This window comes from Falco cherrug, chromosome 8, assembly GCF_023634085.1.
Source record: "Falco cherrug isolate bFalChe1 chromosome 8, bFalChe1.pri, whole genome shotgun sequence".
Taxonomy (NCBI): Eukaryota; Metazoa; Chordata; class Aves; order Falconiformes; family Falconidae; genus Falco; species Falco cherrug.
The window spans coordinates 7,439,851-7,511,267 of NC_073704.1; the positions used below are offsets into that span (position 1 = coordinate 7,439,851).

At 49.0% G+C, this 71,417-nt stretch overlaps 3 long non-coding RNA genes across 3 annotated transcripts; 2 read left to right on the plus strand and 1 right to left on the minus strand.

Annotated features, from left to right (window-relative positions):
• The first annotated feature begins 10,090 nt into the window (after positions 1-10,090).
• Positions 10,091-24,256, plus strand: LOC114015445 (uncharacterized). Its single transcript, XR_003559375.2, has 3 exons — positions 10,091-10,270; positions 15,110-15,425; positions 24,000-24,256. It is a non-coding gene; the product is annotated as an uncharacterized LOC114015445 (long non-coding RNA).
• Positions 12,551-22,948, minus strand: LOC114015446 (uncharacterized). Its single transcript, XR_003559378.2, has 4 exons — positions 22,440-22,948; positions 17,703-17,824; positions 14,062-14,172; positions 12,551-13,103 (listed from the first exon to the last, which is right to left on the minus strand). It is a non-coding gene; the product is annotated as an uncharacterized LOC114015446 (long non-coding RNA).
• Positions 24,257-52,005: 27,749 nt separating the features above from the next.
• On the plus strand, positions 52,006-59,102 carry LOC129736688 (uncharacterized). The gene is made up of 2 exons (XR_008733693.1): positions 52,006-54,620; positions 54,665-59,102. It is a non-coding gene; the product is annotated as an uncharacterized LOC129736688 (long non-coding RNA).
• Positions 59,103-71,417: the final 12,315 nt, after the last annotated feature.

The following is a 71,417-nucleotide window of genomic DNA, read 5'->3' on the forward strand; positions in this document are numbered from 1 at the left end:
ACACTGCATTGAAGCATTCCCTTTGCATGCACAGGGAGAGAAAGGGTCTGGGTATATCTGGTGTAGGCAGCGTGCACCCAGTGTAGGCAGGTCAGGACCAGCCCGTTAATAGCCAGCAAGCTCCTACTTGGTAGCCTGCTTCAAAAAAGGAAGTCAGGAGGAACTTAGGTCAGCCTAGAAGTGTCTACACGCATGACTGAAGAGGCTCCTCACTTGTGACAGGAGGCCAAGTGACTCAGTTGTGGTGGGTGGGGGCAACAAAGGAGGAGGGGATGTGGTTAGGGAACAGGGCATGAATCACCGAGGAAGCACATATGTTGATAACAGCTGGATAAACTCAAAGCAGAGACATGAGGTCTGCTCAGGAGAAAATCTGAGCTGTACTAGAAGCCAAAACCTGGAGACAGCGATCCCAGGGGTTAGTGCAACAGGGCACTGTAGGTGCCTGGCACAGGCTTTTCCTGCTTTGCAGCTCAGCAAGGGTTGCAGGATGGCCGTCTTCCAACAGGCAAGAAGTGACCATGGTGTTGGCCGTGGTCTCGTGTCTCACATACTGTGATTTCAGCGTTCATCTGAGGCTGGAGGCAGCCGTGTTCACAGAGCCGAGTGGAGTCCTCTCCATTACAGTCCTGCAACCTCACGTCACTGCATGACAGTGATAGTCATAGACACTTCTCTCCCACCCCACAAGGCACAAGCCCTGTATGCTCCTCTTTGGAGGCTTAGTTTCCTACAGGCGTGCTCTTGGGCAAGAGGCATGAGCACAGCTGAGGCACAGGACAGTCTAAGTCAACTCGTAATCTGCTACTGACTCCTTTTGTCCATTGCCTCATAAGCTCAACTAGGGTTGCAGTGGCTTCAAACAGCCTTGAGATCCCACTGAAGAATATGATGATGAGGGAAGATTCATTAGAGTCCATTGGTCAGTGCTGAAAGCCCCAGGGTAGAAGCGGCGTGGAGACCAGAGTGCATACAGAGATGACTCACGTCCCATCTACCCCCACTAAGCTCACCAAATATTCCACCCTGTGGCTCAGCATGGATCTGTTATTATCTGGAAAGGCACAGATGAGCCATCTTCACCTGGTGTGAATGACACACAGGGTGCAAGCAATGGGCCCTCCCAAAGCGTTGCACAGCTCCTCGGGTGCACCAGAGCACAGCTCCGCCGTGACTCTTCTGCTCTGTCCATATTCCACTTGCAGCTTTGCTCACCTGCTCCAGCACCTGCCACAACTGTTTGACTCAGGACAGTGTCACCAGGGAGCACTGCCTGCCAGAGGATTTTTGCACAGCAGGAAGCCAGAAATGAGCTGTAGGTCTCAAAAACACCTATAGCATTGATCCTGCAGCTGCTGAGGAACCTCAGGTAGGGATATGGCCCAGTGCACTCGCTGGAGAGGCCAAGAAATTGCAAATGTAATTACAAGGTTCCCAGGACATTGAGGACATTGCTTACCCCTCTGTGCTTTGTTGTGGCCACAAGCTGGGGAGGCCACGGTGGAGCACATGTGGCTGCGGGCAGGACTCTCACCAGGTCCTTTGCAATGCATTAGTCACCACCGTGCAGAGTACGTGCAGCCAGCAGCCGGCACTCGGCATGGGATCCTGCCTCCCCCTCCTAATCCCTGCTCTCCCACAGATGCTGTCTAGCTCCCAGCTCCCCTGTCCATGTCTAAAACCTCCCTGAAAACCTACTCCCCAGCTCCCTGGGAGCACGGTCAGCTTCAGCCTGCCCGTTCGGTTGGCTCTGCCTTCCTTTCCTGCTTTCCCAGGAAATATTTAGAGGCATGGGCTCATCGCTTTAGCCAGCTCGAAACCCGAGAGGATCGCTGCTGATTAACACGAAATGTGTCACAGTCACAAGCCTGCTTCTTTGCATCCATCACCGCTGTGGCACTTCCCCTTCGGCGGGGAAATGAGACAGAAGCAGGGTCAGCGTGGCGAAGGAGAAGGGCAGAGCCAGCCTGGGTCATGGTGCCAGAAGAGGTGCCTGCCTGGAAACAGCAGCTTTGTTCCTCTGTGACCTTGTGGTCTCATCCAGACACTGGTGCTGCCCACAGCTCTGCCACATGCTGGACCCATTGGTGTCTTGCTGAGAGAGAGCAGCAGCTTATGGAAGGCTCAGGGCACCGCAGCGTGTGGGACATGCTTGCTGTTGTTCATAGTGCCAGGGAGACAAGTCCTCAGGTGAAAGGATGAGGCAAGTGGTGGGCAGGAAAATGGATGGAAACCATCTTTGGCATGGAAACTGCAGGAGACCAGCGAAATTCCTGTGCACAAGGAAGGCACAGAACACCTGTCCAGCTCACCCAGGGATGCATGAGGATGGCAGTCAGCTTCTCTGCAAGGGGATGTCACTTTACAATAAAAAACATTTTGTTTCTGAATAAACAAGTCAGCCAGAGTGGAGCCACTGAAGGAACGCACCACTCATTCCAGGACATGCAGCTGGAAGAGAGCAAGGGCCCATATGCTCATCCCAAAGCCATTGATGAAAGTTTGCAGGGTGTGGGAGCCTGACCTCGAGGACGCAGCAGTACAGAAAAGCAGCAGTGATGCTATCTCCCCACAATCCCATCACAAAGACAAAGGTACCCATAGCTGGGAGATGGGCTTAGAAGCAAGCACGCTCAAGGAAAACCTCAGGGAACTCAGCTTTCACCTAATGCCTGTGCCTTGGGGTGCAGTCTGACCACATCTGTACAGCTGTGTCATCCCAAGCACAGAATCCAGACACTTCCATTGCCAGGAGTTTTATTGCTACTCCTATGTCTCTGGAAGCCAGGACCTGAAGGAATAAACATGAAATCTCACAAAACTCATGACTGTATGAGCACTCTATCCATCCTGGGCAGATTACCCCACTGTTTTCCATACCTTGCTTTAACAGAGGAGCAGAGCAATCAGCACGTGCCTTGGAGCAGTGCACCATTTAGCTATGTATCCCGAGGGACAATGATCACCTGCTTGCTTCCAGAAGTTGCTAGTAAACCTCTTCCTAAAATCTGCCACAGGGCAAGAACCAGGTTCCAACACGCAGTTTCTCCTCTCCCTAACCCTCTCAGAGCCATAGGAGTGAAAAGCTCCCAGCAGTGCCTGCTGGCAGCACCAGCTGGCAGCCAGGAATCCCACGGGCTTTTTGCAAAATAACCTCCCACTGCTTTCACCTCTCCTAGAGCCTGGAAGCCACCAGGAGTTCACCAGTAAATTGTCTGCCCTACTTGGACGTGTTTGTTGGCCACATAGACCCAGCCACATCCTGCTTTCTGGGGATGTCAGAGCTGGGGGCTGGGAGAGCTGCTGCTCCCCCTGCGCTGCTCGGGCACCGTCACCCTGCAGCCAGCCCGGGTCACTGCTCCAGGACACTTCATTTGTCCACTTGAGGCTGTGATGCTCCCACTGTCCATCGGCCACCCAAACCAACTGCCTGCTTTGGTGTGTTCCTGAAACCTCAATTTGGTTTGGGCAAAGGAGGTTTGATTACCCTGAAGAATAATCGCATTAAACACTACACATCAGGAGTGAAATACTTTATGTCAAGCCTACATTTGCCAACATGTGTTGTAAATGAATATTTGATTATGTTATCAACCCTGTTGGAAAAGAGAGATTTACATTACCACCTTTGAACTGAATACAATATACGGCGCCTGCATGTTGCAAAAAACAGATCCTCCCTCCAACCACTCAGAAGCCACAAGGACTACAATTCCACTTTGTGGGCCCTCAGCAAAGGTTGGTTTAGCTTTACTGAGAAAAACCTTTCTTTATAGATTCATTAGCTAGTGCCTGCCCATAGGGGTTTCACAAGCACATCAAGGATGCCTTTCCTTGCTAGCATTGACCTTGGTTGCTGCAGGTGAGGCATGGGGGCTAAACACAAAGAGCTCTGAAGAGGTGCCAGGGAGTAATGCCAGTTAGGATGCCTTGTTCCAGGGCAGAGCAGCCTCCCTGAAAAGCCAAGACATGCTCCGTATATTGTGCTAGGTCCAAAGAGCTCATTGCTTTGCTACAGAAAGTCATCTGCACTCAGAGCTTGGCACTGAGAGCCAGCCCTATGCCAGGGCATGTTCTGGGCTGGGTTGAGGAAACCCCACGGGGCAGGAGGACTTGCAAAGCTGCAACTACACCGTTCCCAAGCTGGTAGCCTGCTGAGAGTGCGCTTCTTACCCCGTTCCTATCCACTTGCTCCCAAAAGCAGAGTACTGCTGCTGAGCAGCCCCAAGCCTAAACCTCCTACGGAGAGCAATTCAGCCAGCGCAGTGATTCTGGGGCATTAGACTACGAAGGCACTTACTTCTGGCACTGGGAGCATCCACATTAAGAGTTGCACAAATTAATTATTCTAGCGTTTACACTACTCCACAAAAGCCACGTAGGATCATTTCCTTGCCTAAACAGCCTTAATGATGCTCCTGTGTGGCAAGCTGGGAAGGCAGCTAACAGAGAGTTTACAGGTTTGGAGAGGCTGGAAATGGAGCCAGCTAAGATGGATAGAGGGGATATATGTGCATGCAGACAAGTGCACGCATGCAGGCACAGATGTCACACTGGTAAAGTGAAACCATCAGGATGCAATCTCCTCTTTCTTGCCAGTCTTCAGCCTGCCTTAGGCACACCTTTGCACTGAGGCAGTAGTTTTTCTGGGTGGGAATAGCTGTAAACAGGTAACAGCACTTCCACAGCATCATTGGTGCCCTCACTAGGAGGCTGGGAAAGAGATCGCTGAATTCCCAGCCCACGCCTGCTTCACACCCAGCCCATGTTCACCTGTCTTGTGGCACAGTGTCCTAATGTACCCACACTGTGTTTTCTATTTTCACAAGTCCACAGTTTAGCAGCCCCTTGTAGGAAAGGCTCTCCACTGCCTGCTCCTTCACACTTCTCCTGGCAGCGTGCTCTTCCTGAGCTGTAAGCGATGGGCTTGGACAAGGTCTATTCAAAGCCTCGTACAGAGGCAGCAATACTTCCTCTCTGCTAAACACATCTTAGGAGCACACTAGCAGCATCTGCCTGTGCCTATAGTCATCCTGCAATTAGTTACTACCCCATTTCCTCTTCCTCTGGTAATTCACATGGACGGGAGTCTAGTGAATGGGACAAGTTTTATTAATAGATTCGAACATGCTACCTGAGTTATGATACCTCACCCTGTTTCTTCCAACAGTCCCCAAGGTCGCTCCATCCTTCCTGTGTGACATTCAGGTCCTCTTCCACTTTGGCAATGCTCTCAACGCTCTCATCTGCAGAAGCAATCCATACACCCCTCCATGTGTGCCCAGCTCATTAAAAAAGCTGTTAATGAAGACAGGTTCCAAAACAAATCCCTGAGCAGTGCCGTTCACTTCTTAACACATCCTGTTGACTCTCTTTCATCCTGTTTCCCACTTGAAATTTCTGTAGCAATGCTCAGGCTTGCTTACCTCATTAGAAAGAAAAAAAAAAATCACTTATCAATAAAAGGTGGTAAATTATTTCGGCTTAATCTATTTAAGCTTGTAATATCACTCAGCTGTTCCACTGAGCCGTTCACATAAGCCCTCACTCGAAACACTGTCATGGCTTACCTTGAGTAAAATCAGTCTTTCCATCTAAGGAGGCCTGCCAGTAGGTCAGAGGAGCTAGATACAAGGGGTTGGGTCTCAAACATCTGTCCATGGCTTAGACTCTGGAGGTGGGTGGAAGCACCTCTGTGTACCTGGATGTGTAGGAGTCAGTGATGCTTCTGCATTTGGGAAAGAAACCTCTACATTAATGAGCTCTTTGCTTTTAAAAGATGAGCCTGCAGCTGGGTCTATAAATGGAAAGGAAATTAATGGGCTCCATTCCTTTGGCACAAATGCCCAGTGACGCATTCTTGTGTGAAGAGCATCTCTGGCAGAGCCAATGTCACCTAGTCCAAATTAGAACAGGTCCAAAATGCAACTAAAATTCAAACCAATTCTGGCTCAGGGATACCAGTGATGAGCAATAACATGGATTACTGTTTCCAGGAAAACTAGCCCTGTCTTGCAAGGACAGGAGAGTCATGTGTTTCAGGGAGCAAAGAAGCAGGATCTTGACCGCTTGGCTGTCAACAACATCATTGGTTTCCACAGAACCAGAACTCCTCACCCCAAGCCCTCCAAGACTAAAATAGTGACATCTCATAGAGGGGTGTTTAACCACAGGTACATCGAGTGAAGCCCACAGGCATAATGCAGAACACAGCTAAGTAAGCTGTTCAGCTTGAGAATTCACACCATCCTCCCACTGACAACATGCTGCTGCTAGACTTGCTGGGTGCAGGTCCTCCCCACCAGCAATGTGAGCACACGGGGCCACTGCAGGCATCCATTGAAAAGGGACAGAAGCATGATCAGACATTGCAGGACTGGAGGTGTCACACAAGAGCGTTCAAATGCAAGACCTTCAGTGTTCTTGCTAAAAGATAATTTCCCGGGAATGCGTCACAGGAGATGGATGCTGTCACACCACCGTCACGCCTATAGCATCTATATATCTCAGAAGGGTCACTGCTGGGTCCTTCCTCAGGCATCACTTACCGCTCTTCACTGATTACTCACAGTCCTCAGCAGGAACTCCTGCTAGATGGAGAGATGCTAACTCAGTATTATTGGAGGCAAAAGAGAGGTGATGAGCCTGTAAAAATGCATGCACCACTTTGCATGTGCTTTCTGGGATGGCTGTGACTGCGGTGCTCCATACAAGGCAATGCAGATGGGGGACCAAGAGGACTTTCTGCCTCACACATCCCACAGACTAACAGCACATGCACATCCTACTGCTGTGATTCAGTTACACTCGGTGACCTGTGAAGGTGCAATAACTTGGTTGGCTTCCAAGCTCTGCCTATCTGTGCCTCGGTATCAGACAACACTGGAAATAATTTCTGGAGACAGGGAAGGAGTTGCTCTAGGCAAACTTTGGTGCGTTAAATGTCTGGTGAAGCCACATGAGAGTGGGAAGCCAAATCAATTAGAAGTCAAGAGTTGATGTCCTTCTTAGATTTATGGGAAGTTCCACCAACCTGCACTAGGAAAAGACCATGTCTTCTCAGGAAGCAATACACAGGAGTCAGGATGGAGGACAGAAACCCCAGAGCCAATATTTGAGGTGCCTCAGAGACAAAGCAACTTCCTCTGCTTTGTACAAGGGGTTCAAAGATGAACAGAGATCATTCAAGCACTAAAGTAATGCCCAGACCAGGAGGTTTTTCTTCACCCCTCAGTGCATTTTGGACAGGTGGCAGTAAGATCCATGAAACCACAGCTTGGGCTTGCAGGAGCCTGAAGGGTGTTGGGTACCAGAGGCCCCTGCAAACTAAGCCGGAGCTGTTCCCTTTGGGAGGCACTGAGACCTGGCAGCGGGACTCCCACGCAGCCCTACAGCAGCAGCGAGGACCGTGGAGCAGGTGGCTGCGACCTGCGCTCCTGCGGCTGGCACCCACCGCAAACCCACGGCATCTCACAAAGCGGCTCTGACCTCCTGGGGATGCGCAGTTTTCCCCCCATTTCCAGAAGAGCAGTTGCTATGGCAACAAAAATGGTTTGCATTTTTAAATGCTTCCTCAAGGACATCCATTAAAGAGGCTGATGATCAGGAGAACAGCGGGATGTAATGTGGCATGGTGGCCCCAGGCATGGGACAAGCAGCTTTGGAGTGAGCCCAGGTGTCCATCCATTTAATGCATGGACATGCTGGAGTACAGGTGCCTCCACGCTCCCTCTGCAGAAACGGCTGCTTGCACGTGCATCGCAGCAATGAAGATCCAGAGAGGAAAGCTCTGTCACTGGCAGCTTGTCACCGTCAGGGAAAAAAACAACCTCACAGACTCACAAAAAAAGAAAGACAGCCTTTCTGCAGAAGGTACTAAAATTGAATCCACTGTTCTTATTTAAATGGACAAGGACATTCGGGCAGCATTTGCCAAGTTTCCTTCCCAAAAGAGACTCAGAGAAAGTCCTCTGAGGGATAATTAGCTGGCTAACAGACAGGAAACGAGGATAAAAATAAGTGGAATATTTCTGCCATGGAAGAAGATTATCTGCGAGATCTATTCTCCTGATTGCACAGTAATTACAGCATTACTCACAAGTCAGCCAACCAAGCATGTGTTTGGATGCCTGGCCACCACCAGAGAAGTCCAGCATGTCGTCTGCTTGGAAGGGACTCATCCGAGCTGCTGCTTGGATGGTGACCTGGAGGAGCCATCTGGTTTCTGACCCCACCTCTGTCTCGGTTTCCACCTCCTACCTGCAGGATGAGGGCTGGAAACCTCCCAGTGAAAGGGGAACAGAGTCATCTGAGGGCACCTGAAGTGGTCTGGGCAGGGGTTTTCAGGAACAAGCCCTGCTAACCTCTCCCCAGCAGGTCAGAAAATGAAACCATCGCTACTGACTTCCAGTGGTTGAGTTTTCAAGGAGTTTTTTCTGGCTCTGTGTCTTAAGTAGGGGAGGATCCTACTCACAGCAGGTGCGGGGCTAGAGGCTGTAAAGAAAAGCGATGTGGATTTCAAACAGCTCCTACCAGCAAAGAGCGGCTGGGGCAGAGCAGCAACTCTTTTGAAGGCTGTGAATATTAATAACATGCCTGCAAAGCACAGGCACCGGTGCGCCCTTATTACAACACCAAGTGAAATTGCCTGCCTAACCTTTGCCTTGGCATCATCTGTTCCCAGTCGAAGGAGCCACGTAGGAGCTGCATCGCAGGTTCTTAATGATGGATGGCAGAGCGGGGCCAGAGGCAGGAGGGAGCACTCTCAGGGTGGATGCCTTCACTTTGCCAGCTGTTTTAGGGGAGAAAGGGCTCTGTTTGGCATGACTGCAACTCTGTCTCCCCTCCTGAAAAACAAAATTCAGTCTGTTGTCTTTGCAAGACAGAGATGACAGCAAAGCTGTCCCTCAGAAGGACAGAAAGGGCAAGGGAAAGCATCTTACTAGAGGACTTGGCTCTATGAAATGCATGTTCTGGTGGGACAGGGAGCTCAGATAGGTACTCAGCCCCCCAACCTGGTGCAGGCAGGAGCTGGGGCTCAGTGTCCTGTGGTGGCTCAGTGAAATACTGCACTTTCACAGTACTGACCTCTTCCCTTGCAAGGAGGGACTCCCTTAGGTGTTGCTTGGATGGTCACTGCATTCCCTCTGGGACATCCCAGAACCTGACATTGCTTTCACCTGCAGAGCTCACAGGGATCTGATGGGAGACACAACCAAGCCAAGAGCCTCCTTGCTGCCCCCATAACAGAGACTTGGCTCTGGGGAGAAGCCTCCACCTTCGCTGCCTGCCACTGGAACAGCTGAGCCACTGCAGCGTGCAGGACTGGTTTGACACCTTTCCTCCTCCCTTCTGTTTGCTTACTGGGTGATGTAGTGGCCGTCTGTGTTAAAACCGCCTGGAGCCAGGGTGTGAGGAGAAAGAAACAGCCCCTGGCACCCATCAAATCACTGTGCTAAAACAAAAAAAAATGTGAGCAGTGGAAACTGCCTTCAGTAGAGCAGTCCAGTCCCCACAGCCACCCTGCTCCCACCTGGCTTGGCTCAACAGCTCTGCGCTTCACCCCAGCCCGAAGTGACCAAGCCAACATATGCAGGTGACACACACTTCCAGGAAATTCACAGGTATCTTCCATCGTCTGCTCTTTTTTCCACCATATACCAGCAGACGGACAATTTACCAAAGCACCATGTACACTCCCTGGGGTCACCTGAGAGTCCTACCAGAGGTGGTCAGTCCATAGCAGAGAAGGACACAAGCAGACATCATGGTACGTCCTGCTCTAGCTACCAAACCACTTGTTGCAGCTCTCCCACTCATTTAACCAAACACCATTAACAACAATTCAAAAAGAGGAAGAAACCTGCCCAGTCCCACACGTTTAGATCCGGTTAGGCCTCCCCTGAAGTTCAAGTGCTCCCCTATAATTATACAGCCACTAATGACTCGGTCAGCGGTACAGAAAGCCACCAAGTCCTTTGGCAGGACCATACCGGTCCACGTACACAGGGTACAGTTTCACAGAGAGTCTCTGCACCAGCTCAGCTTGATTCACGAGTCAGCAAACCCAGGAAAAGATGCCAAAAAAACCCTGTCCATGGGGAGACTGGGCTGCCAAGGTCGACTGTGTGTCGGAAACGTTGCCGGCCAGCCCAAGGCACTCCCAAACTGCAGCAGCCGGCTGCAGAGCCCAGGCACTGGCTTGAGGAGCAGAGCGCCTGTTGCCAGAGGAAATAACCTGCAAAAAAAAGCTGGTGGGCTCCCAGCCGGGGTAAGTGTGCTGGCAGACAACGACACAGGTGCCTGTGTCGGGAGCACGGCTGAGCGTTGGCGAGACGCAGGCAGGGCTGGCGGTGGGCTGCGGGCAGGCAGGGCCCCCGTGCCCGGCAGCGTCGGTGCCACGCCGCAGTTTGCATGGATGGGCACAGGGCAGGCTACGCTGTTTGTGTTCAGCCCACGCATGTTTGTGTCCGAGTAAGTGGTTCTCAGCTGAGTGAGACGTACACGTTCGTTATGCTGTGGGAATTTACGAACAATTAGCAGCACAAATATTGGTTTGAAGCCTGCTAGGTTGCTTCTGCACGCCCCCCTCCCCATCCACCACAGTATCCAGTAAGTAATTTCTTAAAGTTTTTCTTCTGGGCTTGAAGCTGGGATGTGACACAGCCTTTGCCCATGCATTAATCATTGTTCTTGTCACTCCCAGCCGGGGCCCCTGTTATCTGGCCGGCCGCAGGCTCTGCTTTGCCGCTGGCAGCCAGCAGTGAGAGGCCATGCTGCCATGCTTCCCTGCTCCCCTCCTGCAGCTCCGACCCAAGGCACGCTCCTGCTTGCCGGCCCGTGCCGCAAGAGGGGATGCTCCACCTCAGAGGTGTTCAGAAATGTTTAAATCAGAGGGAAAAGACAGACTTGGTGGCAGAGGAGCTACATGTTTTGGAAAGCGCATGCAAGCATAACGCAAAGTGATGCTGCAGGAGAATTTGATGTGGAGATGGTTGCATGGGAAAATCTGTATGGGTGCCAATCCTACCTTGAGAGCCGCAGCAGGGGACAGTGCCGACACCAGAGATGTCGGGAGGTGGTGATGCCAGCAGTGAGACCCCGGCCAGGCTAGGAGAGTGCAGGACAGCTGAACCTACAGCAGGAAAAGCATAGCCCAGGCACCGTGGTCTGCTTGAAAGGACCACAAGCAGCAAGGTGCGTTGCTGAGTGAGTCTTGGGAATGGAAGCTGGAGAGATGGGCATTTCTGTGGCTCCTGTGCGCAGCCAGAGCCCAAGCCATGCAGCAGGACAGGCATGAGGAACCAAGCAGTGATGCGCTGCCACGGGTGCAATAGTGTGCCATGAGGAAAGCAAAGGCCAGAGGGAGAAATATTAGCAAGGCTTTTATAAGGTGGGTAATTAATACATTCCTTGCTGAGGTGAGGGATCTATGAGATGCCCAACCCCCCTAATAATGCTAGCAGAGGGGAAGTGGCTGTGGTGGGAGCTCTCGAGGAGGTGCTGGTGTTCTTCACACCCCATCAGTGGCAGGGCTGTCCCCCGGCAAACGGGCTGTCAAAGCCAGGCTATGCCTGCTGGCAGCTTTCACTGCTCACATAAAACAAGGCAATTTTCATAGGCACCCCGAATGGCAAATTTTGGAGGGAGAAGGGGGAAGGGGACCGGTGGCAAGCTTTTAACTATCGCAGCTGATGTGCAGTGATTGAGATGGCAATGTTTCTTTCAATGGCTCTAGCAGCTGTGGTTTGGAGTTGTGATCCTGCCAGCCACATGCATTCGAGCATCCTGAATGTCCCCAAAAGATGAGTGGCTTGTTGGAGAGGTTTTTAATAGTTCACAATCATTTGTTTCCTTCTGTCTTCTGGGTTTTCATGGTTTTAAAGCTTCCTTCTTGACTAGCAGAGTGGTCAGAAACCTTTTTGAAAAAGACCCTTTTGAAAAAACTAAAGCAGATATTCTCATGCAATTATATGATTTCAGAGCTGAGGTTTTAAGAAAGAAACAAACAGACAATGAACTATTTATTGCTATGGACTGTTAGCAATGCTGGGGTTTGGTTCTCGAAGGGGCCTTGTATGGGAGAGAAGAAATATTCCTCTGCCAGTGAAAACTCGGTTGCTACGAATAAGAAAATTCTATCATTCAGCCCCAAAAATTCCCAGCCTGCAAACATACACATTACTTGCTGCCCTGCTGCGAAGCTCCGCATCTTCCCTCCTCCCACCCACCGGCTGTCTCTCTGGTACATCTCCCATCCTTTCTTCTAAGCCTGCTTCAGCAAAGGATGCTCTTCCTCCAAAAGAGCTTCCCCCAGACACTCTCCTCCTCTCTGCTAAGAAATGGTGTCTGAGGATCGATTACTTATGAGCGCTGCTGTTTCCCTGACCTGTAGTTATCCTCTCACTGACGCCCAGTCCCTGAGCAGGCTGTCTTTCATTCTCCATCTGCAGGGAGAGGTGTACGCAAGCAAACTTTTGTCAGCAAGTCAGATTTCTGCCTGTGTTGGTAACCCTGTGCCAGAGAGGTTAGTGGAGGTGCAAGGGTTAAGACAGGCTAACTAATGGCAATACTGTGGACAAAAGCAATGGATTTACTAAATGAAGCAGAAAATCCTACTGTTTTCTTTGCTGCCCTTGCTGGAAAATATTTGCCTACTCACCTCCTGACTTCTATCAAAAACCTTGCAGGAGATAAAACTGTTCAAATCTATTTTTTCTGGTTGCAATAGTTTCCATCAGGTCAAACCACTCTGCGGCCAGCAGCAGCCACTTCTTCCTCCCTCTGCATCGGGCATGGCAGGGTTTTACCCGATGAAGTTTTTTTTCTCCCTCTTCTCTGATCCACCTCAGGTTTTCCACCAGTAGAAATGCCTTACCCTCTTGCCACCAGCCTTCTCCCAGACATCAGAGCAAAAGACCAGATAATTTCCATGGGGAATTCCCGCATTCCATGTGGCTCATTTTCCCAGGGGTCTCTGAATTACCTTGTCAACTCGTGTGATCCCCACAGGCCATCAAGTTTTTCCAGTACTTGCAGGAGATGAACTGGAAAGTTCATTTTGAAGGAAAAACAGTGGGATGGCTCACTCGCTGTGTTTTCTTCTGCAAAAGAAGCCATATGGCAGTGCTTAACTGCACTTACTGTGCTGGAATTGCTTGGCCTTCTGGCTTTCTTCTCCAAGACTGCCCAACTGTGCAATTGCCACCAGGCTGCCACCTGCCTGCCTGGCAAGTGCTGTCCCACTCCCTGGGCTTGAAACTTCTGCAGGCAGCTCTGTTCCTGGGTGGCTGCAGCCCGAGCATGCTGCCTTCATCTCACCTCAGGCTGTACAGATCTTACCACTGTCTGCATTAATCCCATCAACATTTAGGCTCACCTGGTGTCCCTGAGGATCCTAGACCCAGATCCAAACAAATCTGGTCACAGGACCCTGAAAAAACTCTTGAAATCCCCTTTGCTTGCAGTTGCTGCTGCATGGTTTGCAAGTTTTGGGATGCGTGTTTTCAGATGGCTTTAAGATGTGAAGACACAGGTGCTGGGCAAGGCAATTTGGGCAGCTCTGTCAGCAGAACACCCTGCATCTGTGTGCTGAAGCACTGCTCAGGGTGAACCAGGGCTCGGTACCTCACTGCTGAGGGCGTGAGGCAAGGGTAGCTCCTCAGGCAGAAGCCACACAGTGTCACAGGCAGGCAGTGACAATCACTGGAAAGCTTAGGAATGTTTTGCAGGGCTGCAGCATCTTTTCAACTTGCTACATCTTGGATTAAGGGTGGCCTAGCTTTGTGTGAGCTTCCACAGGGCCATCACGCAGGGAGGCGTGTTGCTGCTGGGACCCTCCAAGCCCCCAGCCTCCCCCACGAGCTGTTCTGTAAAGCAGCATTTTGGCCCAGCTGTTTCTTGTCCTTCTTAGACCCCGCTGTGCTTAATGGTACTCTTGCTGTGTGCTGTTTGGGACAGGAGGCTTGGGAATGATTTTTCCCCTATGTCTGTCTGGCCTCTAGTCTTTCCAAACTGGGTGAAGTCACAGGTAGGAAAAGCCAAAACAAAAAGCCAACTAACCTGACCACGAGTTTAGGAGAACGTTGGCATCTGTTGCTTCCACACCACGTTGCATCACGCCTGATGCCCGCACCCTAACCCAAACCACGCCAGCTCTGCCATCAAGGCTTCCTGCGGAAAGAAATAATGACACGAGAAAATATCCCCTCTCGGAGCAAGAATCGCTCCTTTGAACACCATTTGGTGCTAGAGACAAGGTTTTGGTGCTCAGGGCTTGTCCTGTGTGCCAGGACACCAGCAGAGCCCTGCACCAAGTGCTCCCCATCCCCTCCCAGTGTGACAATGACGTTCCCACACAGCCCTGCCAGCCCGATTAGCAACACAGAGCTTTGCTGTGGGCTGAACGCCTACGCGCTCATCTGCACCAGGAGGACATCAAAGTGACCACAGGGTTCCTGGCAGCCCTGATTAGCAGCTGGTCAGCGAGAAGCTGCTCTTCATGTTTAGGTCACTTCTTGAAGCCAGGCGTGTTGAGAGGAGAGCTGGTGGAGGACCAGCTTTGGCACCTGTACCCCATCCTGCCTCTCCAGCAGAGCCATGTGAAAAGGAGCTAGATCCAACGGGGTGTTATTCATACGCCTCAGTAGCTGGGAACTGCAGGGAAAGAGCCTGATCTGCTTTGAGAATAAATGCAATCCCAGAAAACATTGTAAAGGAAGCCAGGCAGGTGTTAAATCTCAACAGCAGGTATCTGCCTTATGATCTTGTCCACAACAGTGTTAACAATAAAATCCTGCTTTCCTATCAAAGAGAAGAAAGCTGGGAGGCTATTCAGTGTTACAAGCTAAGCGGGGAACAGCCTCTGGGAGCCTTCTGCAGTGCTGGGTGGGCTAGCAGGGGAAAGCAAAGTGGTATCCACTGGAAATACAGATTTTACATGGGCAAGTTAAACAGCAATAAGGTTTCATATAAAATAATATGTTTGGTATTAAATTCAATGTAGTTGGAAGGTGAAGCTCACTTCAGTCCTGGGAAAGAAGATCCGTGGTGGGTTTATCTGCAGCTTAAATGGATCACTTTACACGTTAATCCAGGTCCACTGTCCTAGGATACCCAGTCCGTGACTGCTACGTGGTGAACTGTGCCGGAGCGATGCAACTGGTGGCGTTTGGCTCCGATGTGCCACCGTGAGAGCCCAGGCTCTGCCCCTGTGCCTGACACACCCTCTCCGCTTGGGTGCCAGCAGCAGAGCCAGTGCCCTGGTGCCCATGTTGATAACACAGGCAGACGAGGCTGGACCCAGCAGAGACGGGAAAGAACAGCAAGTCCGACAGCGGTTCAGCTGTTAACAGTTTGCCTCCAGCTGCATCCACCTGGCAAAATACTCCGGCTGCAAGCTCACGCAAGCTTCGCTGGAGAGGAGGGTGAGTCTTGCACTAGCTCCACACGGGGGGACCAGAAGCATGCACTGGGCAGCCCCAGCACAGCAAACCCCCTTTTTTCTGGGCTTTGCTTGAATGCTTTGATTATCAGGGCTAATAATTCCTGCCCTAGACTTGCAGAGGGGCCAAAAGTGGGCACACAGTTGGACTACCCAAAAGGAAAAGAGAAGCCGCTTCTACAGGGATACTAGCACCCAGCTCTCCAAAGTATCAGCAACGTTGGGCAGAATTGCTGCTGAACGCTGACAACGTGCAGCATGCTATAGGATCAGGGGCTGGTTCATAGGGAATGCAAAAAGAGCACCCATTAATTCGACTTGCTTTGCAAAAAGTTTTATTTTTAGTGCTTGTGAGCGGTGCCAGATTGGCAGTATTATAAATAGAAGACTTCTATTTATCCTACAGTCTAGGTACCGCAGTGCTAAGTCAGTTTTACGACCTCAATAAATCCAGATTAGGTGCTCTCAAGGATGTGTCACCATAGAAATAACATTTCCTCTTCACATTCATATGCGCAGCTAGGGAGATGGATTATGCCAAGGGGGGGTGCTGCCCTCGTAAGCCAGCCTGATGCTTTCTGATCTGTCTTGATGTGATACAGGCTGACATTCAAACAAGACTGTGGATCCCAGCTTCAGATCTCTGAGTCCTATCGAAAAGGTGATTATGCACCTTGCCTTTTGGGGTGAAAAGCCTACAGCAGCACTGGCACACAAGGGCCTGCCTCGGTGCCCAGGACAGGGAGCATCACACTCTGTTCCTGAGTAACGGCCAGTTGCTGCTCTGTGCATGCTTCAGTGTGCTGGCGAAACTGCGGTGCTGTTGCCCACACTGGCTGCACCCACAGTGACAAAACACCAGGGCTAGGATGCTGCTCGGCAAAGGCAGAAGAAGGGATGACAGCAGGAAAAAGAGTCCTATTTGGTAGAATAACTTACAGCCTATTGCTAAGATGTTGCTTTTCTACCAACCTGACTGTCAATCATTATTAAAACACCGAAATGATTCTTCTCTTAAAAAACAAATTTCAAAGGAAAGCAGCACACCCCCCTCCAGTTCCCTTCCATTTCTTTTTTCCTTTCACCAACTGATGCTGCTTCACTAAATCTGTGGCACTATGTCAATTCCAAGCATGACAAGCATTTTCTAGCGGTCACACACCTCCCTCTTTGAACAGGCTGTGCTGCTCCCGGAGATGCTGAATAGCTCAGCAGTAGGTAAATGCACCTCCTGCAAAGCATTTCAGGATGCCTACTCCCCAAAGTGACACCTAGCTCCTTATGCATTCATTTGAGCCTGTGTCCTCCTGCAAAATACACACGTGCTACGTGCCTGAAGGCTGACTGGTCTTCCTTCAGGCTCTCCTCTGCTGCCTACCGCCACCAACCAGGGAAGGGCAAGGGGGAAAAGAAAGCCTTCAGTTACCCTGAAATTACCTCGTTCCCTACCTGGGAACTGGCCTGTCAGGCTGCTTTGGTCTCTGCAGTCTCTGCTGGGAGCCCAGAAAGCAAATACGCCGGGAAGCCGAGCGTATCAAAGAGCGTCTGAATTACAGCAGCTGTAGGTTTCTGATCCTTTCATTCTCTGTGAGATGTTTATAGTTTCAAAAGCTGGAAGCCTGCGTGAGTACAAGCTGTTTGGCTCGGACACAACATTTTGTCTGGTCAGCTGCTTGGCAGAAGGAGGTAGGGTGCTGTTTTTGGGATGCACCACACTGCCTGCCCCAGCCCTGCAGCAAATGCCTGCCCCAGCTGTTGGTGAGCGCTTGCTTCTCCTCCTTGTTTGACCTAGAAGGGGTGTCTGGAGGGCAGACAAGTGGAAATGGGGTGCTTCAAGCTTACCAGAGCTCACCAGAAGTATGAAAAGATGCTTGTGGAGAGGAACAATCCTTACCAATTTGCTCAGGTAGCCTTAATGTCTGGGTCTGGAATGACTACTGGAGAAGACTGGAGGTTTGGCTGGTCTTTTACTGGCCTTTGTAGGCATAGGAATGAAGCAAAATGCAAAATGAAACAGGGTGGGAGGAGAAGGAATTTTTTTTTTAAAAAAAGCAATTAAAGATACTTGTACACAGCAAAATGAGAAAAAATAAATGAAGTCTTAGTGGGAGTGTGCGTTATTTGCTAGACATTTCAGAGTCACAAGCCTGAGCACTAAAACCACCATGGAGTCATCACACAGCTGCAAACACAGCCTGTGCTGCTAAATGAGGATTTCAGCAAACTTCCCAATATTCACGAGTGGCACTGCATAACTCACGTGCCAGGCTGGGATGAGAATTTGTCACCGTCGCTGTAAGGCACGTAGGCACTGGAGCTCCCTGGCAGATGACAATCCCATTTCACGGCAGCTCTTGAGGTTTCAAAATGAGTTCCCTCTGCCTGAAGTGAAAGCATCATCTTTGAGATATTAAAAAAACACAGAATTTTGTTGAAATGTCTATCTTGGGATTAAAATCTGAAGCCTTTTCAGGACAGAAGGGAATGTCGTACTGCACGACATTCCCTTCTGTCCTGAAAAGGCTGCTCTCACCTCCGCTCCCCTGGAGGCATGGATGGAGTTTGCTACCCCAGTAAGTGTGAACACATCAGGCTCAGCAAGAAACACCCCTGTGGCTACTGTGCCACCGAGCCAGGGAGAAAACACCGGGTTTGATGTGTAGCTCCTCCATGCTTCTAACTTGGAAAGGGAAGAAGTGGAATGAAGAGCTGAACTCACCCAAATAAAGCTATTAAGGATTTGGCAGGAGTATCGGGCATCCTGTGGCTTGCTAGCACCCCCATCTGGGATGTCACCACTGGCTCCCCTTCCAGCCCAAAGCCAGTTCCCAGGGACATGCTGGCTCCTGCCAAGGCAACAGCTTGTGCCTTGAACGTCCCAGGTCTGGCATCCTCTGCCTACAGACAGCTCTCCTCCTGTTTGCTCCTGACGTGAAGAGCCTCTGGGTGGAGGATGTAGAGGATGTGGAGTGAGTCTTTTATCTTCCATGAGCTGAAGTGACTTGTGCCTGCAGCGGTCTCCTGGGCAGCCCTCAGCTACTGATGGCAGCAGATCCCACTCGGGGGGGTCTGGACCATATTGTGCCCATCCAAGGACAAGCAGGGCATTCAGCAGCAGCGCCTGTCCCTCTGGTTCCTGCTGCTCCCTGCACAGAGCAGAGCTTCCAGACACACACCAGGGTGCTCCCGAGGGGAGCAAACAGGCTGGAAACCTGACAGCTAGCTGATTGCGTTGGCTTCACTTGGATCTCTTTGTAAGCTGCCAGCTCAGCTAGACAGAAGGCTGTTTTCCCATTTATTTAATAATTAAAGTGAAAGGCATCTTCTGGGAAGCCCGTTTTTCTCATTTACCAAATGAGGCTACAATATTCAGCAGTTTGCCTGAAGATTTACTCCATGCTGCTCACCGCAGCATCAGAGTCTAGATGGAGTCAGGAGTGGGTGGAAGGTCTTGCTGAAGGAAACAAGACATACTTTCACCATCTATGCCTGATTTAAAACAAGCTAAGCGTAGGAAGGCAGCCATTTCCCTTCTGCTGTGCCCAGCAGCACGTGGCATGGAGCCCCTGCGATCCTGCGTTCCGCCTGGGACTCCCTTCCTGGGTTCATACCCTCGAGAGGGAGTCAGGGCTCTCTGCTCCACTGGTCCTTCATCGCCAGGGCTGAGGACCAGCAGTGTGGAGGAATGAAGCACACACCCCCTGGCAGCACAGCCTATGGCTCCTGCTGTGAAATGTCTTCATGCTTTCATTTTCGCTGCAGAAGGAAGCTTAAGGAAAAAGTGCTCATGTGCCTCTTTCAAATTAGAAGCAGGAAGAGGGACTGAGAACACGGTGGTTCTGAAGATTCAGCCTCCCATATGATTTCTGGGCATGTAGTGCTGGCAGTGCCAGCTGGGCTGCTGTTAAACATGGCACTTGCTGTGCCCTGCATGAAGATGCACTTAACAGCCCCACAGTGTGCTCTGGAGACAGTCACAGTTTCAGATTAAACAGTTTCATTACAAAATGCCGCACGGTTAAGGCTGAAACATTTTGTGCGTGATGGTTCAGGCTTGATGGACTTCTGCCAAGGCAGGGAAGGACATCCTGCAGGGTGCCCAGCAGCTGAGGAGCTTCCTGCTCGTCAGAAACTTTGCTTATGTCAGAGACAGCCCCAAACCTGAGTTTCAGAACAGCATTGCTTCCTACCATCTGGGAAACACTGTTTTTCTCTGCTGTAACACATTCCAAGGCTAGCTCTCCCATTGCAGTGGCCACAGACTAGCTGCAGAGCGGTGGCTCCTGCTCCGAGCTGACATACTCCAAACAAAACTCAATGAGAAAATTCTGCTATCGGCCAGCACAAAAGGATGACAGACCTCCTCTAGCACCAGCTCCTCAGCCAGGGTAAGTCAGCAGAGTTCAATCGACATGAAACCGTTGAATCCACTTACTGCATTGTTCAGTGGAAAGACAGCCCCTCTCCAGCCCCGTGTTTCCTGCGCAACAGCCACGTGCTGGCACGGGCAGAGGAGCTTATAGCTTGGAAAAGCAGCTCGTTCCATCTCGTCCCACAGAGCCTTGATTGCACTCCCAGGGCTGTCCTCCCCAGCGCCGAGACGAATCCTCCCAGCCATGCGATGTGACATGACGACATTGAGCTTAGAGCAGAAGGAACAAGGGATTTGTCTTTGCTTTCTTGTTTCAGATCCTTGAAGATGGGGTCCAGTCATCTCTCAAGCTGATCACAGGTTATTTTCTTGCGTGGAAGCAGAGTGCCTGACAGCCTCTTGCCTCAGCCTCCTGCCACTGCCACTGATACCCCCGGTAGGAAATGCACGGAGAGGCTCTCGGTGCCCTGCTGAAGAGCAGCTCCACAGGTGCAGCACAGCCCTGACCCCTGGAAGGGTTTTATGCAGCTACAAGCAGACTGGACCCCAGCCCAGACACCTGAGCTAGGAGATTCTGCTGGGAGCAGCACCATCTCTAACAGGTCTGACTGAGCACTTTCAAATTCCCCCTCCAAAAGTGCCAGTGCGTGACTTTGTGGTCTGCCTCCGGCCGCATCCAGAGCCTCAGACAGGAGAGACGGTCTCAGCCCCGCGCAGAAGCCGGGGTACAGCATGGTGGTGGCTGGATGCGCTGCTCAGGCACCTCCCTGCTCTCCCAATGGTCAAGCTGGGGCTTCAGTAGGGCAAGGCTTGTAAGAGTGTGCTGACTTTGCTCCCCGCCCCCCCCCCCCCAGCTCCATCCTTTGGCAGGTCTCTGTCCAGAGCAGCAGTTTAGCGTAACTAGATCGAACCAACCCTGAGAGTGTGCAGTTTATGTATTTGTAGATCATTAAGCCTTCTCCTAGCGACAGGGTTTAAAAGGCATGATGACGTTTCATTCACCACCACCCCCCCCTTGCTGTTTGGCTCTTGAAAATTAAAAGATAAGCTTTGTAAATCTCATGAAGAAGAGGGAACTGTCACTTTAGCTTTAGAAGAAAAGCCAGCAATGAAACAAAATTCTTCTTTTGGCAGAGGAGAAAAAATCCATTATTAAAGGCTTAGAGGCAAAGGCTCTCAACACAATTAAAGGCAAACCTAAGCCTTTGAAAGCAGAGGGCATGACATTGGAATACACACAAGAGGCAGAGATGAAAGCCTCCATTGTAGCACTGTTGAAAAAGTAAAAAAAAGTTTCAATGGATGCATTTGCCTAAACCAAACTAGATGAGAAGCTTTCTAGAGAAGGGCTGGAGTCTTCCCATGTGTTTGCACAATGCCAAGAGCCGCTGGGCTCAGTCTTAATTAGAATCCTGGGGCATCACTAGAATAACTTAGGGAGTGAGGGTCACAACAGTCATTAATCAGAAAAAAAACAGGGCTTTAATATTTTCTGTGGGAAATTTTCCACCTGGGAAACCTAATCTCTCTTTCCAGCCTGTTGAGCTGAAGCAAAAAATGTTTTGATTTGGCGTTGTCAAGGCATTTGTTTCGTGGGAGAGCTTGCTGAGGACGTGGTGCTGCACTCTGGGCACGCAGGTGGCTTTCAGCCCAGCAGTGATCTGAAGATGTGGCCACCTCCAGACAGCACTGAGTAAAGCAGTCTTGGCTCTCACAGACTCCAAACTAAGAGCACCAGATCCAGCAGGCAAATCCATGCCTGGGATGTCAGAAACACACTGCTCTTGGAGTGCTTTGCTCCCAGCAGGTAATAAAAACTGCCCCTTCTTCTCAAACCCTTTACCTCCAACCAGCAGCACCATGAGAGCCCAACACCCACCATAAGATGCTCCCAACTAGTGTGCAAATGTCGAACAGCCCTTGCTGCTGTTCATGAAAGTCTGGGCTGGTGAGGGACCGCCACCACTCAGTAAAATCACGGTTTTGCCATCCACCCCATGCTGCCCAAAGCCAGGTCTGGCTTGACCCTGGGTGGCTGCACCGTGCTGGGGTGGTGATGACCTCTGCTATCTTAAGAACTGTCTCTTCTTTAAGAGACTCAGGTGTCTTTACAGGAGAGCAAGTCCTTCTCTGTGGATCAACATGGGCTATAACAGCTCACATGTCTCTGGAGCAAGATGCTCCTACACAAGTGGTGGCTGTTTTCCCCTGCCTGGTCTGTCAGCATGGGCAGCCTACGTTTTTGTTAATGCTAGTCTTAACTAGGGCTCTGCAGGAAGGGCAAAACATACTTTACCAAAACTCAGTATCATTACTGTGAGGTTAGAAATGGGGACTATATGGTAAGGATGGTACCCAAGGTTGCTCAGAGAGCTGCCGACAGGAGCTGAGCGTGCAGAACATTTCACAGAACATTTTCCTTGCTCACACAGGGGCTGTGCTGGCACATTTCCGCCCCTTGGGAAGGAAGGTCTATCATTACAGCTAGCTGGTGGTTTAATCCTCTTTTAATTCTCCTCTTCAGGGATGTCTTGGGATAGGTGATCCTGGTTTGGGATGACTTGGCTTGCTTCTACACAAAACAAAAAGGCAAGAGAAGGCAGCCGCTGTACCAGGCATGCTTACCTCCTGCCCGTAGCTAGAGGATGTCCTCTGTGATGGTGCTGAGCCCCTGGGGAGCTGCCAGGAGCCGTTCCAGAGGGTGCCACCTTTCCCAGCCCCAGGTGTGGGGGCGGTGTCTGTCATTCCACTCAGTCTGCCGTCTGCTCTGAAAACCCCTGAGGGTTTACCCATTAATGTCAACTCACAGCGCAATCTCCGGTGAAACCAGTTATCTGTTTGCAAAGCAAAAGGAAACTCATTCCACTTAGGGCATTGAGTAGCTTCCCACCAATGTTGACTGCATTTGTCAGATACAAACCAGGTGACTGAGAGCTGAAGGGTTATCTTGGTGCTTGTCCCCCTAGCCTAAAGATCAGCTTTGTCTATGGTAAACTGGAGACCTCTTTTTTTAAGGATACTTGCCCATTATGAACAACGAAAGAATTAAGCCAGGCATCCTCTGCTATCCAGGCATGGATACAAAAGCAGATAAGACGCAGGCTGATTCACTGTCCTCCACTCTGAAAATAAAAGCAAACTCTGTGGATGGTTTTAGCTTTTTTTTTAATTATTTATTTTTTTATTTTATATATATATATATATATATATATATATATGTTTTCCATTGGTTGGTTTTGTCACCAAGGAGACCAAATTCCTACACTCGCTGTTTTAGACATTCACCGGAACATAAATACATGCTTCGGTGCCAATGGCCATCACAGCATAATTACATAAGGTACGTGTTGTGCTTGGGAGCTATAGCTTTGCTCGCTGTATGCACGACCTGCCGTGTGGTTATGTCCACCCAAAGGGGAAAACAGGTCTGCTTTAAGCCCAAGTACCTCCTAGCATCGTGGCTAGGAGTCGCCTTGAATCTGAAGTTTCTTGCCGCATGTTCCTCATACCCATGTAGAAAGTCCTACATAAAACACACCAGTGCATTGTGGAAAGGAAAATAAATTCTGGTGTGCTTCTGCAACAGCTGCTTAGGCACAAATTCAGAAAACACTGGTGCAACAAGCAACCAGGCCACTTGGGTTCCTGTCCTCAGCGAGCAGCCATGGCTCTCTTCGCACTAATCCCTCTCTCCCTCTGTTTTTTTCCCCTCCCTCACCTCAAAACCACTCCTAAGAGTGAGATCAGTTTTCAAAGCACTGAACAGCAGCACCATTTGATGGAGTTAATGGGAATTCTGTGCCCCGGACGCCTTTCAGAGCATGCCTTCACCGAGTTTGTACCGAGTCCCCCAGGACACAGACCGCCTCATGTTGTTTGTGCGATGCCTCTCAGCGCTGGCCTCCATCTCCATAGCGATCCACAGAAGCAAATACCTGACTGGAAAATGTGAGGCACAGCTCCTGCTCATCTCAGCGGGACAGGGATATGGACGAGGCAAGGCAACGTCCACTGCAGGCTGTTCAGCTAGGCTGGGGCAATGCAGTAGGGAACTGGGTCAATCTCCATGCAGCAAAGATGCCATCGGAGCTTTCTCAGCTCTGAAATCTCAACGCAAGGCAAACCCGTGTCCCATCACTTACATAAATGGTTACCTAATGATGCTTTCCTCTATCTACATCACAGGGAACTGATGCGCCGAAGTCAGCTCTGGTAATACAGGATGGAAGCTGTGTCGGGAGAAATTCACAGTTCTGAATGCTGAAGACTTCAGAGGTGAACGACTGCCTCCCGGAGCACCCCCCAACTGTCCCAAAGGAGCATCCATGAGAAAGCCAAGCAGTGAGCTGTTGTGCAGTTCAGCAGACAGACACCCCCCCTACACTTTCCAGCGTTTCCAGATTTGACCTGCTAACCTTTCAAAATACAGTCTAAACATCTGATCTTCAGAGCTGATTTTTTTACATCAGCCTCCATACTGTCCTTTTCTAGATTCAGCAACAAAACCGTTTCTTGAAGCAACAGCTGTTTTACATGATCTTATTTTCAAGCCAGCTCCTTAACAGATACTCCCCTCCCCTCCTCCCCCCTCCCAATTTTAGCTGTGTTACTGCTCCATCTGGTCCCCCTGTGCTTGGAGGAATGCCAGTACCTCCTAGGGAAAAAAAGGTCTCTTCAATTTGGGATTGTTGGGATAACGTGAGCAGGCAGTGGCAGCATCTGCATTCATTTCCAGTCCCGATTCTGGACCATCCCAGGAAGCTTGGAGCAGCTCTGAGGCTGAGGTCTTTCTGCTGCTGAGTGAAGGTGGTCTCCATGGGAGTGCAACGTGGATGAGACAAGTGCAGGCTGCACCTGAGCATCTCGATTTTCCCCATGGGCTGGTCTGAGGGAGGGGGAGGGGCTGATAGTCACAGCAGAGATAGAAGCTAAGTAGGTGACAGCGGATGGGAAAACCATTCTGCTGGGGTTTTAACCTGTTTGCTGACTTAAGCCATTCTTTTCCCCTCAAAATGAAATATAGAAAATTCTAAAGATGCTGATAAAGTAGGGGGAAGTCCTGCAATATTTCTCCATAATCCGTCTGGTGTTTCTGTTTCTAAAGCATGCAGTGCCTGAGCGGAGACCCCCCTTCCAGCCCGGTACGCGCTGTTTGCTCTGCGCTCTTGGTGTGACTGTTCCTTGCCTGTTGAGCGGAGGAGCCGTGCTGCACCAGCGCTTGTCTCTTGCTCCATCCTGGTCCTGAGCCCTGACAAATGCAGCAGCACCCCCTTTTTTGAGGAGCAGGGACAGGAGACACATAGCTCGTTGTCTCTAGCTAAACATTTTCTGGTCCTGAGGGCTTTCTCAGATATCCACTCAGAGCCTTGCGAGGGGGAATCAACCAGAGTCGGAAGCCTGAATTTCAGAGCTGTCAGACCAGACAAGCATCCAGGAAAACATCAGGAAGCCTGGTCCAGGATGAAGTAAAGGCTCTCAGGCACTTCACATTGTTGCTGGTACATTTGAGGAAAAGTTCTTTTGTTTTAAGGACAATAGCTTGCTTGCCCCCAGGGATCCTAGTGTGGGCTCCTTTCTTGCCTGTGTTGCAGCTCAGGAACAAAAAACAAAGAACAAACTGAGGAAAGCAACTCCAGGCAACCCCAGGAAAGGGTGGGTTTGTGCTCCCCTGAGTATGGGCTTTGTTAGGGCGATGAGGGAGGTGTGAGGTTCTGACAAAGGGACTTTCCCCCGCTGATATCAGCCACCTCTTCCCCTAAGCCACATGGGTCCAGCCTGCCAGGCAGCAAGCCCACGCTAGAGACCTATAGCCCCCTGTACTGCCTTGGGACCCTACGGTGGGCATAGGTTTGCTTGTTTGCAGTATAGGATGATGAGACCCATATGGGACAAGGCTGCAAAATATGCAGAGCTCAAGACCACCACAGGGAGCTGCAACCCTGAAAGGAGGCACGAGCAAGCTCAGCTTGCCTCTCCTCTGCATGCCACTTTGCCCGCTGCTCCTATGAGCAGGCTGTCTTGGTCCAGCTCCTGTCCTTAGCTGCCTAATCAGAGGAGACAGCAAAGAGACTCACACTGACAGGCATCCTCCTGGGAGCGTGGCCATGCCTGCAAAGGACACACTGCTGCAGCAGGCGATGCAGCAGCTGGGCACCTCCGAGCTCTGGGAAGGCAGGTGATGCCCAGGCAGGTGAGGAGGCAGCTGGCATATGCCTGTGCCACCCCATCTTCCCAGGAGTGACCTCCTGCAGCAGGCAAGTGATTTCCTCGTTGAGCTTAGCTCAGCCCAGAAAGGCCCCAGGTTCATTCAAAATCAGAAAGGAGCCTAGGGACTTCCTAAGGCCAGCATGGCTGGGAAAGGAGAACCTTGTATTTAGAAACACATAGTGACTCAAGTGACTCCTTAAAACCAATATCCCCCCCAACCCTGCCCCATTATGCACGCACACATGTTTTTGGGTCTATTTTCAAAGGATTCTGTATGAAGTTCACAAATCATGGTCATCAGCAGGGCCGCAGACCCCCTGTGCCTCCCTGCCCCAGCACTGGGGCTCAGTTTAGGGATTCACAGAGCTCCAGGTCTGGCTTTGCTCTTCCAGGCTCTGGACAGACATGGAGCCAGGCTGCAGAAAGCAGTTCAAAATCTTTCACCTGTTAGGAAAGATTAATAGCCCAGCAAAAGCCTTTTCTGAGAGATCCAGTCCAGTTTTGTGGAGTGAGAGGGAAAAATCCTGACACAGAGTCAACAGTGAAGAAGCCGTGGCTTGGGAAGGACCTCGCAGGCTCCTCGCTCTGGACCAGCTCTGCACTGCAAACTGCCCCCAGATCCCCATCCTTTGCTTACCTGCGGTGTGTGCAGACGAGCAGGAGGATGCAAGATGCTTCTCTGCTACCCTGTGCAAGCCCAGCTTCCTTAGGAACAGGATTTACTTGAATTGTCAGGAGCTGGACAAAAAGACTGCTGAACTTTTTCTGAAAAACAATTCATTGAGGTTTTTGGCTTGCTGCCTGAACTAAGCTGTGAAAGAAACGCAGGCGGGCTGCAGGGAAGGTTTTAGTGTGGGGACATGAGAGAGGGATTTCAGATATGCACTGAGTCTTGTTACAAAGGGTAGATGAAAGCAAACTCAGTAGTTAGAGAAATAAAACTCCTGATGCAACGTAACAGTGGAGATGCTTTAAAAAGGGAGAGATTAGGTCAGGAAACAGGAATGGAGGAGCTTAGACAGCCAGAATATGAGTAGTTGGGTGAAACATGACAGAGTAAGATGAATGGTTATATTTACAAAATCTAGTTGCGTGGCGAGAGGATCCATGGCTCCAGATGCTTAAACTCATGCTCTGACCTCGACGGCCAGACCCACAGCCTGCTGATGGGAACGAAGAGGCTCATATTCACTTCCACAAGCCTTGGATCAGAGATTAGGTTAACAGCCCTCTGTGCCACTGACAATTGTTCGTGGGGAGTAAATGAAAATTAATTAGATGCTAGGAAGCTTTAGTTATGTTGCCTTTCTGCAAGAGAGAGGAAAAGCATCTGCCTAGTTTGGGACTCCTGTGTCCTTCATTGCCACCAGCCCAGTTTATCTCAGTTCAAGGCACAAGTTATGCCTGGTCAACCACACTGCCGTAACCTGAAGCTCTGCTTCGCTCCAAAGCGTGCTCCCTCCCACCCAGAAGATCTGTCAAATCCATCAGGATACAGCTATTTTCCAAGTGCCAATGCTTTTGCCCCTAGTTCAAATGCACAGTGCTGTATGAAAGCTCAGCCAGCATAGTCTCCAGGGCTAACCAACAGCAGAGTCCATTTCTGAGGACTTTTGACTTGGACTGTTGTATTTCTTCAATATCTGTATTCCTTCATCACCTCAATAGCTGCATTAGCTGCTTTTTTTTTTTTTTTTTTATTTTGTCTCAGACATCTTTACTGACACAAAGGTTTTGGAAAGGCTGGTGTGTCTCCGGCACATGCACCCTTTTCCTGGGTACTCTCACCTGAATGCACGGCAGAGAGCTGTTTGGTTTGACTACACACAGGACACATTGGAGCTGTTGTTTTAGCGAGACAACAGACTTACCGTGGACCCAGCTGTATCAGGGTGCTGGCTGGCTCTCAAGAGCAGATCACACTGCTCATGTGCAGGCAGCATTGGATCGAGATGCTGGAAGCAACTCAGCTACTTGCCCTTTTATACCTCAGAAACTACTTAAAAACCATACCTTTGTTACTGTCAAGATTTCTTCTTTCCTCCTCCAGCCCTTCTCAACTGCTAGCTGGCATGCCTGGTCTTTATCTCATCCAGGTCCCTCACTTGTCCAGCACCAGCCACTCTGACCTCCCCTTTGTGGTCTCCCTGGATTTATTATTTACCCAGGCTCTCCCTTCATTCTCCCACCTTGCAGGGAGGGCTGCTCCTTCTCTTCCACTGTCTCCACAAGTCATACGTAGATGGAGGCCACAAGAGAAGGGGCAGAGCTGACAGCATCTCCCGCACGCGTGTGGTGGTGCTAGGGGTTCACAGGTGGGTGGCATGCCAACACCCCCAGGAGCAGCGATGAGCCCTGTTTGGGCTCCTGTTGGCTCTGCAAATAGCGTTAAAAAAAGAAACGTGTGCAGCGTACAGCCATACTCCTACACCCATCCTTGCTCGGAGGGTTGCGTTTGCATTGTGTTCATGGCAGCTCACTACAGACAAGCTTAGGTCTTGGTCCAATCTTTGACAATATCAGCCCTTGGCTTGCTAGATCATGTGTATCACGTGAGTCATTATTCCAAGTTCCCGTTGCTGACACCTCACCCAAAAGCATACACCTGCAATGCACTTACCCAAAAGCAAATTTAGCCTTTGTGTGGTCCGTACCCAACATCCATATGAACCAGGTGCAGAAACACAGCCCCAAATCTTACACACTGGGACCTTCAAGCAACGATGTTGACCAGGGCCACCCTTGCTGCCTGCCTTCTGCTGCTCAGCTGTGCAAGGCAGGGCGCCCCTTCCCTTTGAACCAGCTCTGACCATTAGTCCTGCTCCACACCAAGTGTGACTCGTTGATGGATTAGCCCGGATCTGTCACATAGCAAGGCAATACAGCAGAAAAACAAAAGGCCAATGCAGCTGTGCAGAGACAGCGGGGAAGTAATCCTTCCTTTCTATAGGACCCTGGTAATTGCATCTGGATTTCATTGAGCTTGTGGCAGGCCATTCCCTGAAAGGCTGACAAACCAGCAAGCTCAAAGCTGATTAACAGCACACAACCGGGGTCTTGGTGGATTGATTTATGTGGCGGGATTCACGGAGTTCAATAAGGCTTGTTCAGCCAAGTTATGATTAAAGGAGATAACAGTCTGGAAATACCTGTGGGCTAAAAAATCTGATGACCCATCATTGTGGGGCTGCCCAGAGGTTAACCTGAAAGCCTGGAGGTGATGAAACATGCCGTGTGTCGGGGGGAGCCTGCACCAGGCTCAGCCCCCTTGAGGACCCAACACGCATGCAGCAGCACTCAGCTGACAGAGCTTGACCCAAGGGACAAAGCAATATGGCCAAGATGGGGAGGACCCCTTGTATGGCCCCAGAGGGGGCTGTGTGAAGCCATCCAGGAGGGAAGAGTTGCCTTTCCTGCGGGAAAGCAAGGAGCGGGGCATCAGCTGCCATGCAGCTCCGGGGCAGACCATGAATGTGGGGCTCTCCTGGCTTCTCCTCCTCGCCTGGTGTCCCCCGGTGCCACCAGCCAGCTGTGGGTCGGCGCTGCCCGCTCCAAGCCGTCAGCATCAGCAAGGCTTGAGAGAGCCCAACAGCTACCACTGCGCAGGGCTCCCTCGCCCCAGCAACCGATTCAATTTGCAGAGTGATTCAGCAACGTATTGATTTAACTATCTGCAGACAAATGACCTCTCTCTGGGCCACGCTTTTTAGTGGAGGGCTTCAGTCTTCTGCATTAATATTTTAATAGATTTACTGTGTAGTCACTTCACCTCAGCAGAGCGAGGGAGAGGAGAGCAGGGGTGGGGAGGAGCCAGAGGGGCCTTGGAGCAGAGCACAGGCCAGGTGGGAGGTTTGGGTTTTCTGCAAGCAGACAATGAAATGAAGGTTTTTCAATACGAAGAGACACCGCTTCCTACTGATCTTCAATTCACATTTGCTTAGCACCGCCCCAAGAGCAACCCACTTGGCTAAACTTCTCCAGCCTTCAGAGGAGGGTGAGGGGCTGAGACGCAATGGTAGCAGACACTGAGCTGGACTGGGACACACACAGAGCCACCAGCATCCTACATGCTGGGTGGGGAACACACCTTGCCCAGACAGCTCAGCTGCTTTTGTTCAGCAGCTCAAGAACCCCTGGCGGAGGGGTTTCTGCATGGCTGCAGAACAAGTTATCAAAAAAAAAAAAAAAGTGTTACTCATTTTTTCCTGTACACACGCAAGCAGCACGCAAACCATAAGCCAGGACCTCAACTGTTATCAGTCATCACAGCCTTGGAAGGCTCCGCACTGATTTACACCAGCTGAGAGCAGGCATCTCCAAACTGGAGATATTTCATCACCACGGGGCTACTGTGACAGTTAAAAATGCAATCTTGCACCACAAGGGATCAGCTGTATCCCAAATCCAAACATCCTGTATTATTCTCTGCCTCAGAAACAAATTGCCTTTTGCTGTGAGCTTTCAGACCCTGTGATACAGCTCTCTCTTGCCTCCGGCAAAATCTATAACCGGGACAGTACAAGAAGGGGAACGGCTGTGTTCTGCAAGAAGTAACCGTCAATAGGACACCATGCAGATGTGATATGTCAGCCCAAACTCCCAGTTCAGCCCTGTCTCTGTTTCTCTACATAATCCCACAGACACCATTATATAGAATTACTCCTCCAAAGAGTCCATTTTCAATGTTAAAAAAAAAAAAAAGTTTGCTTTTTTCAGACTGTTCCTTCTTGAGCTCCTGTAACATCCTCTCTCCATGGCATCATGCAGCCTTCACCTCCTCTGAATGATGGAAGGGATCCCAAGCTGCTTTTCCTTCCCCCCAAAACATGAATCTACCCCCAAACTCAGATGCAGCTGAAACCTTCCAATGTAATAAACTTAATTCTGCAACACACTGATGGGAACTAGTTGCTGCCACATCCCCTGCAGGCCTGGCCATCAGCAAATGAGATCTAATAGAAAAATGAGGCAGGGAGCTCCATGGCTATAGAAGATCAAGTCATACTGAGGGAGGATGAGCTTGCCCCCAGCCCTTTCCTTACATTGAGTGAAATGTGTTTCCTTGCATTCAGGACAAAACTACGTCATCCAGCTCCATTACAAAGAACACTACCTGGAAGGTTCCAACGCACTAGCCACTGAGATACTGGCAGCATCTCAAACCTGTGCAAGTCATTCCAGCTTTTCACCCAAAGCCGTCTGTGCATGAAGCAGCCACATAGTTCACTGTACAGCTCGAGAAGGCAGAAGGCACAGGGGAATCCCGCCCTCCTGAGCAAACCTCAAAATTTGTAGGAGGGCTTTAACAACAAAGCAAAAAAGCCCCACCCCAAAACCTGAGGTGAAAGCCACAAACAACACCTATTGCTCCTTGGAGTGACACAGACAGGTCTGAGCATCAGCACTTTCACCAGTTATTCCAGCCTCATTCAAGGCTGCTGCTGAAGAACCAGCCCACCAGGTGCAGGAAAAACCCACTTCACCACGCAGATGTCCTGGATAGACCACTCGGGAAGGCTGCATTTGCTCACAGATTTCCAGGAAACTAGTCAATCAGCACAGGAGAAACACTGTATTGAAAAAGGCATGGGAGTTGAAGAGGAATCTTTTAAAGTCAACGAACAGAGCCATTTGAGATGCAGAAGCTACTGAATTTGCCCTTAGGCTTTAGTGAATGAGTCATTTTCTCTCTCTCTCAGTATAAATGTCATTCTTTAGTGACTTTACCTTTTAATGTAGTTTCCTTTTCTCTCCGTAGCTGGAAGATGAAGTGGCAGGTACTGTGAAAAGACAGGTTTTTAATACAGGGAAAGGGTTGTTGGTTCCCCAGTCAGGTGGTTATTATGGCATTTTCCTCCTGTGTCTGGGGCTGGCAGCAGAGGGGCACTGAGGGGGGTCTTCTCTGCGACTGTGGCTGGCTCACTGGAGAAGGGGAGGACCCTTTGAATCTGGTCTGCAGAGCAGATGGCTCCAGCTCTCCATGAAAGTGCTGTCTGTATATAAGCACAAGTTAGTCCCTGGCCCATGACTTCACGTTCTCAAGAAATAAATAATAGAAATACACTTTTTAACCCAAAGATCTCAACGTGAGCCTAAAGCCTAGAAAAGAAATCAGCCAGGAAAGTGAGCTGAGCAGAACAAGATCAAAGTCAGTTAGGAGACCCATGACAGATGCAGGTCCGAAGTCTTATGTGAGGATCCAAAACCCAACTGCACTCCTCTCTCCAGGACTGGCAACTCCTCAGACTTCCTTGCTGAGACTGGACCAGCTTCCATCTAAAGCCTTTTAGCAGGTGGGTTCATACAAAGGACGGCAGGAAGAAAATGCCCCTGCAATTTGTCAGAGATAATGCTTTAAGACCCCAGCAATTCTTGTCAACTTCATCTTGCTGATGTTGGCCTCGTAACGCAAGGTCTAGCTAAAAGATGTCCCATCTAGACCTCAGACATGCTTGTTTCTACCCCAGTAACCTAGGAGGCTCTTTCCAAACATAGGGCTCTTTCCAAACAAGCTTAAGGGCTTGGGTGAGTGTGGAGATGCCACACTTGGAGGTCACCAGCCAGCACAGACACCAGAAGCATAGTAAGCACCAAAGAACTATATCCCACACCAGCCTCCAGTGAGACCACGAGTAAGTTACCCTCAGTAGAGAGCTGTGAAGTCCTAGGGTTAGGGGTTTTTTCCCTCCTTCCTGGCCTGATGTACTCTTAAAAAAGGAGCTGAACATTATATTCTTGCAGGGGAAATCACGCTTTTTTTGTGAGAGAGAATCTTTCCAAGCCAGTGGTAGGTGCAGGGCTCGGTTATGTGTCAGTGGCATCCCTGCAACCAGGCGGCCAGTCACCCTTGCGAAAGGGAAGCATGGCACAAGCTGTTTGCAGGGTGCCTCCTCTGCTCTCAAGTCCGGCTGCTGGAGCTGGGGCACAGCTGTGGACTGTGACAAAAGGTGGGGACCTGTAAAGAGGACTCAAGAAAGGCAGAGGGAACTGGTCTGTGAGATTTCCTGCCGGCAAGTGTCACTGAAGAGCTCTCTTAGGTCTCCCACACTGCTGCACGCATACATCCCCGGGGAGAAGGCGAGGTGGGAGAGAGGGTTTTGAAACAATGAAAAAAATAGAAGTTCCCTTCTCTGTTTGAAGCCTGCCCTGCCTGATCTGCTGCCTTTGCATTCAAGCTGCTGTCTGAAGTTTGTCCTGCTGGCTCCCACCATGGCTCACCAGGAACGTGGCACGGTGAGACAGGGATGTACTCTGTCCTCCCTGCCTCCCTTGTACCAAGGACCACAGGTGTCACTCCTTTCCTGGAAGCTTTTTTAGGGAAGCTGTTAAATCCGGCTTCATGCTGGCTCCTGCCTTCTCCACCATCACCGACAGTTTTCTAGTGAAAGTCAAGCACCAGCAGAAGCAGAGTTGGTAACAGCCCCTAAACAGCTCTGCCTGTTGCTGGAGGTATTAACAGCAGCGCAGACCCCAGCTCCGGGTATTTTATAGCATCATCCCTCCCCTCCATGGCTGAGAGAGACATTCGCCTGCACGTTGGCTTCAAGCAGGCTTAATGACACAATAAGCTGATCTGCAAAATATGTGTCTAATTCTGGGCAGTTTTTTCCAGCTGACATTTAATGAGATGCGGTCTCTCTCCCTGCCAAGCTCCCCTTTAGGTTAACTTTGTTCTTTGCCTGACAGATTGAATCCCCACACAAAACACGGCTCAGAAGCTGCTGCTTTGTGGCAGCAAAGGAAAGGCATCCTAGGAAAACACGCTTTCCCCTCCACATCCGTGGCAGCCGCACGCAGAGCACGGCCAGAGCAGAGAGCCGTCCTCGCGCAGCAGGGGGAAAGCCGAACCCTTCGCTGTAGGAACTGCTGGGCAGCTAATTGCATGCACACGCTCACCGCTAATTTCTCCCACATGCACACAAGTGCAGAGCCCGTGCAGCCCGTGCTTTGATGCACCCACCCAGGGAAGGGGAGCAGATGTGCCCTGCATGTTCTGCAACCAGCATCGGGAAGTTATCAACACCATGAGGCCCGTGGGCAGGGAAGCGAGCTGCCTTTGGCTGAGGATGAAGGCACCTTTTTGCTTTGGACAACAACAGCCGGACCCAGCTCACTTTCCCTGCAACTGCCCTGGTCTTTCAGTCCTCTCCTCTCTAGACACGGTAGATTGTGACCTGTACTTCACCAGCGACAGCTGCTCCTTCTCCCCAGGCACCGAAAGAAGACTCCCATATTGACTCCTCAGCGGTCAGGGGGTGTAAATGTGAGTTCTAGGTACAGTGCCTCCACACACAGCTGCACTCCCAAATCTCCACCTGGGATGCTCAGTCCCTTCTCAGGAGGACCTTCAGTGCATTCACAAGCCCCTTGCCTGCTACAGGCGTCTGTGTGTGCAGCAGTACGTTCTGCATGCACGTTCTGGCCATCCACGCAGCATCATACCTGCAGCTCCTCTACACCCTGTTGTAGGATGAAGAAATGCTTTCACTGCATGGCTCTCAGCTAAGACAAACTCTGCTTCTCCCCATCAACTATCAGAGGGGAGAGAACTATATTAAATTTTGCAAGAAGGGATACGCCTCTCTTCCCACAACTAACACATCATTTCAGTATCTGGTGAGGGGCAGAAATCAATTAAAACTTCATTTCCCAAACTCTCTGTTTTGCTCAAAAAAGCATTTTCTGCAGCTTGAGTTAACTCTGGCACAAGGTCTCAAGCACACACAGTTTCCCTGCTAATGTTAACCTCCCTTGATTTCATACACACAAGACTGTAGACATGGATGAACAGAAGCGGACAGATTCAGCCACAGGTGCATGAGCAGAAGTTAAGAAAAAAGCCTGACAGAGAACGGCACAGGGTTCCATTTTCCCATCACATCACCTGAGGGTAGCCCGTTCCCTGTCTCCTGTCTACCAGCTCACCGTGAGAGCCCTTGCCCAGGGGACTGATTCAAGAGAAGCAGGAGCTGGGTCTGCAGGAGCATCTCTAAGTGGTCCACCCCAGTTTCCCCATCAGTAGGTTGCAGTCCACCTTGCCCCTCTAACAGTTAGACCACCAGTTCTCCAAGCCAGCCTACCTGGGACCTCCAACACCAGATCCAGCTGTGGGACCCTCCGGTCAGGACAACCCCACCTCAGCACCCAGATGTTGCTCCAACTGCAAAGCTGTGGCAGCCCTCCTGGCCTCACAGAGCTCTGTCATTAAAACGAAAGTGCAGAGCTTCTTGCAGCACCAAGCAGAGGCAAGAGGAGATGTGCAGGGGGCAGGAGCTGCCATCAGAGTGGTGAGAAGCTCTCGTGGCTCAGCCACCAGAATGACTGCAAGCTCAAGACCTGGAGCCCATCTGACCTCATCTGCAGTGGCTCTCTGGAGAGAAAAGCACGTGTTTGTACCCCAGCAGAGGAGCAGAGACAGCAGGGGCTGAGTCCTCTCTGTGCAGTCTACTTGCAGGCCATGGGCCACCACACGTGCATCCATGGCTTTCCCATCAGAGAATGAAGGTGCCCAGTGTCTAATGCACACTTTTAACACCAAAAGAGGACTGAAGCGGAGGTGGCAGCAGGCCACCTCTGTCCTCTCTGTATTTTGGCCCCACAGGGATCTGTCAAGCCCCAGCTAGACCCGAGATGCCTCTAAATTCAGCTCTACCTCTCCGTATCCCAAGAAGCCCCGTGGTCCTGTAGAAGTGCTGTGCTCCATCAGCGCCCACTGACTGCCCCTGGGACAGGCTGCAAAGTCTTGCTGCCAACAACAAGCCCTGAAGGGATGTCACAACTCAGCAGGAACACCATACTACAAAAATAAACAAGAACAGCACTAGATTTCCAAAGCCTGTGCGAGGTTCACATTAACACGTTCCCCCACAACTCCAGCAGAGTTGGGAATGCGGTGGGGGAGAGGGGGGCAGGTCAGAGCCTGCAGTTCTCTTGCAGAACCATGGTATGCACCGTGCATTCAAGATATCCCCAAGATATGTACAAGGAAACACACCCTCTGCCTTCAAGGGGACTGGGATAATAAATGCATAAGGGGACTGAAGTGCTGGGAAGATGAACAGGATGAGGGGGTGGGAGGAGAAGGAATGAAGCAGAGCGTCTATGGAAGGGCAGCTGCAGGTACCTACCTCGGGGCTGGTTTAACCCTTTAACCCCCACTGCATAGCACCAGAGGAACTCCTTGTTATCGAGGGAGCATGTTCAGCACATTTGGTTGCAGCTCAGATTGCAAATACCGAGATGCATTTGTGGGTGCATTGCAGAACCAGTGCAATGCTCCCACCTTGATGAGGAATTCTCCTATTTATTAGCAGACGTCAGGCGCGCGCTCTGTAGGATGTCTCAACTCATGGCCTAACCTTAGTAACCTGGGCATACATGTGGTATGGGCCACTGACCACGCTCACAGCTCCAGCCAGGTCACCTTCTCGGGTGTAACCCCAGGCCTCACTGGCTTGTTATTTATAGGTTAATAAATCTATAAATAAAATAATAAATAATAAAGAAAATATATTTATTTATAGCTGCCATTTTTGACATACAGCACCAAAGATTTATAGCTCTGAAGGCAGAACAGTGAGACCTTTTCAGCTCTGAAGAGTGGGGGCAATACCCACCGTTTTATAGTGCAGAAGGCATCGAGCCCAGCAGCCCACAGGCACAACCAACATCTCCTGACTTTACACATGCAGCAGTCTGGGGGACAGTGGAGAAGCCAAACAGCAAGAGAACCAAAGATGACTGCAGAATGACACGGGGAAGTTCCTGCTGCCTCCTATTTGAGTAGTTCCAACTAAAAAAAGTAGATGAGGTCATGCAGCCAGAGGCCACGCACACCCTGGGATTCTGCATCCAGAGGATGGATGGTCAGTGCCTGTGCCTTCGCCAGCATGAGGGGGTCAGCACACAGGTGATGGTGGCCATGGCTAGTGACGAGGATAATCATGCTTGGGTAGAAGCGAGGTTTGTCTCCACACAGCCGAGTTGCTTGGGTCAAAGACTCGGGCGAGGCCGACATGTTGTGCAAAAAACCACACTCAGGGGCTGGTAGAGAAAGTGGGTTTCGGTAGAGCTTCTCTGTGGTCCATTTCCCACCCCCCACCCCCCTTTTTTCCTGAACAGGTCTGTAGTCTTCAACACTCGGGCAGCAATGAAAGCAAGGAAGAGCCCTTGCAGAGCTGCATGAGAAAGGAGGTTATTTCTTCCACGACACGTGGAAGGTGGGATGCTCCCTGATCTGGCCTGGTGTGAATGGTAAATGCAAGATGGCATGCTTTGGTGAGGAAGAGATTGCAGCTCTAATTGCACAGAAATGTTTTTACATGGTTACTTCCGTCATAAGGCAATAGTAGCTGCCTAACAACTCTGGGAATAAAGGCCTGGGAGGAAGGCAGGAAAAAAGATATGGAGCTGCATATGACTTTACCTGCAGCCTGGCTCTCTTTGAAGCACAAAATTCATGGCTGACCTTCACACATAAGCATGGAGGACACCTCAAAGTATTATTTGGCCGGGCTTTTGCAAGAAACTTTAGTCACAGCACAAGCTTCAGAACAGATTTCAGTGGGGTGGAAAAAGCTCCTTGGTAACCTCCAGAGTAATTATAATGTTCAGCTTACCCATCTTGCTTCCTAAAGGCTAAGGAAATTGCTATGGGCGATAAATAGAAAATGGTGGTCTGGCAGTCTGGTCCCCAGTGCAAAGTCCCTAATTTCAAACTGGCAAGGAGATGCTATTCTGTCTTTTTTTAGCACCAAAAACCATAGATACATTTGACATGGTTTTACTTAAAAGGCCCACACCAAACATAGTTCACTCTTTTCTCCAGTACAAGATTTTTTGGCTTTGATGTGTCCCTGAGAAGCTGCCACCAAGCTACTGTTCCAGCCTGTGAGGATAGTGGCTCACTTGTTATCTCAAGGACAAGTAGAAATGCTTAGGTCTGAGCCCTCCCTGGACCACCCAAAATTCACACCTGCTGTAACTGACCGTACACACGCAGGAGCATCTGTGCCACATCTGTACATGCCCTGGGACAAGAGAGCTGCCCAGAAAGCTCTACAGCTCCAGAGCCCAGTTACCTATAGGTTCCCAGATGCTGCTGAACATGAACCTCCTATATTGTAGCTCAATGCAGAAGCAACTCTTGGGGCATCCCTATTTTACAGAGGATTCAAAGGGCCAAGTGGAGTTTCTCAAGCTTTGTCCCACTCCTCCAGTTCCCAGCAGCATACCCTGTCCATAACATGAGACTGGTTCCTCAGGGAGAGCTAGGAAGCACCAGACTAGGGATTTCCCCAGCCACAAAGTGCTCTTTTCTCCCCTCTTGGGTTACCAAGCAGAAAGATGTGGAGGCTGAGGAGCCCCCATGTGGTTTCTCAGAATGAGCCCGGATTTCAGGCTGTCCCCCCAAGACAAACAAACCTGCAGCAGGTCAGCCAGCCCTTTCAGGTTCCAGGAGTACCTCCAGGATGCAAATGCATCTTCTGCTTTTCTCAAACAGGAGTTTCACGTCTCCTCTTCACACGGCAGCTCTCTAGCGCTGAGGGAGATGGCCTGGGACAATGTGCTCAGTGTTGGGGAAGGATTATATACTGTTCCTGGCAGGTATCCATCCATCTGAAAGAAGAAGAGCAGCTACGTAATTACTGAGCAGACAGCATTGTATGGCACAGGAGAAATAAGAGGGATTATTAAGCCATTGGCAGCATAAAGAAAACACTGACAGATGCCAAGTCAAAATACAGGACCAGGGGGCTTTAACTTTCATTACAAAGCCCCCCTCACCCTTCAGCAGGGTGGCAGGGCTAGCTAAGCAGTTTGCTACCTTTTAGTTTCTCCCACTTGAAGATGTAGCGGCCACTCAGGCTGGTCAGAAAACAAACCTTAAAGAGACATACGTAAACAACGATGCTTTTTCAAACAACCTCTTTTGGCTGGAAGCAGACCTGAAGGTTGCTCTCTGTATCCGTCAGCCCCTCTATGGTGCCGCCACCGTGCTGGATGAGTTTCGTCCTCTTTCTGGGCAGAAGCAAGTCTTTCAGAGCACCTTCCTCAGCTCTTCTCAGAAGTAGCTTGGTTTTGTCAACACACCCAATTCCTGCAAGTGCTGACAGAAAGCTTCCAGCCAGGCTGCGCCTCCAGCCAGAAAACATTTCACCTGCAGAACTTTTTTCAACATTACTTGCCTGTTGCTGATCCTGCTGAAGTCCTTTCTGTGGACATCTCCCTCTCTTTCTGTTAGATAAGGCTGACAACCACTTTCTACTCAATGTGCATTCTTCCCTCCTCTATTCCTGACCTTTTCCCCCTGTCAGCCCAATTCCATCATCCCTCATTCATGCCAGAGCTCACAAATAGGGTATGTAACAATGAGAAGCAATTCTTCAAGGCTCAATACTTGATGTAAAAAAAGTGATCTGCTGTAAAATCAGACCATCTCTTACATTTCGTCTTACTTGAGAAGTTTATACCTGTAAATACCTAATAGTAAACAAGCTGATCCTACTGAAACACCAATAAGAGATCAAAACCCACAAGTAAAAGGCAGCTAAAAGATAGTCTGGTCCAGGCTGGTTTCAGATGTTTTGGAAGTAGGTCCATGCCAAAAGGCTGGTCTGCCTTAAAGCCTCCCCAAAAGCAGCCTGTGTTCTGACTCTGCCTGGTTTCAAAAATCAGCTTAGCTGAATTCATTTTGAGCCAGCCAAGCTGTCTCACAAAAGTAAACATGCATTTGAGTGAAAAATATGACCCTGTTACTCTTCATCAGAGAGTTTTATTGTCACAGTGTGCCTGGAGTGACATGGAAGTCACAAAGTGCCAAAGTCAGTTCAGGTTTTGCTCCAACTTCCTAGAAACGCTTGCCAGTGCTCAGGTAGGAGTTTGCTTACCAGGGTCACTCTCAGCAGGAACAGACTTGATAGGCCATACATCATCCCAGTGAGGACATCAGTCCCCCCAGTCAGACCTTGTCATTAATCTCAAAGAGCATCATGGCTTTGTGGCACGGAGAAAAAGACCTGTCTGGGGGAACCATGGCTCCGTCTCATTAGCAAGAGCCACATTTAAGCACAGCAGCAGATGCTGCTGTTAACATTCAGGGCTTGCGAGCACTGCTGTGAAACTTTCCCGTCCCCTCAGCTGACTCCCCAGACCTGCAGGAGGGATGGCCTCCTCTGGAGCTAAGCTGGCAAGATGCTTTCTGGCGCGTTAAGCATTGCACAGCCTCTCTTTATTTATTGCACTTAAATGCAATCCAGGAGGGAGGACCTGGCCCATTTGCTCTTATTGTGCTTGCTCTTTGCCAGTCTCCTGACTGCAGCATGGGCAAAAACATGCCTCCGTTAAAATTAAGACATGAGACACAAACACAAAGCTCTTTTTGTTTGAACCCTCTGGAGCAGAAATGCAATAAGATCCTTTGGTGTTTCATGCCGGGCAGCAGCACTGGGACAGGCAGTGGCAAGACCCTGCAGAGGTCCTTGCTGTTGATGCCTGCTTTCACAGCAGGAGTGAGGAGGGATTTAGGCTTGGGATACCCAGGAGGCAGCATCAGCCTGGTTTAGTCCCGTGGGGAGTCAGTCAGCATCGATGGATGAGTGAGTGGGGTACATGACAGTGGGGGACAAGAGATGCTGTAGAGCAGGGCAGTGGTATCTCAGGGACCTCACAACGGTGTAGCATGCTCCAGATTTGGGTCCAGCAGACCCAAGGCTGGTACAAAGTGACACAGGGTATTACACTGGGGGGACAGTAGCGCAGGAGCCCTTCACAGCACCTGATGCAGTGAGGCTGCGTGATTAGCTAAGGTCCAGCACGTGAGACCAGCCCCCTGCCTGCTGACAGCATGAGAGCTACTGGCACATACTGCTTTTTCAGCTCCTTCTAGGACAGATGTTCAGTTCAGACGTGCGTATCTTTCTCTACCTTCAAATACTGTATTTTAGAGAGTGCAGCTTAATGGGTATAGCCTGCAGTGTTTCCTGATAAAATATACAGTAAAAGCGATGCAAGAAGGAGTATCAGTCACTAGAATTGCACCTAAATTAAGTCATCGAAGCTATACTCCTTCTGCACAGAAAGTAAGCCGGGGATGAGTTTCAAAGCTATAGAGTCTATAGTAGAGGCAAGGCAAAGATAGCTGGTTAAACACATTGGCACAGCTCCAAAGCGTATCATCTTCTGCAGCATGGGCACATGCACAAAATACAGCATCGTGGTTAAAACAGCGTGAAGGCAGGTGATGTGGGGTCCTCTCATAACTTTAATGCAGATACATCATTATTGTATCTGGCAGAGGAAAAACCCGTGAAGCCCTACACTGCAAAACTTCATATATTAGTGTCTGTAGACATCCCTACTCAGTACAGGCCTGTGGAGGCAGAAGGGTGCTGCCGTGCAGCAGAACAGTGTAAGAACCTTTTGCCCAAATCATCTCTGTCTGCCTTTTCAGGGACCACCATCCATGTTTTCAGATCTGAGAGGGTTTTGAGGCCAGTAGTCTTACACAGATCTCAAAATACAGCTTTAATCCTCAGAAAGACATACCAGGTTGCACAAGCACAAGGAAGTGGAAGCCCCTGGCCATTGACCTTCTTCAGGAAATAGGGCAAGGGAAGAACCAGCAAACTGACCATCCATAACTTCTCCCTCCAGCCTAGCACACAGACAAAATCCCAGGGCAACCTTGGCAGGAGCTGCAGCCCCATTGCTACCTTGGCCAAGTGACAGTGGCAGCGAGGGATGCTGGCGCAGGTCCTCCCTGGGCAGCAGAGGTGGTGCCCAGCTCTCCCTTCTACCAGCAGGGTCAGGACTTGCACACACAGGTCTTCCCTTTTTCCTCCCAGTTTTCCATATCAGCTCTGCCACTTGCATTTCATCTACCTTTTTTCTAAGGAAGAGCCACCCAGGTGTACCACCTTATCTTTCAGATGCCGAGATCCAAATCTGTGCCAGCCTACTCAGTCCGTCTCGACACATCCCTGGTCCTCGGTGAAGTATTAAAGCACGTGTAGAATCCCAGTCTTACAGTGGAGTTGCACAGACATCTACACATGCAGAAATATAACAAAGACCACCATTTAAAACAAAATTCTAGAAAAAAAGAAATGAGTTCTGCAATAACAAGGACTGTAGGTCTCATACTTCCTACCTAAATTCCATAACAAGAGGATTTTTCTGAAAGAGCCAGGTTTTTTTCTGGATGGTAAAATCTGAAAAATGCCTTTCTACCTGGAAAACCAATTAGCCCTGAAAAAACTTTAACAATCTCTTAACAGTGGAAGTGTTAATACGACCATATTAAATAAGACACCCTGACTCACTGCACCCTTCCGAAGGTAAAAACGTCAAATCACAGTGAATTAATTTCTGAAGCTTTTCAGGAGCTGGGAATGTCACAGAATGTCAAGAAGAACATTGCAGTAGAGATCTTGCAGGAAAATCAGAGCAACTTGCAATAAAATCCATGTGCGTGAGTAAAGGAAGCACTAGCTTTCTTTTGAAATACCAGATCGCTGCAATTTGTCGATATTCTTCTGTCCCCATGCGTTCTGCTTCTACGCTGTGCGGTCTTAAAACCCACTCATCTCCGTAATTCCTCTTGACTTACAACACAGAAATAAAACTTCTGATACCTTAAGGCTGCCCTGTCTATAGTCAGAGTTCACATTTGCTATAGCTGGCTATAAAAATGACAGCTTTTTTTCCACTGGATAAACAATTCAGCTGTCAGATGGTGGATATGATGATCAAAGACGAGTACTATTTTTTGCACAGACATAAGCTTTTAAAACCTGGCCTCTGGTTTAGGCTCCCGAGTTAGCATTAACTCCAGCGATGACTGGGGAATTGCAAACATTGTATGAACTCTGGTGAACTCAGGCTGTACACTCCTTCATGCCTCTCTACAAAGTACTGCCTGAAACTTCTGAAAAGGTACATTTAACTTATCCGAGACACTAAACGCTTACAAAGAAACAGAACGGGGCAGATTTCAAGAGGAAGGGAAAACTTCTTGTGTTCCGTCGGAAGGATATTGACTCTAGTAGCCAACAGTCTTGGCTACTGCTGGCCAAACCTGGCCCTTGGGCAAGGACAGCGGAAGAGTATCGGAGAGGCTCAAAAAGCTACGGCAGTAGAACTGATTTCCTAGGAAAGGTTTTCTTCAGAAGAAAGCTGCCTCCGTGCTCTCTCAGGGCTGTGGCTGTCTCCTCCGAGGGTGCACTGAGACATGCAGAAATTTGGTTCAACCACGGGTGCCTCTGCTGTAAAAGGCGGCCATGTCAGCTTATGGGTAAATTGTCATAAATGCCCTTGGAGTGCCTTTGCATTGAAATACGATCAATCCCTAAGGAAAACTACTGATCTGTATAATTAGAGGGAACTGACACATGCATCCATGGCTGATGGCAAATTGAACACACAGGAGTTCTCACTCATTCCTGCAACAATCACAGCACAGCTACCACACTGGTGCAGAATCTCAGTACAAAAAAGGCAAGTTCTTAATGCCAATTAAGTTTAGGGTTAGGTTCCCCCCTCCCTCTATTTTTCCTCTCTCCAGAATCTCTTGAGGCTTCAAAGGCAGCTTTCACATCACACCAGGATGTTTTCTCATTACAGGGAGCAAGCTTATCAAACAAGTGCTACTTAATTCCACACTTCAGCCCACAAGCAGTGACCCAGATTTCTGGTCTCTGTTAGGAGGAGTTGGCCCATGAGTATTTCAGGCTGGATAACAAGACAGCAAGTCTCCTGGAACAAGGACATGGCACAGAGTGAGGCAGAAGCCTATGAGTCGAAGGAGCCCAGGAGCTTGGCTTTCAACTTGGTCACAGCCAGGTCAGATAGAATCATAGGATCATTTAGGTTGGGAAAGACTTTTAAGATCATCGAGTACAACTGTTAATAATTTCCTTAACTCCAAGCCCAAGGAAGGGATCCTCCATACAACAGATGAGACATCCCTTCCCCACGGGCTGCTACAATCTCATAGGGCTGTAGCAAAAGTGCGTGGTGACTTTTCCAGCAAAAATGCTGGAAATGGGCTGGGAACAGCATCAATTGACTCTGGTTGGCTAAGCCCCCCTGAGGTCTCATTTCCAGGTTGACAAGCACAGCAGGGGAACATGGAGTGTGGAATAAAACATTGAGAAGGTATAAAGAAACCCTAGGAGATGAGTACATACACAGGCAGCCAAACGGTGCAGCCACGCTGCATTGTATAGGCTTCGTCATAAATCACAATCCATTTTCCAAATGTGTGTTACACACTTGAGCCAGAACCTGGAGGCAGTGTTTCCTCGGTGCTGTGTCACATTAACAAAGCCAGGCATTAGCTGTCAAACTGCAACCAACATCTCCTGCTCCCAGAGAGGGTTTGAGCTGCACAGAGATTAAACCCCATGTAACAGATGCTCCGATCTGTTGGCAGGAGGGTTTTGCAAGCCAGGTTGTACCTGATGAGCCAGGTCAGGGAAGCACACAGCTGGGTGGCCCTTGGTGAGGACATCTTCATGCCTGCTATGGAGCATCTTGGTTTACCCTCCTGAAGATCCTGACAGACAGCTTACTGCCTCAACACCTTCTGTATGCCAGCAGGACATTGGTGACATCTCAGACTACTGCATCCTTGAGTCTGTGTCCCAAATAACTCTCCTCTGCTTCTAGCTTCAAATGAAACGAGATTTTTATGAAGGATGACACAGCATACACGTTGCTTTCTGGGTGCCACGTTGCAGTGACAAAGAGACTGAGTGCCAAGAAGAGGTTGAATGTCAGAAGCACTGGAGTGCTCTCAAGGTGTCCCCAAAAACATAGTCATGCCCGCGCTAAGCTGGGCTGTTTTCATCTACCTTGAGCCACTCAGAAGTATAATGCATACAAGATGTCCTCATGTGAAGAAAAGCTCTGCTGACCCAGAGCAGGTTTTTTCCCCCCTGACAGACAGTCCTGGCTTATGCTGACATACAGAGAGGTTGTGGGGAAAAAAGTTTGCTAGCCAGGATTAGAGGAGAGCAATCATCAAGACTTGCTAGGTCTCAGAGTGTGCATGTCCAAGGCATGTTTTGCAATGACACAAGGTGGGTTCCTCCCAGCCCAGCTGGTAACGCGCAGGCTGAGCTTAGAAAGGCCCATCCCTCTTACAAAGGGTGAAATGCTGTGAGAAGTCTAGGACTCATTTTCTCAGAGCAGAGATGTTTTTCTCTCTCTCAAAAAAAGTGCAAAAATACAAGAACATGGGGATGCACCGCCTTTGGTGTGGAATTTGCCTTTTTTTGTGCAGGAGCTGGCACAGGGGTGCTTGAAGAGAGCTGCCGCAGAGTGCTAAACTGCTCTTTGGGAGAAATCTCTGCTCCCTGAAGCCTTGCTTGACTGAGCCCAAAAGAAAGGCTGTAAGGAAACATAACCATAACATTCCATGACTCGGAATAGCCAATGCAAGCCTGTCATTTGGACATATCTGCAAAAAGGGCTGCAGGTCTCTTTCTGCTGATTGATGTCATTTTCAGCTCACCTCCTGGACAGTTTTGCTTTTGTCATCTGCTCTGGCAGCAGTGTTTTCAAGCACCTGCTGCAATTGAGATTCCACCCCACCCCATCTCAGTATGCACACAGAAAAGCTTCTATATAGGAAAACTTCCTAATGCATTAAAGGGTGTAAGACAGCAGACAAAACCAGAGTATTTGGAGGCTTTCTGGGGGAAGAACAGACAGTTCAGAGTTGGTAGATCACAATGCTCAGCGGATGGTGAGCTGACTCCCATCACATCTCGTAAAGTCCAAGTGACCCATCACAGCGAATATAGCCACAGCTAAAGTCTCTCCAGCTCACCTGACTGCAATGGAGCCCAGAGCACACAGATGCTATGGCTGCGGGCACCTCGCCTCTCAGAAAGCAGGGCTCCAGTGTCCATGCAACCTCTTTGCACAACGCATCACCCTGCCTGACTGGAGCATCTTGCCTTGACAGGTTGCCGTGAGCCACTACGACTGCAGCATCTTGGCCCTGCTGCTCTCTGCTGGTGCAGGCGCTGCTACTGATCAACCTTCCATTTTACTGCGTGACCAAGCACCTCGCCTGTCAACCTGAAAGTTAATGACAAGTTTTGAGCTGTATTTTCTCTCCAAGTTCCAGCTATGACTTAATCTGAATCTATGCGATCATAGCTAGCATAGAAATTTTTACCATAGTCCTTCCTAAGTCACAACAGACATGATCCTTACCCCAGGTCATGTTGCATTCTCTCTCCTCTCTTGCATGCAGCATTGCTGAGCACAGCATTGGGCAGGGATTAGAGTGGGCTTCGGACCAGTGGTATAGGGGACTGGTGTCACCTGTGCTGCACTTGTTCACAGATGGCCACTATTTTGGCAGGTATCGTTTCAGGTAAGCACAGGTATGTTGAAAAAGCCACTAACAAGCAGGTAACAGTAGCAGAAGTCTACCAGCATCCCAGGAGAGAAGAGCGAGGGTCAGCAGCAGCTCGTTGTTTCCCCTGTCTGCTCCAGGACATGCCCATTTCAACAGGCGATGCACGGACCATGAGGTCTATGGAACGTGTCAGTCCAGGATCCAAAATCATAAAAGCAATACCTGGAGAAGTGCTAAACAAGCTCTTCCATGCATGGAAACACACCTGTGGGGCTCTCCTGTTGCCTTTTGCTCCAGCCAGTAATTCAAAAGAATTAAAAAAATAAAAACAAGAAGAAATGCTGATCAAAAGAAGACATTGATCCGACAGGCTTCTGTTTGCCACTCCATGTTAGGGAGCTTATCTTTGCTTTTTGAGCTGGCTTAAGAGTTTCTCAGGGAAAGAAAATAGTCTTGTGCTTAAGGACTCTGAAGTAAGACTCCAGTCACTCCTGGCTTGACAACACCTTGCCATGGCTGGGACAAAACGGGTGACCTTCATGTCATACAAGGCGTCATGGCCACAGAAGGCTAACTGTAAAATTAGCTAGAGCAGACAGCATTGGACACAAGCATCTGGGAGTGGAAAGACCGGACAGTGTCCCTCTGGACCCTCCTTTGTGACTGCTAGCAGCACACAAACTCTCACCAAATGTGCCATACCCTGTGCCACCGACAGCTGTTGCAACCCCGAGTGAGACCCTGAGGTTTTCCAGCTCCTTGCGTGCTCTTTTCGTAGAGGCGGCACCACTGTTCTGCGTGATGTGGGCAACCAGCTCCGTTAGGTACATCTCACACGGAGTTAAAGGCACGCTTGGTCTGCCCAGACAGGATGTTGCTCACACAAAACACGTGTGCACAGGGAATAACTCGTGGTAATACACAGTGTCCGATGCTCCAGGCTCTGGCCCCGTATCTGGAGAGCTGTGCCTGCCACCTGAGCCACCAGAGCAGCGGGCAGGCACGGCTGCCCCTGCCCCAGCACACAGGCTGGAGGCATCGCAGGAGCGGTCACCCTGACTCTAATAGATCGTGTCAGCCCGGACAGGCCAAATACAGTCAGATTTGTCAGCACAGCTAGGGCCAGAATCTAAAGAAACCAGATCCTCAGCGTCCACAGTGGATCAGAGCCTGGCCCTGCAGCAAAACAGATGTACAAAGCTTGGTGCAAGGACAGGCATGCACATCAAAGCTTTAAACCAGCTTTTTTTATTATTATTATTTTGAAATAAACCCAGTCAGCTGCCTAATGGCACAACAGCCCTTCTGAGGCACGGGCAGTGAAATTCACCTCCCCAGCCAGAGCCAACAGGCACAAGCCTCTCCATCCCACAACCTCACCACTCGTTAGATTTGTATGCACAACCAGGAGGCAACATGCTATTCCTTTACAAGGTCAGGCCAAAATTTGGGGTGGGGGCTGCAAACTGAAGCATGGTGACTCCTCATGCCAAACACAGAGGCAACTCTCCGTGTGATGTTGCTTCCCCAAAGGAGCAGGTGTTCCAGCTATCTCAGCAGAGCATACCTCACAGCTAACAGCAGGTGTGTAAGCTCAGAGCAGTGCTTTCAGAGATGCTAACGCTGCTCGGCATTAGCCTTTAGGACTCCATCGCTTTGACTAGGCTGGGCACCCCTTGTATTAGAAATCCACAAGAGGGAAACTACTCTGCAGCTCCAGTTGCCCAGTTCAGTTGGATGTAATGGTACCTGGGTGCATTTCTATCAACAAGCCCTGCAGCCCTGCTTCAAGGAGTGCCTCTGACATATCCCGGCCACTTCAAATCCTTAGGAAGGCACAGATACCAGTTTACACCTCACAGCTAATTTCGTAGGAAAGCTGGGTTTCCCTGTGGAAAGGGCTACATGGGGAGAGCAAGGACCAGCAACTGAAGAACTGGTCTCTTCGTAACTATCTGAGCTCCAGAGCATTTCATCTGTTTCCCCAATGGCTTGTCTACAATAACATTTCCTTTGAAGACTGCTCACAGAAAGAAGATAATTGCTTTAAAGCAGCCAGAATTATTCATTTTGAATACTCAAGTGTGTAAGCCCCCTTTGAAATTCAGAAAATAAACCATCACCCTACCCATGACTGGCTAGCAGAACGCACACTGCAGTGTGCAGCATCCCACTGGGGAGCTGAAATATGGATATATGTAAATCTCTTCCCCTAAGGGGAACACAGACTAGCTTCTCCTGGGGAAGGAACTTTCTGGCTCTTGAGGATTTGGCTGTGGATCCATGCCTTGGTGGATGCAAGCCCCCTGCTCTTCTCTAGACTGCACAAACACGCTGCCAGTTATCCTCCTGCCTGGACCACCCTGCATTCCTGAAAAACCCCTGTAGCTGAGAATTCCCTCTGGTGCCTGGGCAGAAGCAGTCTTCCTCTCCTTCCTCTCTTCAGGAACAGATGCCATTCTCTGGGCCAAGGCCAGCACCCAGACCTCCTCTCTGAGGCCACCTGCACTCTTCTCAGCAATGCACTTGAGAAGAAGCAAATTGGACACAAACCAGACTATAGAATGGGGCAATTTCCCCAATTCCCAGTGGTGTAAGACAAGTTCCCAGGTTTCTGGAGACATCCATGCCTGTCAGAAACAAAGACAGCCATGCTGGAGCCATGCCAGGACTTGTCCTTCCAGCTTGCCTGATAAGAGTCCCAGAGACCAAGGGGAAAAGTTGGAGCAAGGAAGACAATATCCTTGATGGAAGAGGATCAGATCAAGGAATACTTAAGCAAACTAGACATACATTTGTATGACCCCGGTGGGATGCACCTGTAAGAGCTGAGGGAGCTGGCAGATGTCATTGCAAGGCCACTCAATCATCATAGATCATGGTGACTGGGAGAAGTGCCCAAGGACTGGAGAAAAGCCAGCGTCACTCCTGTATTCAGGAAGGGCTCGAAGGAGGACCTAGGGAACTACAGGTCAGACAGCCTCACCTTGATCCCTGGAAAGGTGATGGAGCAGCTAATCTTCAAAACCATTTCCAAGTACATAAGGGCAAGAAAATGATCAGGAGTAGGCAACACGGCTTCACCAAAGGGAAGTCATGCTCGACCAACGTGAGAAACTTCTACAATGAAATGACTGACCTGGTAGACTAAGGTAGAGCAGTGGTTATTATCTACCTGGCCTTCAGTGAGGCTTTTGGCGTTGCCTCCTGTAAGGCATGCTGGGGGCTGACCATCCAGAAAGCAGCTCTGCAGAAAAAGACCTGGGGGTCTTGGTGGACACCAAGTTGAACACAAGCCAGCAAAGTGCCGTTGTGGCAAAGATGGCCAATGGTATCCTGGGCTGCATTAGACAACGTAATTGCCAGCAGGACAGTGGGTACAAACTGAAATGCAAGAGGTTCCCTCCGAACATTGGGAAACACTTTTTTACTGTGGGTGACTGAGCACTGGAACAGGATGCCCAGGGAGGCTGTGGAGTCCCCCTCCCTGGAGGTACTGAAAAGCCATTTGGACACAGTCCTGGGCAACTGGCTGTAGGGGACCCAGCTTGAGTAGGGGGTTGGACCAGATGGGCTCTGGAGGTCCCTTACAATCTTAAGTGTTCTGTGAGCATACAATTCCTAGCAGTGGCATACCACAGATGGAAAAAGCAGAACTAGATCTGCTGTATCTCAAATGGGGTGGTTCTTAAGAAGAAAAAACATGCACTAGCTTATCAATCTCCATGCATTCATGACACCAGGCACTGTGCTTACTATGTCCTGCCACCAATAAAAAGACAAACTCTTCAAAAGTGTAAGTGACACTTCATGTCTGGAGATTAAGTCATGCAGGACATCTGAATTTTCTTCAGCATCTGTTTTATGATGCTTTTAATGGTTGTGCTAAATCATTAATAGAGATTAATGCTGAATTCATCTGAGGAGTGCTGAGCTTTGTCAGTGTTATTCTCCCTCTTCAGTTTATTCTTGCAAATCAGCTTGAATTGAATGGCTCCCTTATTTTGCACTCAAAAATAAAAAAAAAAACATGTAGAGGCTCATTCTGGGACTTTGCTGAGCAGGTGCTGATTTGTGGAATCAAGTACATTCAAGCTGGTATGATGCATTCAGCCCTTTACAGGCAAAACACTCCATGAGAACCAAAGGTTTACAAGCAAGAGGGAAGATTTCATACTGGGAATTACCTTCAGCCTCTGGAATTCACCTAGTGAGTCATGCAGCTCCCTCCCATCCCACTGGTGTCAAGGAAAGAATAGTTCCATTTTCAAGGGGCTCCCAAAGGGTTTGGCATTACCCATCCACACTTCACGGCTTATGAAGAGGACCCTCTCTAGGGCAAATCCACCCCAGAGAGTGAAAGAACAGGACATGTTCCGTCCACTCTTATGGTGGTCAAGTTACCCATGCCCTGTATGAGGCGGCAGGTAAACTGACCTGGAGAAATCAGCCATAGATAGGAAAGGAAATATAACCTGAGACACGTCAGCCTGGCCCGGCAAAGCCAACTGTGAAATGGAGACAATACAGCTGACACACCAAAAGCTGACAAATAGTACTGATATCGGAGAATATGGTATATTATCAATTCCCTTAGCTGTGTGTAGTTAATGCAAATTAAGCCACCACCCAGCAGCGTCCTGTGAAGGAGTCGATGAGTTTTAGCCTTTCAAAATTGCTGATGCACAGGCTTTGCCTCGCCGCGTGTCTCCCTGTCCCACAGAGACAATTGCAACACCCCAAAAGGGGAAATAACGATAACTCCCCCAGTGAAAACTTTACAGCCTCTCCAAGGGCTGTGGGTCGCTTTGGAAGCAGATGCAACTTATCATTTGTGCAGCTGGAAAAGTTGTCCCATCAGAAGAGGGGCAAGGCTGGAGAGAAGGGGTGCTGCACAGCCTTAGACAAATGTCACACTACCCACCAAGGCAGGAGGAAAGCCCTGGAGTAAGGATAGGAGGTCTCCCCTACTTACTTTGGGGGTGGAGTGCTTGTTTGCAAGAACCTGAGCATTTCAAAACACTTTGGTAGCTTTTCCTTAAACCCAGATAAGTGACAACAATGTGACAGCAGGTCTAATCTGGAAACGTGGTTTCGCTGCAAAGTGTCAGAGATGACACTGAGCAGATAATCATCAGCAAAACCGTCACCAGCCCCAGCAAAGTAACTGTAGCCCTTGACATCCCTCAACTAACAGCTGATCAACTGAAAGGGAAACTTCCTCCTCTGTGTTCCAGCACAAAGCTCCGTTGCAGCAGGCTGGGGGCAGGCAGCAGGGCAGGCTGCCTGGTTATCCACTGCTGGCCTGCCCTTGGAACCTGGAAGAGCCATCAGCAGTTTGCAGGATCCAGACACAACAGGCAAGATCTAGCACGTACCCCTTCGTTCACGCAAACGTGGGTGCCTGCTTCTGTGCCAGTTACTTAGAAGGGAACTAAGCCCAGATGTTGGTGGCCCCTTTCCCACAGGAATAAAAACACTAACGCAAGGACTTGTAGGAGAAAGGTATAGCAGATTTGTCCCAGAGGCTAATGTGGTTACATGGATCATCCTACATCAGCATCATTTTGAATCCCTGCTAGGGAGCTGCTGGAGCTGCTTTGGTTGTTTTCAGAGCACACTGCAGACTAGCTCTAGTCATTGTGACTTGCCAACCTTTAACAGCTCAAGTAAGGTCTTGTTGCTCCTTGATTGGAGTCCTGACTCAGCATGGGGCAACGACCAGCAGATCCCACTCTTTCAGTGTCTGTCATGGACAAAGAGGCTCTGGAAGGGGAAAAAGCCTTCATATTCCCCACAAGGAAATCCAGAAAAATACGTGCTCTGAAATAATATTCTGTGAGGATGGTAGTGTGAAATGAGAGATCATAAGCCAATAATTACTGCATGGGGAATTATTGATTACACAGATGTCCTGACATTCTCAAGCAAGTATGTGCACAGACATGGTTACACCAGAGCTACTCTACACACTTCCCTCTTTGAAGAAAAGCTCTGCTGTTTTCATAGTTGCTTCACTTCTCTATTAAGTTTCCATCTTTTGTGTGACTATCAGAGCAAAAGTCTGCAGCAGGACAAAGATCGGACTTCAAAGACTTGTAAGAGCAGGAAACAGCCCAGCACCCGGGGAAGATTCCAGTTGCTGATAGGCGAGCAATCCTGCAAACTCCGCTTTGTTTGCAATGCCAGTCTGACTCACGCTTCCCTAAGCACAGCGTATTTTTCACTTTAAAAAAAAACCCAAACCAAACCAAAAACCCCAAAACAACCCCAAAGGAGCAAGCTTCAAGTGATTTTCCCACGAGGCAAAAGTTCTTAGGACACAGAAGAAGTTGCCATGAGCCAGGCAGCATGATGCTTGTGGCTCTGCAAGAGAGCTCCTGCACCTGGAAGGATGCGCAGAGGACCATCCCCTAAACAGATGGAGCACAACTCCAATCCCATCGTGGCGAGGCCAGTGCTGTCTAGCCTACAGGCAATTTTGCAAGGACAGAATTGCAACGGAGTCTATCGCGCTCTGCACAGTCCCATAAAACACACTCATGGGAAGGAAAAGCTTTCCAGGAAAACAGGCACTGCTGGAGGGACAGGACAAGCAGTTTTTCTGCTTCTCCACAACCTCCACGTCCTGGTTAGTGCATGTTCTTGGGCACCATCTGCTGGCATTTTCTCCACGAGGTGGCTTTGCACAGACCCAGGTGGCTGCCACCCAGGGTCAGGGGATCTGGGCTGAGGATAACTCGCACCGCCAGCGGGGTAGCCCTGGCACCGCACAGTGTGAGCACAACTCCAGTATTTCACAGGCAAGCTTACTCCAAAAGCAGATGGTCTGCTTTCCAGCAGAGTTTAAGCTAACACACTGTGGATCCATGCAGAACCAACCCAGATGTCCAGATGCTACAGTCCCAGAGCCAGAGGTAAGGTCTCTGCAGGAGCCCATGGGCTGGCCCAGCCTCGTGGTGCAGAGCATCCGACAGCAGCGATGAAAGCAGATGGGACCAGGGCCTCAGGGGAGTCCTAGCAGATGAAAACACATCCCACGTAGACATCTCAAGTCCCTGTGACTGGCTCAACTTGTTCCCTAGGCTCCATACGATGCCAGTTTCATTAATTTGAAAATCAGCTCATCGTTAATTCGGAAAAGGATGAGTAGCAGGGTACAGCTTGCTGCTTTGGAAGATGCAAGGCTGTTCCCTCCATCCTCCCTGGAGCCCCTCTCCCTGTAACACCCACGCTACCCTCAGAGAACAGGCTCATACCGAGCTTTTGCAAGGAAGCTCCGCTGCCTGCCTTGGCTGCTGGATGGTTGCAGGAGCAAAGGAGATCCCTGTGATGCAAAAACCCTGTGCTCGGCCAGAAGCAGCCTGGCAGCAGAGCAGAGTTATCATTGATAACACCGTTCTGCACAGCAGCCAGAGGTAAACCACAACCCAGCACTTCCCTGTTACAGCCAAAGCTACTGCTGCTTTCCACCAAATATAGCTGCATTTATTTTTATTTTCTTTAGGAGTGACACTCAGAATTAAGTGCACAGTGAAGATAAACAGCCCTCTACATGATTACACATGGGCCTCTGAACCAGACAGAAATGCTGGGGAACCTATTCTCTGTAATTAACCAATCAAAACAGCCTGGGACAACACCAGGATATAAGTATATTCCCTTTGGGAACAAGTATCTCGCGTTTCAAGAACAAAACATCTTTGAAATGTTACAATGAGAGAAAGAGAAGTTCGACATGCTGAACGAGGAAAGGGAGACATGCTTCCTTTCCTGGTTATCTTGAATATTTTAATTGTGGTCCTACTGAGATAATTCGGAACTCCTAATTAGGGTATTTCAGGACTGCAATTTACACAGCGTTAGGGTTTTGGTTTTTTTTAATGACTTTCTGAACATGCCTGGTTGATTGCTGCCCTTTGTGTCTGCCATTCCCTGCACCCACCACACTTAACTCCAGCCCCTTCTCCTTTCAGACACCCACTTAAGGCTGTGATCAGAAGAGGACGAGAGAGACCTACAGCCTGCAGGATTGCCACCTTAGGGACTGCTTATGAACAAGCCGAGCATCCCGGCTTTCCAGTGGACTGCTCAGCCAGCAGGGCTTCTACTGCCATGGGGAGCAATATGAGGAGGCAGACACCTGGGAGAGCACTGATAACCATCTCCTCCCCACACTAAAAGCTGTGAGGCCAAAGAGAGGGAATTACTGTTGGGACTGGGAAGTTTTAATTGACTTTGCAGTGGTCATATCAGAGAGGCTAGTCAGAGGCTTGTCCTTGCCTTCTGGGCCATGTAGTCCTTACACCATGAGGTTACACATCTTTCCATCTTCTTTCCATCCGTCTTTGGGGGACATCCTGTGCCTCCCATTTCTCTTCATGCATTTTTTCCCCCCCTGGAAATACGCTTTTGTGGCGTGCACTCTGCTGTGCCCGTTCCTTTGTGATCTGCACGTCGTGCCGAGCACAGCTAAGACCAAGGCAGCTAAATGCAGCTTTGGTTTCCTCGGCCATAAGCATCCTTACCTCCATGCTTTGGAAGGCAGAGAGTGTCTCCATCCTCCACGCCTCATACACTTCCCTGACAAAAAGCATGAGCGACTGCTGAGGCTTGAGGCAGTGCCCGTGGACTTGGGAGCACATAGACCACCCTGGCCCAAGGCATGCTGCCCCAGCAGCTCCATTGTATCACATATCCATTGCAGATGATGTTGGCCTGGTTTTTGATCCCATTTCCTCTTCTGGATGGCATGAGGCCATGCAGGCTGGAGCTAAACTGCCTGCTACAGCTGGTTGTGCATCTCCCTCCACCTCAGCAATAACACATAAACCTCGGCTTGTATCTTGTGTCTCAGGGGTTACACCGAAGAGACAGGCAGATGTGCCATCAATAGATTAAGGTCTCAGGAAGAACCACAACAACCACAGATGCTGTATTTTGTCCTACTACTGTTCTAATTCCCCAGGCATTTGCTATACACCCATGGCCAACAAGGTTTTGTATTCCAGTTCTTGTCAACCCCTGTTATTGAGGCAAAGCCATGTGTGAATGGATGTAACCTGAGGAACCAAACCCCACTGCTCTCTTGCAGCGGTTTCCACACTACCTCTGGACTTCCATAAACAGAATGAATGCCTTTAAAATTGCAGCCATTCAAATGGAAAATACTGCTGAACAACTCTGACATAGAACAAAAATAAAGATGGCAGAATTACAATTGCGGAGCAGGAAACCCTGAACATTTTATCAGCCTCTAGAAAGCTCTAGGAACAAATAATAACTCTCAAAACACAACCCTGGAAACATTAAAAAAAAGAAAAAAGAAAAAAAAGAAAATATTGCGTTCCAAATTATTACACCAGTCAAATCTGAGCCACTTTTGCTGGGTGCTCGTCCTCCCTGCTGATCTGAAGCCATGTGGGAAAATACTATTCATCTGTCAATGGCATGACAAACCTGGAAAGAGACCCCGTGAGAAGTTGCCTGCTCGCACTCCTTGATTAAACAAGAGCTTTGAGCAAACAGACCTGGCCTCGGTTGCTAAATCATACATCTTCTTCACTAAATGGAAAGAGGACAAGAGAGAAAACACTGCTCTGAGCTCATTATTTCCAGACTTTCAGCTGTCAAAACACTACACAGTATCCCCGTAACCTGAGAAAAGGGCCAGAGAGTTCAGGTCCAAGGTCTAGGTTCCCTAACCATGCAAAGCCAGAGCCCAAGACATCAGGGGTATTTGGTCTCCTGTGCCTCCCTAGCTCGGAGGGATGCACTCACCTACACACCCCAAAGCACTAGCCCTGGAAATGCTTTTCCAGTGGAATGCTTGATTCCCTGCCCCTGAGGGTCATTGCTATAACATCTCTCAGCAGAAACAATTCTCAACAAGGGGGGAAGAAAAAAAAAAAAAAAGAGAAAAAAAAAAAAAAGAGAGAGAGGCGAGAGAGAAAAACCACAAAAAGATGCTTAAGCAACACAGGATTTTCTACAAATCCACCAAGTTATTTTTAGACTCTCTTTTAGGATGCAAGCACAACAGCCCATTTCAAGGCCCTGTGTCCTTCATCTCTCCTGGGAATAGACCTGCAACACTGGCAAGGTAAGGGCAGGTGGAAGCTTTGTGAGCCGAGAGCTGATGAAACTTGGGCTCTGATAGATGGCTTTTCATGGCTGGTTACAGCTGACAGCTTCATGCGGCGGATGGAGCGCTTCTGGTCTCTTCCCTGTGTGGACTTGAGGGCATGGAGAAAATGTGGAGTCAGTAGGAAGTCAAGGAAGGATCTATTCAAGTGTGGCCAAGACAAGCAGCATGTGTATACCGAGCCTGTTTGCTCAGACTCTTTTAGCTATGAAGTGTTCTGCGGAAGGTACTGGTATTCAGTAGTCAGGATAAACACAAGCAGGATAAGACCCACAGCCTTTTCAGTCCTGCAGCCTGGTGCTGGATAGAAGCTTCTGCCCTGGATAGGGGCTTCTCCATCCTCCCCACAGCTAAACACCAAGGTGGGCACCAACAAGGTGGTATTCAAAAGCTGCCTGGCCCAAAGGACCGCTGCTCTTCCAGTCTCCCTACATTCCTGGAACACATTTGGAGCGCCATGTGGTCTGCTCTGCTTCTCGCACACTGCGTGATGAACTGCACATACATCAAAATGCATGTGCACAACAGCAATAATGAGCATGGAGTGAGCAAAGCAGCTACCTCAAATCTAAAACATAGCTCAGCAAATATGAAAAAGTGACTGTCTCTAAGCAGCAAACCAGAATTCAACCAGGGAGAGGAGACATACTGCACTCACCTTCGTTGGCCTCTACAGGCTGAACATCCTCCCAGAACTTCCAGGCAGCACAAGCTGCTGCAGTCCTCCAGCATCACGTGGAAGGAGCCTTGTTTTCCCAAGGACTGTGCAGGAGAAAGGCAGGAGTGCTGTGGGATCAATGCTGAGCACGTCTCTTCCCGAAGCTATAAATGTGAATCATTTCTCTATTATCATGGTCCGAGGGAAGTAAACGTGCCCGCCTAGAATTTACGTCCCCAGGTCTCTGCACCAGAAAGGCTATGAGTGATCGCCTGCCACAGCACAAGCTGGGGAAAAAACAGACTTTAAAGATACAGAAAGGGTTGCCTTTCACCAGTTGGTTCTTCTCCAAGTCCATCCTTTTCAGGTTGTGACAGCACTGGCAGTAAGATTTGTAAAAGATCAGGGAGGTCTCTACAGAAGGGGCAATGCAGCAGGATGTTGACTCCAACCATGTGATGGACACAAAACCATAAAAGAAGGGTTCTGGGGTAGGAATTGCAGGTATTTACTCTTTCCTACTGGTGAGAACGGTGATGGTGGACCATCTGGAGAGGGGTATCTTACAAACCTGTGTTTCTAGCTCAGGAGAAATCAGTTCAGGAGATGTCTATGCTTATTCAGTGAAAATATGTGTCTGAAATTTACACCCAGATGTTGAGACCGCAGGGCAGCTGACAAGCCTTGCATTGGCTTACGACTAATATACACCATCTGTCAAAGTCAGAGAGGAAAACAGCACTTTTCCGCTTTTGGGTTGGGCTGCCTCACCACTGGTCTGGCTGAATTGGTTTAGAGAAGTGAAAATCATACACCTTCTTGAAATCCATGAATCAAAGAAGCCCATCCATTCTTTGTGAGGTCTTCAAAGGCTTCATCCCTTACATATGGCTACTTTAAAAGGAAGGAACAGAGGAGTGATCACCTGGACACAGAGCAGCACTGACAGACTCCTGACTCCAGGTTCTTGGAAGGAATGCTTTTCTATGGCATAGAAGAACAGCTGTCCCCATGAAGTGGAGGACTAGAATTAAAAACTCAAGATGCATGAAGTTCTTGCATCCTTAGGGCACAAGAGGGATGCCTGAAACGTTTTCAGTCCATAGGACCTACATAAACATCCCTATGGCCCACCTCAGCCAGTTTTCTACCAGAGATATCTGAACCCTAGAAATCTTCCAGCACAGACGGCTCTAGGCAATGTGTGAGCCCAGAGAGAAAAGCAAACAGAAGAAAAGGTCAGGTAGCAGCAAAAACAATCCTTCCCTCCTGACAAGCATTCCTGTCACAAGGAAAACAGCAAAACCGAGATGTCCCATACAAAAATCCTGAGATGTTCTCCCCCTCCTAAGGGTTCTGGACCCAGGACCTCCTTATCTGCCAGTGTTTCTCTTCTCCTCCAGATAGTATCCAGAGAAATCAACCCATTAAAAGCAGCTGTTTTGGGCTCTTTCACCTTGGATTCACAAATGCTTCCACCCCCTCTTCTCACAAATCTGTCCTTCCCTGAACAGTCTGGGCCATACTTCAGGATGTCATCCCAAAACAGAAACCAGCTGCAAGACCCAGCTATCTGCATCTCCCTGCCCATCACTGAACTGCAGTCACAGTGGGGGGCCGAAAAACGTGCTTCAAGCATCAGTCAGCAGGTTACTCCTCTCTGCACTCAGACCTGCCCAGCATTCAAAGCAAGGCAGCCTCCAGCTGGGTTCTGCATTCCCTGGCTGAAGCAAGAGCTCCTATTTCTATGCATGTCCTAGTTTCTGGTCATAATTCAGTGGTACATTAAGATCAAGGCTGGTTTGACTACCTGTATGCATTTAGAGAGGATTTCTGCAGAAGAAGCTTTTAAAAGCAGCAATTCACTTGGCTGTGAAGCTAACTTCAGGTTTGCTGTTGTTGTTTTTTTAAAAAAGATACCTCCACCACTAAATTGCAAACAGCAAAATAAATAAATAAAAAAACCTCAGAGAAAGTTGTCAAGAGCAACAGAAATGCTTCTAGTATTGATCAAGTTGAAGATGTCCCCGTTCATTGCAGGGGGGCTGGACTAGCTGACCTTTAAGGGTCCCTTCCAACCCAAATCATTCTATGATTTTATAAGTGCATAGCGAACTCTGGTTTGAGTTCTCAAAGCAGCTGAAAATGCTGATATCAGCATGGGGTAACACATCCCATGTGGCAGTGCCTAACAAAGTAATTTGTGCAGGATAAAACAGGAGAAAGGTTCAGGCAACCTGCTGGTAACCGCTCCTGCACGAAGGCGTGCAGGCAGGGAGTTGTGGAAGGCGGGCTGGGTTTGTGGGCTCCTCTAGGAGACCGTCGAGCTGCACGAGGGAAGAAGGAGGATTTTAAACAGTGAGAAGCAAGGAACGAAAGGGGAAAGTGGGGAGGGGAAGAAGGAGGAAGAGAAGAGACAACAAATGACTATTCATTTAGCACAAAGAAACCAAGATGTCAAGAACAACATTAATCAACTCACCAAGGGATGAGACAAAATTCTGTAATTGCCTCTACACCGATGTGAGAAGCCTGGGTAATAAACAAGAGAAATGGGAATTGCTCATTTACAGAGCATAAATTTGACCTAGTTGGTATCGCTGAAACCTTCTGGGAGGAATTTGCATGATTGGAATATATAACAGAAGTCAGTGCTCATAACCTGTTTGGGAAGGGGAGGGGTGCTCTGCGGTGGCATTATCTGTACGGGCCGTGGGTGGCTGGAGAGACGGCACTGCCGATGCGCAGGGAGAGCCTCAGCTCACAGCGCGGTCGTGGAGCTCCTTCTCCACAAAACGCAAAGCAAACCCTTAGCAGAAGAGCGGTCCGAGCGATTCAACTTGACATTTCCAAAGCCCTGCCCCAGGATTATAAGACTCATCTAAAAATTTTTCAGAATTTAGCAAAAGCGTCTCTAAAGCTGCTCCCACACACACACAGAGCCGTGCCGACACGGACCTCTGGGCAGAGCAGTGCAGGAAGGCAGCCGAACTGAAAGGCAGCTGTCGCTCCAGTGCAAGCAGTCGCACTAATCTTCTAATGCTCAGACAAAGCAAATGCCAAACTAATGAAATACCGGCTTATGTGTTCCAACTGGAAAAATTCAGACTGGACATAGTCAAGGGAAAAAATTCACAAGAAGTTAAAAGTCAAAGTGAGGATATTTTTCCTAAAAAAAAAAAAAAAAAAAAAAAGGGGGTGCTAGGCAAGCACAAATACCATGATTCAAGGAAAACTGCTATTTATAAAAAGTTTGGGGATGAAAGACCAGTATAAAGTGATGAGACACGTAATCTTCATGAAGAGAAGGAAAAGTAAGGAGGGATTTGATGCAAATCAGTTATTTCATTCCTAGCTTATATTCATTGGGAAGGGAGACTCAAATAATTCAACATCCAGACAACTTCACAAGAGTTTAAAGAATCTTTGTAATAGCTATGCTATTTCTGGTATGCCAAAAATAATGCAGAGATTAATGATTCGTTCTGCATTTGGGAACGGGCACAGGCACTGCCTTCCACCTTACCTCCTCGTGGCTGACATCCCTGGGAAAATCCGCTGTGCTCTGCTTCTTTTGCACCCTCCAAAGAACAGTCATGGGTTTTCCAATTACTTTGGGGCTTCCCCCCCCCCCCCCCCCCCCCCGCTTCAAACAGCATGAAATACCCTCTTAAGAACAAAACTCACTCTCAGCACCACAGCCTCACATTCCCAAACCTGGTACACCACATGCAAACACTCCCAGTTCTTGCACCCCCTGCAGCCATTTCATACAGTCCATGGGGGACCCCACCCCAAACAGCGACAGGTCTGAGCTATCTCTCAAGCCTTCACTAATCCTTTGTGTCAAAAACCCATCTCCCAGAAGCTCCTTGCTATCTCCATCAGAAACTCCTAAAGATCTCCACCACAAAGGTGTCTTCTCTGGCCAGAGCAGTTTCCACTTAAGAACCTCTGAATTTCTTTGGATTTATTTTTCCCCAATCTATTTCACGGAGAAAAAATAGCTGGTAGAGTCAGGTATCACCATTTCAGTTACCATTACCTTACAATACTAATATTAACATAAGCCATAGAAAAAACTTTAACTGGTTCCTCAACAGGTCTCAAAGTTTCATTAACCAATAGGCAATCAGCATCTGGCCTCCAGATACATCCAGGGAATCATGTGGGATTAACCAGTTTTAGGATAACTAAAACTGAGTTATGGTTAAGTTTGCAGATAATAGAAACCATTGGAAAGGGCTAAATAATAAAAACAGTTTCAAAGAGATCAGACTGCTGGACAGAGGCATGTTCAGATACAGCCATATCTAGGTCACACCCAGGAACTAGGACAGCTGACCATTCTCACCAAACGAGACTGTCCTAGCCACCGTATCAAAAAGAACAAGCGGGTGTAAACTGGGAGCCAAACCCACGTTCCCTGTAAAATTCCCTAGCTAAAAAAGTTTTCAGTCACTTCGTGCATAACCTCAGGACAATGAGGAGACAGTCCTCTTTTTTCAACCCTGATTCGTAACTGTCCCAGTTACAAGACTATGCCTAAGACGGGCAAGGTTTGGAGAAGAACTCTATGAACTTTTTGGGCGACCTGGAAAAATGCGGTGGAGAGCACCAACGTTGAAGGGCATGGCTGATCAGAGCACGCATCGCCAGGAAGAAGAGACAGAAATGCCATGCAGGCTTTTCTCAATGCAAAGCCCCAAAAGCCAGCAGCTGGAAGTTTAGTGGAGGAAAACGCAAGACTAGGAAAGACGATGACACCTCAGTAGAGCTAAGGAAACCCACAGCAGAGCAAGTCATCTGAAAGCTGTGCTTTATTTACCACTGCTCGGCATCCACAGCATGCTCTGGCATAACCTGGACACCCAAGGCTGACGGCAGCCAGATGAGGTGCCCGGGCTGTGTAAGAGAGGTGCCTGTGCTGGGGAACGGGAATTGCAGATACCGCCAGAATACAGGGCGTGAAGAAAGCGAGAAGAACTTGAACGTAAACCTCCGTGCTTCAAGAGCTGCCCGCCCTGCGCACAGCTAGCCTTCACAGAGAGAATTCAGCCGCCTTTCAGGGGAGGGTGGAACCCGCCAGAAATCCAGTTCACTGGAGGAAGGACTTGTACATTCATCACATAAACTACTTAGAGCGTAAACTATCCGGCTTGAAATGCATCTATACAGGGACAAGCTCTGCCCAGTAAAGCATTTCCTACAAGCCCAATTTAGCTGCACAACTGCAAGGCACCCACATTGGTGCATCTGCCTCCTCTCTTGCTTTCCAGCCTTTCATTAGAGCCAGGGCAACAGATCAGGGAAACCCAGCGTGTTCATGGGACCTCAGCTTGTGAGCCTGTCATGTGCAATACCTTCCTTTTACCCGACCGAGTCCACTGTGAATCTAGTTTGCTTCCTCAGAAGTGTAAGACCAATCCAAGCAAGTTAATACTGTGCCATAGTTAAATCCTACGGTGATTTGAAAACCTTTGATGCTTACATTCGAGTAGAAATATGTTTAGAAAAATGCTGGCTTTAGCTAAAAAAAAAGCCCCTCGATATACTAATAGTCAACCGATCAACAGATAGTATCTTACCGCTAAATAATGCTGATCTGGAGAGGGACCCTGATGTTATAAATAGCCTCTTGCCAGCTGATTTAAAGATGCAGAAGTGAACACAAGCAGAACTAGCTGAAGGAATGAAAGATGACTACATCAGCTCAGAGAATCAGCATTTTAAGAAGAAAGCAAAAGCCCTGGATGTCAGAGGAATTAAATAAATAAATAAATTACCTAAGCCTAATAAATGTACCAACCTTGTATATTACAGCAGAGAAGCGTGGGTCAAGGTTTTACAGTGGTGTCTGAGTCTGAACCTCCCAGGATGCATAATCCCTGTCTTGCAGATGACTTTTGAAGACCAGGTTGCCACAGGTTCCCAAAAGAATCAGCTGTAAAAGAGCATCCCCCTGCAAACCGAACTCAGGTGTTGGTGGCTGGGCCACAAAGGTCCCACAGCTGTAAAGGAGTAATTGAAGACATGCTCTGGAAAAGCACCAGGAATGACAAAGGAATGCTTAAAACCATATTCAGCTGCACATGCTGGACTTGGCGCTGACGTGAAGCATCAGCAACTAGAATGAAGCATCCAGCTGATAACCAGGATAACCTCCACAAGTAATTTCTGCCATGCCTCTGGAAGACACCGGTTTCCAAAGCTTGCCCATGTCCTTGTGAACTATGCAGCAGGTGCATGGAGACTAAAATGCCGCTAGGATTAAGGCATGCACTGAGCTGGTCGCTCTAGTCTCTTGTTTGGAAAGAGTGCTGAAATGAAAAACATCATAGGCTTGTTGCAAAGATATGAACTCAAAGCCTTCTGCATATCAGAAAGTGACACTGAACATTATTCATCCCAAAATACCGTCTCACATTTAAGCACTTCCAGAAGGCACAACCATATTGTCCACATCATCCTAGTTCATCACAAGCAGAGGAAAATTTATTTGCCCGTCTCCCACAAACAGCGCATGCTAGAGTGTACTTCGAACCTCCCTCAGCCTCTGCACTCGTGAGCAGCCCTCACTGCAATCGTGTCCTCACATGCTTGGTGGCAGGAGCTCTGCACCTTCTGTGGCCCAGGGGATCAGACCACCATCTTCAGAACTGCAACTTAAAGATCCTCCTGGCATGAAAGTCTTCAATTGAGAGTCAAGAAAAAGAATGATGAGAATACAGCAAAGATACTTTTCTTTTGACTTCAGTTCTCCGTCATTATCCTGTTAATGCAGCTACATGTTCAGTGCTTCATTGTTCATCTCCAGAAAGACTACCTGCTGTCTCTTCACAAAGAGCCGATGACATGAAGGAGCTCTATTACTTTAATGACTTGCAGAAAAAAACTTATTGCACATGCCCTTGACTACCCAATTTGTATTATGCAAGTTCTCCATGAGCTTGATCATTTCTTTCATCTATAAGCTTGTTTAAAGTGCTCTTATCTCTTCCACTCTAGCTTTTTTTTTTTTTTTTTTTTTTTAAATATAAAGTTCTATTTCAGGAACATTGCCAAAGATGTCTACTCACAGAAAGCTTATCAAGTGCTTTTTCTACAAAGCCATGTGGTGTTAAGCTTCTTAATCACGTTCATTCATTTGAAGAACAGGGATGCGGTTATTCCTGGACACGAGCTATAATAAATATTGTCGTGTACAAAGACGGAGCTTCTCTATTAACAGAGGACAGTGTAACTGAAAATATTTGTCCCAGATAATTGTATGTATAATTACCATTAATCTGTTACAAGGCAAAAGAAATGTGATTCACTTAAACACCTCAAATTACACCTTTTTCTTTGCATGCAAAGAAGGATGGTCACACATTAGCCACTGAGTGTCAGAGAGGAGTGATGACTCTGGGTGAGGGCAGGCAATGCTCTTTTGGCTTCAGGAGACTTGCTTGCAATCACCTGCTGCTCTCAAACTCTGCACTCGCATCTCCTGTTACTGCAAAAACATCTTTACTTGCAGGTCGGACTTCTCCCAGATGTAAGATGTGAAAGGCAGCCCCCCATCACACCGAGGCTAGATACCGTCCTAGGCAAATCGAACAGGAGAGCCGTGTGTTGTGCCTCCTCTCGGGGGAACAGCACCCCATCCCTCTAAGCAGAAGGCTGTAGGGCAGCAAGATGATGATGCACCATTTCAAGTCGAAACACAGAGCCACGAGCAGCTGACTTGTGGTGTGCAAACTCAAAAGCTCAAAGCAACTTATTCAGTGCAGAGAGCCTTTCAAGTACATAATAACTATGATTGAAGAAGCCATCAACGCAACAGTAAGGCCTGCGTCATGAGCACCAACAGCAGGGCAGCCAGGAGACAGCGATAAGTATGTATTTCTCATGATCTCTGTATCAAGATACCTGCTTACTAACAAAATGTGCAAGCAGTTCAAAAAAACCAGCCAACCAAAAACCCAACACAAAACAGATTGCAGCAGAGAGGGGGTGGCAGGGAATAGGAAAATGAAAATCCTCGAGACACAGGGTGGCTTCAGGTAGAAGACAGAGATACCTGTAGCTGGGTGCTGCTCTGCCAGGCTGGCTGTTAAGGAAACTTGGATTATCTTCTAATGCCAGTCTGCCAGACACAAAATGATGACCGTGGAGCTACACAGCTGTATCCATTTCCAGTCTTCCCAGGGAAAGGTCTGACCCGTTTCCTAAAGTTATTTTCCATAGCGCTTTGTAAAGAGAAAGATCAAGGAAGAAGCACACACCTCTAGCAGAGGAATCATAAACACCCTCACCCAAGCTCCATTTTTATTTAGATGCACAAGTTCAGATGTAAAGAAAGAGCAGAACAGGGTTTTCTTTGACCCTTGCTTAGAGCCAGCAGTCTAATCTTATATCTGGGGGCAGGTCATAGATGTCCTGAAACTGAGGGGCACATCCAACATGCCTGGATGGGGCATCTGTCAGGACGGATTCTGTTGACGACTTTGAGGTGCTTGCTCTAATTATCTCATCATAGTGACACTTACCATGCAATGCAATCAGCTTCCAGCTAATTGTAGAATATCCCCAGTGAATTCAATAACAACACAGAAGCCGCGTCAGCCAGCATGTTTCCATTAAAGCCCTCGGGCAGTACAAGCCCACCCATCTTTGAACAGCTGGGGAGCAGCGAGGCAGGTCCGCAAGGAAGAGACAGAGGTTGGAAGGGTCCCCAGTGGGAAGGGCAGAGCCCTTGGCCAAGCCCAGCGGGTGCTGTGGCACAGAGACAAGGATGCAAGAGGGGGACTTCCCAGGCACGCACCTCCTCGGTGTTTTGTTGAGGAGCTGGCTGGCTCCCCACTCAGTGCACCAACTCTGGCGACTGCTGTTCGCAGGCACTGCTGGTGGGCGCTCAGCTCCATCCTTGGTGGAGGCAGTGGCCCTGAGACCAGGAACAGCAGTTTGGAGGTGGCAGCAACTTTTTGTGGAGATCTTACCAAAAAGACAGCAAAGAGAATGAAACCTGAATTACAGTCCCTGTTACCCTGCTTGTCCTGGGAATACTTTACAATCGCTACAGACAGATCCCTAAGCCTTGCACTTTATCATCAGCATCATGGCTTCTCAGATCCTGACAAGTAAATACATGGTTACTTTGATGCCTTTTGCCACTAATGCAGAAAGGGCACAAGGACGAGGAGAGTTCTTTTATTACAGTCCTTTATACAGTAAGTCAAATTCATCTGTGTGTCAGCAGCTGAAAATTCTGTGCTTTTCCCCCTCCCAAGATGTTTTTTGGCTGTATATTCATTTCTCCATCAAGGCATCTTAAAACCTCACTATTTCATTTTATATGTAATGCATGTTAAAGTTTCCCACTGAAATTCACTGCTCTCCATCCCCACTGCTGTGGTATTTTATGGGGCAATTGCTTTGAGATACAGCAGCGCAGAAGAAACAGAAGTTTAACAAGCACAGCAAGACACCAATATTTAGAAAGAATTAAAAAAAAAAATCTCAACAAGAAAGCTCCTTGGAGGAATGCAATTGATTTTCCGGTCCTTCTGCAAGTCTTTCACACCAAGTATTTTAATTAATATTTACCCTACCTACTTAAATGCAATAATGTGTGCAATGTTAAAACTGCAGTACTCAACAATTGATGCTGTTAATTCTACCCACCATGGCATCTCCCCATTCCAGCTACAAGGTAAACCACACAGCAGAGAACAGGCATATTTTTGCAATCTCGCACATGTGCTGAAAATGCAACAGCTGTAATAACACGCTCAAGAAGATAAACATTACAACACGGGAAAGCTTCCCACGTACCACAATGCTTCTTTAAAGCACTGATTTTTGTCTTCCCCTCATTTACAAGAAGTGCCTGCTGTCAGCCGAACTCAACAACTATTTCAGCTGGTGCTTTGCAAAGCCAACAGCTAACAGGCCACCGAAAAGGGCTCTCCAAAAATTCAGCTTGCGCTGTTCCATAGGTGAATTGAAGCTGTATAACCCCTGGAAATAAGGAGCTGGCATGAACAGTCACACCAGCTGTCCTCAGAGAGCACTGGCAGGCATCTGGCCATAGCGTGGTGACCACGAAAGCCAGAAGTAGCAGTTATTGCCACGGGAGAAGTTTCAGCAGAGAATCGGCTCTTTTGGAAGCTGATAAGAACCAGAAACATTGACTCTGCTTTCACTGGCTGTGGCTGTAGGTCAAAACTGGGGAAGGAGGCAGCTCTCCACGTGGACTGAGCAGGGCAGGCATGGGGGGCAGAAGAGCATAATCATGCTTTGTGCACCCAGGGGGACCAGACCCCTCCAGGGTCCCACAAGAGCAGACAGGAGACATCAGAACAGCCATATGTGGCAGCAATCCACATCCCCAACAGCGGCTGCGAAGAAAGAAGTCCATCCAGAGCACCAAGGGGCAACCTTAAATTTGATATGAAATGGCAATCAGCCAGAAGTGGCCCTTCAGCTGTTCCTTTGATGTCTGGGGCAGCAGGAGAGAAACTAAAGAGGGAAGAGCCCTTTCAAGCAGCACCCCGTGGGACTGCAGGCTCCCAGGCACAGGACCACTGGTCTGCTGCGGGAGCTCCTACCCCCTCACATCCAGCAAGCTCCAAGGGACAGCAGCCCACAGCTCTAGGACGCAGCACCTTGTGGGCTGCTGGTTAAGGAGAGGAGCTTCATCCCACGGGGAGGAAATCTGCTCCTGCACAACATCTCGTACAACACTTAGTTTCTATCTCAGCCAGGTCAGCAGCCTAAGCAGTACTCGATGCTTATGGCAGAGTCATCTGCACTGCTAAGAAATGACACGGTTTCTGCCTGGCAAAGACTTGGGGAGAATGAGGAGTTAAACTCCCCCATTGCTACACAGCTTTCAGCCATTTGCCTCTATTTTTGCAGCCAGCCCATTCTCAGGAATGCCCTGTCTGACTCAAATTCAATTACCCTACACCAAGAGGTGGTCACCACTTGGGGGAAGAAAAACAAATACAAACCTTCTTCAAGCTTCAAACTACAGAGCATTATAAATGGAAGAGTCCTGACGTGTATCAGGGGGCCCTATTAAGATCATTATTTGCTGTCAGAATGTCTTCAGGCAGTATGCAGCCTGTTTTAAATATAGATCCGTTTAAAGCTTTGCTAGGGAAAAAAAAGGAGAGGGGTGGGGAGAGAAACCCGAAGTATCTTAGAACGAGGAATGACATGAAGACAGAACCACAACGGCACAGGCAGACTCCGTCAAGGTGATTTTTAAAAACAAACCTTTGTACCTGCACGCACACGCTCCCTGGGGAGAAGATTTTCAGTGGAGAGCTACATCTCCCATGCTCTGCTGCATTTGGTGTTGCAACACCATCAGCAATTCCTCCTCCTACTTCTGGGAGATGCCTTTCAAATCCGTCCTTGGGAGGGACTCTGCCTTTGTTAGGTGCTCTGCAGATTCACAAGTGCTTATGTGCTTCTGACTTACACCTTGACCAAATACAGTTTCCTGGCTTTATGCACGCCCTACCAAGGTCTCTGCACCACAGCCATTCCCAAGGGCTGGGTGCCTACCTGTTGCGATTGAAGTCAGCAGGAGCATAAATGTTGTGGACTGTCCTTTAAGCAGTTATTACAGGGAAAAAACCAGCAGGCTGCTGGCAGGGAAGTTGGGAAGGGTACCAGCAAACACTGCTGGAAAGCCTCAGTCCCTGCTCTGAACTACTGTGCTTTTTCAGAGTGTGGCATAGCCAAGGACATCGCTGCATGCACAGCAGATGTGTGATGCAGAACAGCCCCTTCCTCCCACAGCAAACACCTTTCTGTCCTTCGGTAGCTGCCAGAGCCACAAGTTTGGGTCTCTAGAGCTTTTTTCTCCTGTTCTGGGACACAGCCAGCCTGGTCATCTAGCCTTAGAGCAGCAAAATTCAGTCTTGCTTACACTGCTGAAAATCATCAAGCCAGCTCTGGCTTGCTGATGCTGAAGGACAAGTCTCACATTTCAGACACAGAGCCTACCCCCTGGCTGATATGCTGCAAAGCCAGTGGCACCCTGACATCCTTCGGAGCTGCAGGGTCTCCCGTCCCTTCAGGCTGGGAATGGCTGTTCAGGGTGAGATCCAGCTCAGCCGTGCTGACTCACGGATGCTGCCGTCTGGGCTGGGAGCACCAGCCCCTGTGGTCCCCAGCCCTGCCAGCTCCCACAATCTGTCCCAGCCCTTCTAGTTCGAAGAGGCTGGTGGCTGTGGGTGGAGAATTCCCATCAAGTCTGCTTAAGCATGAGTAGCTAAAGGTGACAGAGCCCCAGACAAGAAGGCTTATATCCCTTTCAAAACTCCAGCTCACTTAAATATTTACTCTGGGGGATATTGTCATTTGTGCACATAATCCCCATGGGAATCCTGAAGCCCTGGCTTGTCAGGAAATCCCTGGGGCTGGTTATAAAATGCAGAAGCACTTTTGATCATGGGGCAAATGCCAGTGTGCAATGGTGTGTTTTGCCTCTTTGTATTCCCTTCTGCCGGGAGAACAAACACAGGATTCTCTTTCGCTTCTCTCTATGCCGTTGGTGGTGTCACAGCCTTTTCCCTCACTCCTTACGCTCAAGGTGTAGAGCAGACGCCCTCTCTGTGCTGGGGTGCTGAGAGCAACCCCTGCACTCCCAACACCTGCTGCAGAGGGAGGCGTCATCGCAGTGTTTACCTCTTACAGCATCCCAGGTGAGAGCAAGCCTGGAGGGCAGTTCTCTCTACTGACATGGCATAGTACTGTAAACATAACTGCTCCGTTCAAAGGACAGACAGAGAGAGACGGGTTTGTTCGGAGTATATGCTCCCATAGCCAGCATGGGTATGAACATCCTTTTGAGAACAGCCACTTTGTAAGCCAATTAAACTAAATCAAATAAAAAGTTGCTCTGATTCCAAAAGAGTGACTTTAATCATGTTTAGTTTCTCCAATTAATCCGGATTAATTTCTACTGCATACATAAGATACAGTATTCTTACGTCAACATATTGCCCCTCTCTAATAAAGAGATCTTTATTAACATGCCCATGGTAAAGCTCATTCTTTTCCTGCATCCACATGACAGTTTAAGCCTTTCCTGGGTATTGCAAACTTGCGGTCAGGCTGTGCGTGGATTCCAGCCTCTTCCATACTAAACATCCAGCCAACTCAGAGACACTGGGTCCTTCCCTCTGCATAACCACCTGCTGTTTACTATCGAATCACATAAAATCACCTGGTGTTCCAGCAGCCACCTATCTCTTGCCTACCCATCTCTTGCAGAGGGTTTTTTGTTTTGCTTTTAGAAATGTGTACACGCTCCCAAAATGAGCTGGCTTGCCTGCCTCCAGGCTAGCAGAGCACGTGGTGCAAAGTTCACCCTGAGCTCTACCCCAAGTAGAAACGTAAGATAAAAAAAGACATCCGTTCAACCCAACATCCAACAGAAGTTTAGCAGCAGACCAAGCCACTTCTCAGCCATCTATGAGCCTGGATTCAGCACAAGACAGACTTGCAGCAGGATTATTGATGCTCTATAAGGCTGCAGGAAAACAGTCAGCTCCTGATTGTTCCGAAAGGGACAAACAATCCTAATTTGGAAGCTGCTTTTTAACACAGTTGGTCTTTCTCCCGCTTTTTAGAAGTCTGTTTTGAGAGTAAATGAAAGCTTTGAAGCAGCGCTGAATCTTAATTGCCCTTGCACGTGCACAGGCAGCTGCTCACTGCCAGACTATAGCTGCTTTTGGGAGCTGCTCAGAAATTGTACATACCCTTTTCTACAAAAGGTAGTTAAAGCAGCCTTAAATGCTTTTTTTTTTTTTTTTCATTTGAAACAACTGACTCCGCTGGTCAAAGACCATCCTCTCCATTGCAACTGATCTCCCTAAAGCAGAATAAAACCACTGGATCAAAAATAAGGGCAGGCATTAAACCACTGGCAGAAAAAACCCAAGCAGCTTTGTGGCAGAGACAAAAACAAAGCAATCCAAAGCTCAGTCCTGTTCCCCCCCTCCAGGAGAGTCATAACCAACCGGTTACCTTTACCAGTCTTAGGAGAACTGTTATAGCCTTATGTCCTGTATCCAATCCAAGGAACAGTGATACTGCATCTCCCAGGTGAGGGACAGTGTGAAGTGAGGAAAATGCAGTTAGTGAAGACCCTGGTTTTGGTCTGCCAGCAGCAGCAGCAGAGGAGAGGTGGTGCACAGCTCCCGGGAGAGTAAT